The 72,089-nt window shown below is 36.1% G+C and overlaps 4 protein-coding genes across 4 annotated transcripts in view; all 4 read right to left on the reverse strand.

The window, feature by feature from the left end:
- Window positions 1–4,868: 4,868 nt before the first annotated feature.
- LOC136828139 (cuticle protein AMP4-like) lies at window positions 4,869–7,973 on the reverse strand. The gene is made up of 3 exons (XM_067085958.1): window positions 7,885–7,973; window positions 6,465–6,676; window positions 4,869–5,882 (listed from the first exon to the last, which is right to left on the reverse strand). Exons 1-3 carry the CDS (start codon window positions 7,945–7,947, stop codon window positions 5,792–5,794), a joined length of 366 nt encoding a protein of 121 aa, XP_066942059.1. The 5' UTR covers window positions 7,948–7,973; the 3' UTR covers window positions 4,869–5,791.
- A 15,788-nt stretch (window positions 7,974–23,761) lies between these two features.
- Window positions 23,762–44,194, reverse strand: LOC136828140 (serine-rich adhesin for platelets-like). Its single transcript, XM_067085959.1, has 6 exons — window positions 44,060–44,194; window positions 38,847–38,966; window positions 37,708–37,860; window positions 31,436–31,689; window positions 30,642–30,833; window positions 23,762–30,286 (listed from the first exon to the last, which is right to left on the reverse strand). Exons 2-6 carry the CDS (start codon window positions 38,956–38,958, stop codon window positions 25,187–25,189), a joined length of 5,811 nt encoding a protein of 1,936 aa, XP_066942060.1. The 5' UTR covers window positions 38,959–38,966; window positions 44,060–44,194; the 3' UTR covers window positions 23,762–25,186.
- A 16,204-nt stretch (window positions 44,195–60,398) lies between these two features.
- LOC136828141 (uncharacterized) lies at window positions 60,399–68,916 on the reverse strand. The gene is made up of 3 exons (XM_067085960.1): window positions 68,833–68,916; window positions 63,855–64,034; window positions 60,399–61,879 (listed from the first exon to the last, which is right to left on the reverse strand). Exons 2-3 carry the CDS (start codon window positions 64,020–64,022, stop codon window positions 61,583–61,585), a joined length of 465 nt encoding a protein of 154 aa, XP_066942061.1. The 5' UTR covers window positions 64,023–64,034; window positions 68,833–68,916; the 3' UTR covers window positions 60,399–61,582.
- A 1,971-nt stretch (window positions 68,917–70,887) lies between these two features.
- LOC136828142 (organic cation transporter-like protein) overlaps window positions 70,888–72,089 on the reverse strand; it is a 14,037-nt gene continuing 12,835 nt past the window's right edge. The window contains exon 13 of the mRNA XM_067085961.1: window positions 70,888–71,513. Coding sequence (XP_066942062.1) covers window positions 71,468–71,513 — 46 coding nt within the window. The 3' untranslated portion in view covers window positions 70,888–71,467. The remainder of the gene's footprint in view (window positions 71,514–72,089) is intronic.

Here is a 72,089-nt window from a genome sequence, read left to right on the forward strand (position 1 = left end):
TAGATCAAATATAATTTTATTTATAAAAATCTCATAATCACATGAGTCACTAAAGTGGTAAAGAAATATCACATGAGTCACTAAAGTGGTAAAGAAATCCACAATGATGTGAAGTGTATTTTTTCAATAAAGTAATTTTTATTAAAGTTGCACAATTGTTAAAAACTTAATTAAGATTGTACGGTGTTCGCGGTCACTGATTAGAAAGTGTTTAATATCTGCATCCGTATTTATCATCATGAGTTTTTTGCACTGTTATTTTTAGTTCGGGAAATTTTAAGTTGTGGTACTGCCACTAATGCTGAAATAATGAATCTCTCTTTCTTAAAGGAACTTGGTTTCTTTTTATATTCAAGACTTGGAAGTATTTACTGTAATTGGTATTAATTTAAATTTTTCTTGTGTTTTTAGTTTATGTTGTTTATTACATGCATTGTATTTTTCATTTGTTTAGTAAAAGTAATCTTATATACCTGTTATGTGTATAAATAGTACTTGTATGTATATGGTTGTTTCATTGTACAGTACAGTACTGACCATATCTTTAAAGTCCTCAGATTCATGAGGAAGGAAATTGGGCTTTTATTCGTCACAGCAAGTCACATCATGAATATAAAATTTGCTTCACATCCGACCAGAGTTGTAATATTCGTCGCAGGTTATCGTCAGTGGTCTAGAGAAAAATTTAGTTACTTTGTTGAGAGGTATTTTGCGCCAGGACAGTACTTACGCCTTGTAGCATTTGAACTGCCCTCTAGTCTATTATGTGAAAGGCCATTTGATTTACGGTTGCCAAGTCGTTCAGAAATGCCAAGAGTTTCCTCTTTGACGAAAGGAAAATCTGTATCCAGGTAAGAGTTGCATCAGGTTGTATAGTTTTGAATTGACTGTTCTTGTTCTTCAAGTGTAGAGTTGTAGTTCCCTTTCTCAGTAGAGTGCGTATCGTTTGGACCGTTTATTTTATCTTAATCGTCTTTTTGTCAGGATTAGGAAATAGCTAGAAGATGGATTAACATTAATATTAAAGGCCCATAGTTGCTGAATTTGATTATTTTTATTTCAAAATCCAGTTTCAAAGTTCGAGGGTGTAATCCAAATTTTGCACCTCCTTCGACGAGACCATTGGTTGATGTGTTAGTGCTATAGAGGAACTGATAGTTAAAGAATGATATTAGGAATGATTTTTAACTTTACAGTAACTGTAGTCGCTTAGGACCTTCGTAACTCTGAAAAAATTGTCCTAGGGCTTGTATATAGGGTACTCCAGTTTGGGAATCATTGTGAAAATATCCCTTATTGATCTCATTCCTTGAGGTATCTGTATTGGTAAGTCGGAAGGCATCCTGTTTACGTCGATTAGCTTGAGAACCAGTTAGGAACCTGTCTCACAGTATTGGAAGGTCAAATCAGACTTGTTCGTTGTCTCTGTATTACTTTGGCCAACTTTTTTGGTGATATTTTTAACGTGCTGTAAGTGCTGAAACATGATAGTTACCTAGTTCCAATACCTTGGGAATATTCCAGTTTCCCGTGCTTAGTATGTGTATGACAAGTTATAACTAAGTGCTGTTTACTTGAAACTAAACTGGAGTGATTTATATTTTGAATTGAGATCAGTCTCCATCACACAAAAATCATCTCAGGATGCTGTTATCCTTTTTAAACTTTATAGGAAGGGAACAGTATGGTTTATAAATCTGTGTCTGTTATAAGGACAAAAGATTTTACCATGAGCATATCAAAGGTTAGGCGATGATCAGTACAGCAGTGCTTACGGAATCATTCAGAACATTGTCTCAAGAGTGCCAAAACTAAAGTATGCCAGGGAATTGTTCAGATTGGTCAGAAACACGAAGTTATGGGCTAAAACTCCCATATCAAAAGCTAAACGTTTCAAAACCTTGTTTAACTGAGCTCAGCATTTTGAAGATTATATTTGGTCAGAGATAAGATGACTCGTTGGTTAACAAAAATTATATATAGTCAGAGATAAGGTGAGTCATTGGTTAACAAAATCCTTCCTTTGTACAATCCCTTTTGTCACCTATCTTAGGTTTTATATAACCAGGACATATTCTGTTAAAAAGAATTTTTGCATTCATAATTTCAGGCTAATATTTTAACTTGTGCACATAAGAGAAACTGAAAAAAGCAAGAGAATGACTTTTGATCTAAGTATTTGAGGAACTTGAAAAAAAATGGGATTACAAAGCATTCAGGAGACTGTATGCATTGCCTTGTTATATGTGAATCTTAGTCATTTGATTATATTGTGGTGAAAAGAATTCAATCATATATTCCTTATATTCCTATGTACAAGAATCTTCTAACAATTCAATAGTATTTTTAGAGGTGTTGGTAAATTACGTTTGTTTCTCCTTTTGACAAGTTAGGGGGGTTCTCATTTCATAATTAGGGTCTTACTTCAGCTGAATAAGCCCCAGTACAGACTGCCAATTCATGTTCTATCAACTGTGAAGTTCGCAGGTTAATGCTAAGAAACAGAGGTATGAATGGTTTAGGCCACAGAAGTCAGTCTGAATCGTAACATTCAGTCGTTACAAAAGTACTTTCAGCCCCTCTGAATGCTGTGGTTCACGCTGTGTTGCATATGCTGTATATACTTTTCAGGCTATAGACAGTCTCTTTAGAACTGAATTCTAGATATTTTATCTTTTTATAATTTTTAAACAAGGTCTGGTACTCATATATGTGATACCCGGCAGCAGCTTGTGAATTTTTGAAGTATCCGTTCGGTTTCATGTACAGGATTTTGACGTGCATTGTACAAAATTTCACATTCATTCTTGACAGGCTTTTGTATAATGTAAAATGTTTGATATCAATTTTTGACATTTGATCTTTGTTGTTTCATAAGACAAAAATCCTATGAAAGGTTTTCAGGGATCAAATTGAGAAGCTACGGTACGTAGATTTTAATTTTCTTTGTGTTTAGTCGTTTGTTTCCCATAAGTTTAGTCTCGTTTCATTTTTCGCCGTTCTCGTTTTCTTACGAGGAAGAATGCATTACGGTACCGTGAATCCGTTACTCCACCAAAATTTACGAATCTCTAGTCGTGCCCAGATTTTTTTGTGTCATGTTTGTGATAGGCTCATTTTAAGAATTACTGTATTCAGTAGCTGTTCTGAGCAGTTTTAGTGTTACAATGTATCCCATCTATGTAAGAACTAAATACGTAACTTGTTGTAGGGTAACTTTAGAATTTATTTGTATAATAATCTAATAAAGATGAAAGCTTAACTTGAGGTAGTTGGTATTATATCCTTCGGTACTTTTAAGGCAATGTGTGGTGCGTATTCTAAAGCATATAGTTATCTTGTTAAGGTTCTCACTGAGACTGCCCTGTGCTACAGTGATTTATTTTCATCCATTCCTGTGTTCCTTCTCACACATTACTGTCAGACTTCAGCTTCATCATTTTATCTCCCTTGTAAAGCAATGCCGGGCCAGAATTTTGACATTCTGGTTGTCTAGGAAGGCATAGGAGTGGTGAGTATAGGTAAATAATACTGTCCTTACTGCAGCTCAATTGAACAACTAGCAAATATACATGAAAGTAAATAAAAAACCAACTTCATTCTAAAATTTGTAACATTTCATATTGTGATGCTGTAATACAATGTTCTCTCATCGTTTTTTACTGATTCAAAAAGGGTGCAGCTTACAATTATCGTGAGGTATCCGTATTCTTTCCTTAATTTCTTAATTTGTAAAATATTTCAACCTAGTAAACTTTTTCATTTATAATATTCAGACTGGAAGTTGCGCCCGCTCTGTTGTATATTAAAAACATTTCACATTTTCAGATACATGAGAGATCACTGTCAAGCTAATCTTGCTCTTGTAGATTTTGCTTTGAATACAGACAAAACCCTGTTCCCTTGTGATCTGAAACCATCAGCCTATAATATACTTTTGATCAAATCATTACCTGTACACCCTTGGATGAAAGTGCTGTTTAACCGGCCATTGCTGCAATTACTGTGATCAAATCAAAGGTAGTTATTCCTATTAGTGATCATTTAGCTTTTATAAATATTAAATAATCGAAGACATTCTTCATGCCATAAAGAACACCATATTAAAGTAATTTTATCATTGAATTAGCCACACTTTGAACTCATCCAATTATTATGCTAATACTGGGTCATTCTCTTGTGAGTTGTGAGTTTGGATTCAGTACTGTAACAAACTGCCTGATTAATCAGTCAGGTATGTTTAAGAATACATAATAATATGGTATATGCTAGTGTTTCCACATTCAGAGTTTGTGCAAAGTTAACTATATCCATTTTTTATGTCTTATGTCTTATTTTTGTGTATTATATGTGTGGTTCAGTGTTGAAAGATGCAAGTTGAAAATAAGTCTCATTGCGAGAAGAGACTTGAATAATAGACAATTCAGAATAAGAAATAAAATGTAACTATTTTATATTTTTTAATTATACTGTACTAATTTGTCTTGTGAAAGTGAGAGATTTGGAATCAACTCAATAAATTGTATCCCAAATCTTATTATACTTCCAGAAAACCATTATTTTTTATTCACAGTTGCTGTATGTATATGATGAGTGTAATTTGCCAAATGAAATGGAAAAAGTACTCCTTGATATTTGAGTCGCCCAGCAACCATGCCTGTAATTTTTTATTTTATTTGCATATTGGAAAGGGTGTCTGGCCTGCTATTGGTGGTAGCTAGTGACCAAAGACCAGTTATGCTCTGTTACTCCTCTACTTAATGAGCCAGTCCGGAAGCAGATGCTATGATTTTGGCATGGATTTTTGAAAATGGAATAACATGAGTTTGTAACGACGTCCAAGGGCTCAAAAGATTTGCAGCAAGAGCTGGAGGATATATATATTTATTTCTCATCCTTCTTACTACAGTATTGGAGTTTTTCTTGGTTATTAATTTTCTGTACCTAAAGTTGTCAAGTGTACGATGACCCAAGATTTGGTTTGTTTCATAGACTGTGCTTTGGCCGCCCCGAGAATTGGGTGCTTGGAAGTGTGTTTGTTATTCCATTCTCTGTTTGTGGAATGGAATTTGAATACTGTATAGAGTCTAGGCCAAAGGCCAAGCATTGGGACCTATGAGGTCATTCAGCGCTGGAAAGGAAATTGATAGTAGGTAGGTTTGAAAGGTGTGACAGGAGGAAAACCTTGCAGCTTGCACTATGAAGTAATTGTTATGAGGGGGTGGATAGCAAGGTGGAAGAAAGAGAACATGAATGGAGGTACAGTAAAAGGAATGAAAGTGGTTGCAGCCAGGGGCCAAAGGTACACTGCAAAAAAGCTTTAATGCCTACAGTGCACCCCGTGTGGTGCATTGATATTCTGTTCCCAAATCACAGTGAGTAGGAGGTTTTAAACACAAAAGTTTTAAGATAAATTTTGCCAGATCTCCAACATTTTCAGTGTGTACACTGTACAAATATAAAGATTTTTTAAGCTGTAATTTATTATGTAAAATCTATTTAAAGTTATTAATTATATAAATAAAAATCGGAAGTATTTTGAGATTAATAGGTATTCAGTAGTTAGGAAATAACTTTTGTGGGTTTAATGTTTTACTACCAAAGAAAATAGATGCAGAAAATGCATGGGAACTATTTTCATTGCAAGACTCAGTGAATTGTATTGAGTATAATAAATTTCATACCTCGTAACTTTTCAAGTAAGCGTGTTTTAATTTCAGAAATATAATTTTTATTTTGCATGTGCTTGCAGTCGTGTGTTTTTGTTTTGATCCAGCAATTTCCAGGGCTTCTAAGCATCAAGGATCTTGGTCGCAGGCCTGTATCCTCGTTCGTCTGCAGTGTATGTCACTTCTAGGACCCTTCCGTCACCCATGGGGAACCTGAAGTGAACAGGATTAGACTAAGATTTCAAGAGTTTATTTACATCCTGTACAAGGTATGTTTTATTCGGAATAAAAACAATGCAATATATATTTTTATTCATCAATTATGTAAAAAGATGTTGGTGTACTTTACAAAACGATAAGACAGTGCTGTAATTTGAATTATTCTACTGTATACTTTTTGGGACTAGGGTTTAGACTCATTCCATTTCATAAATGAGGAGACTGAAATTACTAAAGCTGATGTGTATAATAATAAACCTACAATGCCTGTAACATACATGACAGACTATATGCATTATCTATGCACAAGAAGGACATAAAGTGACCATATTAATTGCATGCATGTGAAGTACTACCACAAATACAGAAGATTTTAAACTTAAGAAGATATGATTTAATTTTGAAATTCCAGTCTTGTATAGCCAAGAAAAATATATGGCCATATTTTATTAATGTATCTACTTAAAAAAGAATTTGAGACCACTGTACACTGACTTAATCAGTGTACTGTGTACTCAAATCTAGAGCAGTGAGTTCAACAACAAAAAAAACGGATAAACTAATGGTGTAACTCACCTGTATGAACCTTCAATATTACTCTGCCCTTCCTCTCCGGGAGTCCCGGCAGCCGAAACCAAGATTCCGTTTGCCGTCTCAAATTCGTAAGCGAAGTTGCCATCTCCCTCATCCGAACGGGCATCCCGAATGGTTTCAACAACATTCAGCTCCTCAGGTGTGAGGATTTGAGGCCGCCCAAGGGCCAGAGATATCAGGCAGGTGAGGATGACCTGATAATTAGAGAAACAGGAAAGGAAATACCTGTAATCTGACAAGAGATGAATTAGTGGGTGCTAAAGAGTTTGTTTTAAACTACTGTATTTTGTAAGTACAGTAATGCTCTTAATTAAAGTGGCCAGAAGTATCTGACCTGTGAAATGACATATTTATTGTACTGTAGTTGGTACTACTGTACTTACATGAGTTAAAATTACAAATTATAATGTGTGCATCTTATGGATATTTAAAATTGCAAAATTTTAATGTCTCTGCCTTACAGATTGTTATTTAATTTTCCCTGGCAAGGAGTATCTGTCCATAGTTTCACTATTCTCAATTATATAATTCAGGTGCTGTATGAAATTTTGATGTTATTGTATGTTTCTTTCATCATCTCACTGGGAGTATGAAAGCTACTGCTTCGTTTTGTACTGTATGCTGTACTGTACTAAATGTCAAAGTCTGTACTCTTATACTTGGGGAATGAATCCTTTAAACAAGCAATATAAGTTGCTGGTCTGTTTAATTTAAGTATTTCTGCAATAAATCAGTACTGAATGTTGCCAGTGCCTTGCCTGGTCTAGAAAATACCTTAAACTAGGAAAACTATGCATTTCCAATAACCCCATCACTTTTTCTGTCACCTTCTCTTGCATTTAAATCACCTAGCACAACCATCCTTACATATACTCAACCTAGCCAGCCACTTACAGATTCTGGCTCTCCCAAAAATTATTAATCACTCTTTGACCTGCACACACACACACACACACACACACACTGCCCTTTCATCTTTATCACAATAAGTGCCAAAAACATCCAGCTTTCTGTCCTTAAATAAAGTATCAAACATCCCCACAGACTTGGCAGAGACTTGAAAGTTTTACCCTTTTGGTGTCATGCCCTCAAAAATAGGAAAAGGGTAAAGGTACATATATATTGCAGTTTATGTAGGTATTCATTTGTATTCATGACTGTATTGGTCATCTCTATAATATTCTTTGTGTGTGAATAATATTGTGTAAGGTAATGAATTCATTATGATAAAAAGAAACCAAACTCCTTAACAGTAAGTAGAGATGTATTATCGTACGAGAATCCATTGAAGATATAAATTTAAAATGTAAACAATAAAAAATCCACAAAGGTCATGCACTGCTTTAGGTCTGTGGACCTTACCATTTTATGTCTGGTGTTGTAAAATTGCCATTTTACTTACTATTTTCATGCCTGGTGTTGCAAAATTGCCGGTTGCCTGGAAGAGAATGACTGTTAGGCGCATTGAGAGTTCCCCTTTTATATGTGTGTGTGTTGCGGGGGGGGGAGAGAATGATTCTGCCGGATCAAGAGAGAGAGAGAGAGAGTGATTCTGTCGGACCATGATACGTGATTGTCACCTTGTAACTCGTTTTTTTAATCCTCGTCTCATCATCTTGTGGATGGAGTGGAGTAATGAGCAACAAAGGAGTGATTAAAGGAATTGTAATAGACCTGTAAGGGATACAAGTACAGTAATAGGAGTGAGCAAAAGTTGTAATAGACCTATAAGGGATACAAGTAATAGGAGTGAGCAAAAACTGAAATAGACCTATAAGAGAAATATTTATACTAATATATAGCAAATATTGTAATAGACCTATATATATATATATATATATATATATTATAAAACTAAATAGATATATATATATATATATATATATATATATATATATATATATATATATATATATATATATATATATATATATATACATACACACATATATATATATATATATATATATATATATATATATATATATATATATATATTATATATATAATATATATATATATATATATATATATATATATATATATATATATATAATATATATATATATATATATAAAAACTTCTCGACTTCCAAATATTTTGGGATAAGATTTCCACTAAAATCGATTGAAAAACTAAATGGATCCTGGCATAATAAATATATTTTACCCACTTTGAGATTAACATTAAGTCGAGAAGAGAAATGCTATGCTGAAGGGAGCCTAGCAGAAGGTACTGTATTCCTAGACCTATATTTTATGTGAAAAGAAAGTAACGTCTCTCTCTCTCTCTCTCTCTCTCTCTCTCTCTCTACTCTCTCTCTCTCTCTCTCTCTCTCTCTCTCTCTCAGGACCTTGACTAGCCGGATTTAGACACCAGGGTCCCATGACGTGTATGTTGGTATGGGTATACAACAAGAATGAGTTGGCGTTTTACATATCGGAGGAAACAAACAAGGATTTTTGCTTCTGCCTCTTGTCCTTTTCTGTTAGCGAATTTCTCGTTGTTTTTCGTTAGAATTCTATGATGTTTGTTGCAGATTTTTGCTTTTGTATGGAGCGGCGAAACACCTATTCCTAGTTTATGATCTTCGCCAATATGTGGCGGTTTGTTTCGGCTCCAGATTACGTAAGGTTTTTGGCGTCAAGTTCGTTTAAACGCTCTCCCATGTGCTGTTTTGTAACCATTAAAAATAAAACTTGATTGATCACTTTTAATCACAAGTTTAATCTGGTATGTTGTTCTAGCTGTCAGTTAAATCCGGACTTTTTGGTGTTTGGTTGGGGATGAAGAGTGTCTGATTAAGGATTGGAAATGGGTGTATTTGAAAGGTGAAATAAATGAACACTATTAATCATAAGCATAGTCACAATGAGGACTCTGAGTCTAAGGTTCCAACATGAACAACATTACAGGCTGATCGAATGAGCAAGAGCCTGTGCTGTCCTAAAGCCAGTTTGAAAGTGTGTGTGTGTGTGTGTGTGTGTGTGTGTGTGTGTGTGTGTGTGTGTGTGTGTGTGTGTGTGTGTGTGTGTGTGGAACAAACACTCGTTAAATTGCAATTTACAGCTGCAGGGCCTATAGCTTACATGTCCGCTTATTTATCTGATTGATTGATTAACATATACAGGCTATTAATATATTTATTGACTCATTAATTTTGAGACATTCGAAATAGTGTTCATTTATTTTACTTTTCAAATGCATCCACTTCCAATCCTTAATCAGACACTTTTTGTTATTTATTTCCCTTTACCTTTTCTTCCTGAAAAAAAAAAAGCCATTTCTTTGGAAGCTTGAATTTGAAGTAAATGGCCCCTGTGGTGAGCTTGTTCCTTATGAATAGGGAACATCATCTGAATAATAATAATAATAATAATAATAATAATTCGCGCATGCGTGAAGATGGAATGCTCGTAAATGGCAAACACGAATTGGACCTAGTTAGACCTAATACGGAAAATGAGTCGGGAATCGCTTTATTTTCGCTATACATACAACGAATAGTTTCTACTCTATTCCTTATTAATGTAAAACAGGCTGATTTAGTGATTCATAATGCCACTATATATATAAAATGAGGGGTATCATGAACGCGAATTGGCTAACCTGGTGGATAGCTCGTGACAGGCACAGATAGACCTATAGGAGAAATGAATCTCGAATCGTTGTATTTTCACTGCATATACAACGAATAAATGCCAATTTTTATTCCTTAATCAAAACTTTAGCGATTCATAATGATATAATACTGTGGAATATCATAAACATTAATTGGCTAACAAGCCTGACGGATATCTCTCAACCGACAAACAAATGAACCACGAATCGTCGTATTTTCCACCACACATACAACGAATAAATGCCGACCTTTATTCCTTAATCAAAACAGATTGATTTACATATTCATAATGCCCCAATATAATAATAAAACTGGGAAGTATCATAATCGTTAATTGGCTAACGAGCCATACAGACCCATAGTTGACCTGTTCAAGTTTCAGTTATATATAAAGGTCAGGGACCTCTTCTTAGAGTCTTCAGTATTGCTATGGCGTTTGTGTGTGAAGGGTGTGTGCTTTCTGCGCTCTGGATTAATTAATTTACAGCGGAATTCAGTGTCCGGTTGAAGAGTTGGTGGTGATCAAACTACGCCAGGTTGGTAAGTAGTACGTAGACGACGTTTTGGTATTTCTAAGTATTACTACTATACTTAGATCTATCTATTTTTTTTCAGAATGTTTTTTTTAATGTAATTTAGTTTCCACGAAGGAAAGAGAAACTCCATTGTTTCCCTTCGTGGATTTTGTATTTATTTATGTATATTCATCTGTTCAATATTTTTTTTCGTGATTTAGTTTATATATATATATATATATATATATATATATATATATATATATATATATATATAATATAATATAATATATATATATAGATATATTTATATATAAATATATATATATATATATATATATATATATATATATATATATATATATATATATATATATATATATATATATATATATATATATATATATATATATATATATATATATATATATATATATATAATATATATATATATATATATAATATATATATATATATATATATATATATATATATATATATATATAATTTCGTTGGGTGTTGGGAATATTATTTTGGTCGTTCTCTTTCTCTCAAAAAAAAAAATAAGTTCAAAATCATTTAAAAAAACATTAAAGTACACCAAAAAAAAGCATTCCGACAGAGATACAACCTAATTTTAACCTTCTGTAGACTCATAAATTCACGAATATATCGTTTAGTAGTAATTCGCTAAGATGATGTCATTAAAGAAACCTCCCTTAATGTGATTTTAATATGTTTTCTTACCGGTTAATGAGGAATATATTACTTGTATTAAGTTTAACCTCCGTTCGTTTCGGCCACATGTCATAGGCCTAAGGAAGGTTATTTGATCTCACAATGACGTTAATTCACGTGTTTTAGATCCGGAAAACCTTTTCTCGCTTTATATTATGCCTGTTCGATTAATAAGGTTAGTTTTTGTCCGCAGCAACAAGCAAATTTTTGTGCTTGAGGAGGCCTAGTCTGTAGGCCTAGGTACGGATCCCATATTGGTTAAAATGCATTGTCTTTTCTTTAACCCATCCTCGGGATTGCATTAAGAATGTTTTTCTTACTATAATCAACCCATTTTTGGTAAATAAGGTTAGGTTTTGGCCGTTAGCAATAGGTTAAGATTTTGTACTTCAAGAAAGGTCTAGTTTATAGGTCTAGGGGGGAATCTGTTATTGGTTAAAACGTATTATCTTCACTTTCACCCAGCCTAAGGAAATTGGTAAAGCCCTTAAGCTAAGACTATGTTTTCCCACTTTATATTCTGCCAGTTTGATTACTAAGATTATCTTTTGTCCTGTAGCAATAGGCTATTTTTTTGTGTGTTTTAAGGGGGGAGGTTCAATTTCATAGGCCTAGGAGCGAACTCCCTATTGGTTAAAATGCATAGTCTTCACTCTAACCTAGCTTAAGGGTTTAAAGACAGTGAAGTTTTTATGGCAGTCAGCAATCATCGTTTTTTTTAATCATCTGATCAGTCAACGATTACCGAGTAACTGTATAGTTTGTAATCCTGTAGAAGATTTTGTGAACAATTATCTATCGTATTCCAATATAACGAGTGTCATTTCATTTCCTTTCTGACGATCAGACTGATGAGATTGTAACATAAGTCACCACAGTTATTATTATTGCTATTAAATTATCATTATCAGAAACAAAAGGCTTAATTAGAGTCGTTTTAGAATATAAAAAGTAAATGTCCAGATTCCTTTTACTTTTCTGTACCAATTGTTGAACTATGTCGTGGGTGTAAAATAAGTAAATTTTTTTTATTGAGTCGTGTAGTCTCATATCAATGAATTTTGGGGGAAGGATGTCACTTTGTACATATTTGTTGATGATTTATTATTATTTATTAACTTATTTATTGTGAATTAACATTAGTTTTCCAAATGGACCGTGGCTATTCGAAAAAAAACTGTGTACAATTGCTGCTTCAACACTTGTATTGTATTATTGCCTAAGCATTTTTTTATACTTTATCAGCAACTTGTTATTTTTGTATCTGTATATATCGTACTGATTCTTTCTTGATTTGTTATATATATATATATATATATATATATATATATATATATATATATATATATATATATATATATATATATATATATATTGACATTTTATTCCGTGGAAGCATCTTTTAACGACTGAATGGACTTATCGGCCTGCTCTATGTAACTGCGTGTTTAGCTGACCAATCGTCATCACATCATCACTTTGAATTAATATGAATATATATAGTTTCTTTTAGCATTTTTGTTTTCGTCGTGGTTTTGTATTTATAGCCATCAAATCGTGTATTCTAGACACACTGGAACGTCAACAAGTTAATATTCCGTGAAAGTGAAGTGCCATTGTTTGTGTTCCAGAGTGGGAAAGATTCTATTCACATAATTTCTGGGGTAGAGTTGGCTGGTAAAAGAGTGAAAATATGTTAAAATAAGAATTGTAAAGATGAGGTTGGCCATAGCAGAGAGAGAGAGAGAGAGAGAGAGAGAGAGAGAGAGAGAGAGAGAGAGAGAGAGAGAGAGAGAGAGAGAGAGAGAGAGAGAGAGGAGTGTTTATGGGAAAACTTAGTCTGCACATGGCTTGGTTTGGAGAATTATTAAGGGTAGCATGCTAGGTGATTACAGTGCAAAGGGCATAGCAGGTAGGAATGAATAGAAACGCACCGTTACAAGTAAAGGGATGGGGTACGTTGAGTGATTAAGAATAGACTAGTACTAGTAAGGAGGTTCCTTGAATGAATAATAGACTAGTAGCCTACTGTAAAGGGTTCCTTGAATAAATAATAATAGACTAGTACTAGTTAGGGGGTTCCTTGAGTGAACAGGAATAGACAAGCACTAGTGAGGTGGTTATGTATAATAATAGACTAGTACTAGTAAGGGGTTCCTTGAATGAATAATAATAGACAAGTACTAGTAAGGGATCCCTTGAGTGAATAAAAATAAACAAGTACTAGTAAGGGGGTGCCTTGAATGAATAAAAATAAACAAGCACTAGTGAGGGGGTTCCTTGAATGAATAATAGTAGACTAATACTAGGAAGGGGGTTCCTTGAGTGATTAGGAATAGACAAGTACTAGTAAGGGGATTCCTTGTGTGAATAAGAATAGACAAGTAGTAAAGTAAGGGCGTTTCTTGAATGCATAATAGACTAGTACCAGTAAAGTGGTTTCTTGAATGCATACTAATAGACTAGTCCTAGTAAGGGGGTTCCTTGAGTGAATAGGAATAGACAAGTACTAGTACGGGGGTTCTTTGAATGAAATAATAGGCTAGTACAAGTAAGGGGGTTTCCTTGAGTGACGAAGACTATTATGGGGCTTTCATGAGTGACTAAGGTAATGTTGTAAGGAATAGATTAAGTAGCAAAAATTAATTCATAATTGCATTTATAAAAAAAAATCACAGATGGAAATTATATAAAGGAATTTAAAAACAGGTAATGTCCCAAAGAACAGATAAGTATATAGTAAAAAGTGTTTTTATTGCACTTTGTAGTGAGAAAAACGATTCACCGAAGGAAATTATAAAATGAATAAATTTACACTTCAAGTAATGTCCAGTTGGTGGCCAAAACCGCCCCTTTAGAATGCCGTGGAATAACAAAGAATCCTCTCCAGGTTGTTAGCTTTATTTGTTAAAGCCCGGAGGGGCAGATAATGACATCACCCATTCAACAAGAAGAAGAAGAATGGTGTTTTCAGTATGAAATTCCTGTCATCCAATCACGAAAGAGTAAACAGGTCACGTGACATTGTTTTGATGAGTGATAGCCAATCAGGGACCTTATAGTCCTACCAGAGGATGATTTTCAGAGGCTGATGCAAATTGCCTTTGTATATTTGGAAGGTCCCTGGACCGAAATTTGCGTTGTCATGTTGAAGATCCTTTGGAATATCATCTTCTTCTTCCTCTTGTTTATTACATTGAAGTGTATCCGTAGTTTTATCATTGACTGGAATTGAATTACTTGTGAGTCTAGGTTTATCCTTGACCACATCAATTTTTTCATTATTTTCGACAATATTCTTTTTTATATAATTACTTTCGCTTTGCCTGGCTGAAAGGATGAGAGAGAGAGAGAGAGAGAGAGAGAGAGAGAGAGAGAGAGAGAGAGAGAGAGAGAGAGAGAGAGAGAGAGAGAACTCCAGATGTGTTCGTTGCTTCGTCAAAATGTATGCCATCATTACGGGAGGGCTACCTCGACGAGGTAACCTCATCCTGTTGGGAATGAAGTCATTCATGCGTCTCTCTCTCTCTCTCTCAATAATCATAGCCGTAAATATTTTCCACGTATTTCATCATAATCTGTTCATGATAACAGGTGAACAGCAGGTTACAGAACTCAAGTTTAGATTACATGACATAAAGACAATGTTTCTCCTCCAGTTCAACAACAAGGATAATTATTAATATTCAGAAATTATCAGAAGTTAACAAAAATTATTAAACATTGTCAAATATTAGACAGCATATTCTTATTAAGCCTAAGCCGGTTTGCACTAATCCCAGTAATAAATCTCCGCACTATTACTAGGCCTAATTAATTTTATCTCCTCTATCTCCTCATATTTTCCTTCCTTACCTCCTTTTCTCAGCTTATTTCTTCATAATTCCTCAAATCCTTTAGTCTCGGATCATACGCTGACATTCGATCTAATTTTGTTTCTAGTTGAATGCGATAGTTGAAGCAGACCACAGGTTTTAAATTATTGTTAGGCCTACGGTTATGTTCTTGTGACAAATTAAATAATTTAAACTTCGTAAAATAATAAAAAGTTTAAGATTCTGCCAAAAATTCTTAATAAAGAACTGGTATACAGTCCTTACAGGACTGAAATTTGGGCTTTCATCTACGGTTTATGGCCAATGGCGTTCTGCATTCTCTGTAGACGATAATTCGATTAGTTACTGTGTGTTCAAAGGGTGTACCAAATTAAACGTTGTTTCACTTGCTGTTTTCAACATTCCTTTAGTTCAGACGAGAGCAGGGGTCTACGTTGGCTTCTTAGCTGGTATTCCAGTATTCCAATATCTCTCTCTGATTGATCTATTTCCTTTTGACTGCATTAATTCATGGATTGGAATAACCATGTTGTACTTCAACCTCCTTGACATAGGTAACATACTATAGACCTATATTTTATAGAATGTGACATAGGTCACATTCCATATATTCTCCAGTTACTGATTCCCAATCAAGAGTGCGCAGTAGATTTTCAACATTAATCCTGTAGAAATTCTGTGTTGCATATTTTAGGTTCCTTTAATCTTTGGTGCTAAATATCACTTCTATGTTATATATTATACAAATAATGTTGGGTACCACCACCGTTTCCATGTCTTTTTAACGGATTTCTGTCTTCTTCAACCTTGTAATTGGCATAAAGACAAAAAAGTGTTTTTCAAACTTCCTCTTTTGACATTCTGAAGAACTGGGAATTCTTGATTGTTCAGAGTTTTTGCTAAATAGTCTACTACGTTTGGTTCTATGGCGAATATGCAGACAAAGCGATGTGTGTGCCTAGGTCGGCATGAAAAAGGCTTAGAGTAAAATTCCTGCAATGGCACCTTTTAAAATTCATAGGGCTTATCAAAAATGTTTTTTAACGGCGTTTGCTCGGCATTTTCATCCAAACTATAGTTATTGCACGTTACTATACTCTCCATGTCAGGAATTTGCACCCAAATTATATTTAATGTTTGTACTTTATAGTACTCTTTAAAATTATGGGGAAGCTCTTCGTTGGGTTGGTTGGTAGAGCTGTGGACTGGTACCGGTGGTCTTGCTGGTACCCATGGGCCGGAGTTCGATTCCCCGGCCGGCTGATGAAGAGTTAGAGGAATTTATTTCTGGTGATAGAAATTCATTTCTCGCTATAATGTGGTTCGGATTCGGACTCTACAATAAGCTGTAGGTCCCGTTGCTAAGTAACCAATTGGTTCCTAGCCACGTAAAATAAGTCTAATCCTTCGGGCCAGCCCTAGGAGAGCTGTTAATCAGTTCAGTGGTCTGGTAAAACTAAGGCATACTTAAAAACTTTAACTTAAGTATGGGGAGGGGGGTGAATTATTGAAAAGTTTGCGTTCAGTAACCATACGTGAAACGGGACTATCCCATTCTCAGAAGGGATAAATATTCCTTTAGGGGTTGGCATCGACAACAGTGTTAAAGTATGGTACTGGAAAGAGGAAACAGATTTGTTAATGCACCCATTCCTCAATTCGTAAATAATCAAATGTCTCGGTTAAGACAGCGAATGAACCAGATATGACGAAATGTTATTAGGGCTTTGGCCACAACTAGGCCTAATGCATTTCTGTTGGTTTGATATCCTTTGGGATGTGGTATTGACAGTGCGTGTTCCGTCCTTAATGCTGACGAAGCCATAAATGCTATTAGGGGATAAAACTTAATTTGTACTTTTCTAAGGAGTATTCTTCAGAATGAGATGTGCCCGTTGTTGTAACTTGGTAACAAGGCAGTTAACAGGTCGTAGATAAGTAGGGGAAACTTGCCTGCAGTCTAAGTGCTTTCTCCTTTACCATTAGGGATTACTGGGGCGGTCGAGGTCGGATTATGATAAAAGGCTCTGGTTTGTGTAAATAAAAATACAAAACACTTGCAATATTCGTGATTTGTTCCTATACGGATACAAACCATTGTCTCTTAAGTAGAACACTCACTCCTGGAGTCTTTCAACTGACTGGCAAGTTGAATTAAATTAAACCCCTGGTTACGATCTTGACATGAGAAGCATTGATTCCTGTAATCTCCTATACAGTCTGGCATAGGGATGCAAGACTGATAGGGCCCTGAGCTTGACCCGAGAAGCATTGATTCCTGTAATTTCCTATACAGTCTGGCATAGGGATGCAAGACTGATAGGGCCCTGAGTAGAGTGAGATGGGTCCGAGTCTCACTCTGGGAAAACTTTGGAGAACAAAGTGTTGCCCTAAAGGTACCATAAGTTGGAAAGCAGTTAGTATCTGGGTCAGTCATAAATAAGTTCAGATTACTAGCTTGAACTGTCCCCTCCCCTCCCCAACATGTTTAAAAGGAAGTTTATGAAGTCTACCTGCTTCCTTGAAGAGGAAGAAAGGGAGAGAGACCCAGTCGCTCACCCAGCCCTATGCCAAGCACTGGAGGAGAGATGCTTTTTTGTACGAGAGCAGCTTGCAGACTACATTACCTTTTGGGCAGCCACAACCGGTCGTATAAGATGGGTCTAAAGACTGGTGGGTGATGTCCTTGGGATATAATGAGGTATGGATACTGTGGTAAAAAGTTCTCAAAACAGTTATGTATGAGCCCGTGCCCCTGGCTTTGCGAGCTGTCACAAAGTGGGTGAAACGTCCTCCTCAAAATACAAACTATATGTCCATTTGATTGCTTCATGAAGCCAAAAAAAACAAAGGAATTCCGGACACAGTTTCAGTTCTGATACAGATGGGACACCGGAATTTTTGCCTGGTTAAACAAGAACATTTTTTTTTTACTATTCATACACTTGCTGTATAAATTTCATACGCCTCTTGTATTTGATTTTGTATTTTTTTATGTAAAATGTTAATTGCAATAAAACTACATTGTTTTTATCCTGCTTGGCTAGTTTTCAACTGCCTGTATCTTCTAGTTTTGCTTTACATCCATAAGAGCATCTTTATCTTAATGTCATAATAAGTGGTTAGACTGAAAGTGAAGATTATTAGCTCTTCAACGGCACTTGCTGTTAGTTGAAATTATATTCTCACTTTTTAATGCTATGACAGTTATTATTATCAGCCAGGTGATAGCTGATAGCATAACCAGACCACAGCAACATAACCCTAGGTTTAACTTCATGTGTTCCAACTTGTTACCTGTATGCTATTTATTCACAAGCAGCATTTCACCAAAAATAACTCGTACAAGGAATGGTTATGTCTTAATACCCGTCTCACACCGCTTACATAACTGTTGTACAGTACATAAGAATTTTGGTACAGTACAGTAGCTCTGAAGAATTTTGGTACAGTACAGTAGCTCTGAAGAATTTGGTACAGTAGCTCTGAAGAATTTTGGTACAGTACAGTAGCTCTGAAGAATTTTGGTACAGTACAGTAGCTCTGAAGAATTTTGGTACAGTACAGTAGCTCTGAAGAATTTGGTACAGTACAGTAGCTCTGAAGAATTTTGGTACAGTACAGTAGCTCTGAACATACTTATACAATTTTTAAGAGCTTGGCATTTCTCAAACTCTGCAAAGGTCTGCTTTTGTAAGTTTTTTAAGTCAACAATGTCTGTATTTTTCATGATTCTGTAACAATCAACTTTTTTAAGACTCATACAATCAGCACTGTATTGTTAGGCAAGCTGAGACAATCATTACAAAAGGAATGCATGCCCATACAAATTTGGTGACTTAAAGATTTTATCAAATATTTTCTTGTACAAAAGAGGGCTAAAGCAAAAAAAACGACTGCAATGACATTGTATTAAAAGCAAATTTGAATAGCTGTACATATTACATATACATAAAATTGAACATAGACTCTGGATGTAAAAAATTTATAACATAAAACCAACAGTGAAACAGGTAAAGATAGGTGGACTGAGAGAGAGAGAGAGAGAGAGAGAGAGAGAGAGAGAGAGAGAGAGAGAGAGAGAGAGAGAGAGAGAGAGAGAGAGAGAGAGAGAGGATTAACAGTTGGGCCAATCATACCTCTTGAAGCATCCTGAGCGTCTAGTCTAGTATTATTCATCATATAAAAATTTTTTTTAATAACATAGGTAGTTTTACAACACATGTCGTAAATCAACAATCAAATCCTCGTCTGTGAAAACCGATGATGATTCCGTACGTCGCGAATGAGTCTGTCGCAGCCTGAGCCTGATTATAAAGAGGAAATCGTACTTTAGCTTGACTTGAGGGTCTAAATAACATAACATAGAAGGGTACAAAGAACTAATCTCAAAGACTGATAATCACAGATAGGCGGGGCCATCAGACTTGGTTGAGCCGAGTGATTGCCAAATGAAAGGAATCCTTAGTATACTGGTTCTTTCACGAAAACCTGACGGAAAAAGAAAGACATTCTAAGCTGGAAAACATAGAAACGTGAAGAATGAAAGCTTGCTACAGCCCTACGGCGGTTAAACAATCTGGAGAAATTTTACTGGTAACCAAATGCAAACTGGGAGAGTAGGACTACTTTTAATCATAAAATAAAATGCATATCTGGGTTCAGAAGATGAGTAGAAATGCTTGGAATAAGGAATTTCAAAGAATAAATCTGTGCATGGGATTTTCCAGTACTAAATATAAGATTGTACACAAACATGGAAGAAATAATGTTTTCAAGTCAATACACATGATTTCGGCAACAAGAAAAAGAAAGAAATTTGACAAAAAATTTACAAAAAACTTTACTTTCCTATCACTGGATTATTCCTAATACTGTATTAAATAAAGCACTGTATTGTCCAAATAAATTTATACATACATTTACGTTCCACCACACGTGAAAAACACACACACACACAGCAAGAATACACGCTATATGCAACAGAAGTACCGTATTTGCTGTCCTGCAAAAATAGCTGTACATTCTATACATAAAAATCTTGACTGGTAAAGCACAGTGCTCCTTCATTCCCATCTATCAACAGTATAGTATATCAAAACAACCAAATGAAGCCCTACCATACTCATCCTTAGGTCAAACCTACATAAAAACAAAGAAGTCCAAAGTAGTCTTGGAACACAGTATATTTTACTGGATTTTAAAATTACCAGATATGTTATTCACTGTACTGAAATAGTGCGTACACGATAGACGATAGTTGTGACCTGTTCTGTAAGAACTTTTTCATACTATATTAATAGACTGTATTCAACTAGAATGACCATTACCGATTGGAAATTCGTATACACACGCAAACACATGAAAGTATTCAAATGTAGAGGATTCAATTTCTTATTCATTAGTATATGCTAAACTTCTCACCGACGGCACGGTCACTCGTTACAGGCTGCCTAACCTCACCCAAAAATCCTCCTCGCTTTCCACAAGCAATTCCACTCACTGAGTATTCTTCAAAATCAATTTCGTTCAAAAGTACACAAAGACGCATCAGTATTAATTTAAGAGTGATCCACGTTGAGGGTCAATTTTCGTTGCAAGGCCAATAGCATTGCATGCCTTTTGTCACGAGTAATATTTCATTCTTATACAATTTCAAATCTAAAGCTAATGAACATTGGATAAAATGCAAAGGATTTTCCCGACATACTTTCTCTTCGCCCTATAAAAAAGTATACCCTTACTGCCAGTCAATGCAACTTATAAGTCAATTCAATCACCTGAATTATGAGTGAAACTGGCTGCATTTTCTATGCATTTCCATGATGCACCTTTCCGATAACATGCCAATTTACCTACCACTGTAAATTTCAAAGCTAGAGACAGATTTCAGATTTCCGTAACAGAAAGAAATGCCTGATATGTATAAACGAACAAGAGTACCATTTTCAGGTTAAGCGGAACAAAATACAGCATAAGGGACATCTAATCCTTATCTACAGACACCTCTACTAGCTACGACCCCAAAGGTTTAACCAATACGAGAAAGTTTAAAATAAAAAACATTTAAGCTACTATTAAAAAAAGTTATACCTAATTACAGAATTAACTTCATTAGACTAACCATCTAAAACAATTTATTTACTGTACAAAATAGAAAATTGTGCATATATATATATATATATGTATGTATACTGTATATATAAATTGTATGTTTCTTTTTTCTAATTTTTAAAAGATTGTCACCCACGACTAGATTTTGTCAAAAAAAAAGGGGGGGGAGAGTAGCTACAGAAATCTTGAGGACAAGTAGCTACAGAAATCTTGAGGACATAATCTTTGGAAGAAAAAATATTCTATAAAAACTTAGGAATTTTAGTTCTTGATTTAGTTAAAACTGCCATGGCACAGAATCTATAGAAGCAAAAGGAATTCAATTTATGATGAAAGAAATACCTTTACCACATCACATGAATTCAAAACACAAATAGCACAGTCCTTCACATTTCTAACATTCACCCCCTCGGAGATTGACAAACTTGGGAAGATACGAGTACAACATTCGTACGCAACTGCAACTGACACGCAAACAATATACAATTTTTGTTTTAAGTACAGAAGATAAAGCTACGGCGACAGAAAGTACCAACCTGACTTACTACTCGACTTACTATGCATGGACCAGAGGAATTCAAATGTTATTTATATGGACAGAAGTTGGGGCAAGTTGCCACAAAATCAAAATGGAAAATGTGAAGCTAAGTTTTTTTTTCAGTTTTTAAATTACCATAACATTCAAAATTCAGCCTTACGGTCCCAGTAAAGTTACGGAATAAACCAACACAGTGTACGGTAACTCTTATCATCGTGTAAAACCGAGAGAACTTGAGTGTGGACCATAATCGCGTCTCTAGAGCAATCGACTGTCAGTAACAAACCTAATATTTTCTACATTTCACTTTGGTATTCACAAATAACAAAATTAAATCGTACAATCTCTGCAAAAGACATGAGATACAAAATCACAATGGAAACATTCTTTTTCCTAACTTAAACATTTAAAAAGATAGCCCCACTTGGTTATATTTCTAGTCAAGTCCAAAGGGTGTGTTTTTCAAAATCAATGCTACAAAAACTAGAAGCAAAAGTGGAGTAAAGCCTTTTTTCAAGAATTATTTACACTTACACTTAACTTGTTAATTTATCTTGCGGACAGATCCCTAAAATGAAAAGGTAATGGCCTAGCCATTAACGAATACTTCTGTGGGATTCAAATACAAACAAGCTTAAATGGGAGTACACACACAGTACATTTTTTTTTTTTCATAACAAACACGATTCAATCTATACTATGGAAAATGAGTGGGAGACATTCCCGTAAGTGTTTCGTATTCAACTACAATAATATCACTGTCTATCCTTGTAAAAAAAATAAATATTCAGATGGCAACAGCTTTGCAACTGTCGCCAGGAGATCTGAATTCAGAATAAAAACAATCACTGTCTCTGAAACCGACAGACACTACTACCATTGTCATCGTCCTAGAATCACATCTGAGAGATAAAAACAATTCTATCAGAGTCTTCGCCAATAAGTCCTTTTCCGTCTAACCTAGGGGGCATAAAAGCTGCAGTACGTGCTTGCAATTGCTAATCCGTAGACAACAAAGAGGCTGAAGTAGCATCGAGTCGAGAAATAAAACGCCAACCATTAAAAATCTTACAACTTAAACTTTGAATCGAATTAACAGAATATAAACAATTACAAACTCATCCTTATTGCCTTAAAATAGTATGGTTGACAGACTATTGAGCAAATACATAAATCTGAGCTTTACAAACATTTTTATTTTGAGTCAAAGAAGATAAAATCTCATAAATGGCTACTCTGTTCTTCTCGTGTTACAGCGTCACACAGACTTGAAGCAAAAGATTACGGCACTGGAAGTTTTAAGAACGTACAACTGAAAGTGCATTTAACAAAATACTAACCTAAAACTACAATTAACATAAACATTGTTACAAAAAAAAAAAAAAAAGGTGAAAACAATTCTTCACAAAAACGTGAACATTTTTAACACAAGTGAAAACAATTTTATGTACTGAAGTATGACACATTATTTTTACGAGCAGGCACCAGTAACAAAATTTAAGCCAGAGCATCCTTGCCCAGCGACACTTTTCACATGATAAAATATAAAAAAAAAAAAACCTCATTCATACATTTGGAGAGAAAATATCAAGCATTTGGCGAAACAAATTCGAACAGTAAACTGAAGGAACACTGGCTGCAGTACTACTTGAGTTTTCTCATTAACTCAAAAAATATTATCAACCGTAAGAGCTATCAACTTATGTCATATAATTCTTAAAAGTCTATGTGAGATGATTTCGACACAAGAAGAACACCAGAGAATTCGTTATCAAATTTAACCCACCAATGTGTTGTTTACAAATATTACGTCATAACTGTTCCAAAATACAGTTTTGGATCTATACATCTGATGAACCCTTTCGTTCTGTAAAAAATAACGTTCACGGTGTCATTAGCAAATAGAATTTGAAGTCTTTATTTTTTTAATGCTGGCACTTTTTCCTAAATCAGCATGCTGACGATACGAACTCAACATGCCGACAATTTAAAATTGGTCGTGATACATTACAATCGTCTTTGGTAACACAATCGTGAGCCAGGGCTTGTGCATTATACAATGGAGTGTCATGTTTGTCATTTTACTGCAGGGATATGGTAGTATGCACCAGGAAAGGCTTATTATAAGTTATTCAGCATAACACAACTCATCAGAATGACTTAAATTCGACATGTCTTACAGTTTAATCATATTAAAATAAATGTACTTCAATAAAAACCTTAACAAGATTATATATTTTCTATACAGCGGTAACAAATTCAGTTTCAACAAATTCTACTAAATCAAAAAATTCTTTGAAAGCAAAGACTAGGAATGCCTTTGTTTTGGAAAAATGTACCAGCATAATGTTTTTTATCTTTTAAATGATAAAAATTTCTCTCTGTATAATATATATTTATATAATATATACGTATATGACAACTGAAAGACTACTACAGAATGCTTAATCGAAACCATATTTAACAGACCTGTATCTAGCACTCCCGTACTTTAACTGCTCAAGTTAACGAAGAGGATGAACTCACTACTTTTGGCCCAACACACCACCCCCCCTCCCACCTGTACAGTTCGAAGAACAAGATGGCTTTTTTATTTTTTGTTTTGAAGAGGCGTGCAAAAAGGTGCATTCAAAGTGGAGTTGCCATGGTGGATCCGTCGAGTAGTCCAAATTTTGAAGCGAATTCGTATCGGAAACGAGTATATGTAATTTGTCAGGTCGTTTTTTTGACTTGATAACAAGGGTGATGGAATCTACAAGGATACATTTACCTATGACTGTATATGCAAACAAAATGAAAAAGAAAGTAATCTCCCGTCCAAGTCCACTGAAATGAGGACAACTTTCTCGGTGCGCAAAACCACTCACATCTGAAAGCAGTAATGAATTTTGTTGCCCAATCTTCTATGAAATGCAAGAGGCAAACCACAGCCATGTTGATGATAAGAATTATATGAAAATGTTTTGCGCGCCTGTCCTTGTCCCCATTTTTATGGACTTGCAAGATTTCTACCTCTCGGTGTTAATACGGCTGGCAAACACTCGTGGTATCACCATGACAAGCTTTTTTTTGTTTATTGTAAGACTTGGCTAGGACAAAGGAAGGCATCATAAAGATCAAAAATAAGTATCCCTAACTAGCACTTCAGAAGCCCCTAACTAGCACTTCAGAAGTGACTTTGAGAGTAAGTGTTTGAAACACACTAACAAAGAGGATATTTGTGTTGTATAATTTACAAAATAACTGGCAGGTTAAGGTACACCATAGTATTATATAAAGTCCTATATATTTATATCTGTGGCGTCCAACAACGCTGCTGCCCTTTTTTAACTGTGCAACATTTAACTCTTGAGGCATGGCCTGGGGCCATCACTGCTGCTGACACTCGGTTCAGCACACTGTAGTTTGGCATCAATCACATGTGTCACATCACAGACAGGGGTACAGGCACTTGGCTGTGGCATGTTGCCACCTCTCTCCCTTGCATTCATCACCACAGATTTCCCACCCACGTCACTACTACCACTGGGATTGAGAACTCCACTACTTGGGGACAGAGAGCTTTTAGCCATACTGTCTGGGGTGTTGAGTGTTTTGCACTGGGACGACATGACGTCGGTCGTACCGTTCAGAGGTACGGCAAAACTTCCAGTAATACTTGGAGATATGGCTACACTAGCAGTTGTACTTAAGGAAAAGGTATTTGCTACAGAACTTTTATGTACATCAATGGGGGATGACACTTTATGGGGCAATTCTTCAACTTTATTGTTGGTCGACGTCACTGCCAACATTCCGGGTGGAGTAACTGATGACGTGCTCGATAGAGTGGTGGTACCCGAACAAGCGGGCACGGAACATGCCGCAGTACTATGAGGCAACGACACGCAACAGGTGTTTGTTGGTAACGAATTTACGGATGAGCTCACAGACACCGCAGAGGCCACACTTCTGGTCACATCATGAGATACCCCAGTCACTGCTGGACAGCTGGTAGACACCGCATTGTTCACCGAAACCTTTGAACTTGTGCTGTTGTTCCCAGACAATGACACAGCTGCATTCCCAACTGAAACTACAACAGGCATAACAGATGATACTTTGGGAGTCTCAGCTGCACTGCTGGATGGAATATGCCCTGGAGGAGGGATTAAGGGGGATATCATGGGGTTCACACAGGAAGCATTACTGTTGAAAGGAAAATTCTGAGTAAGCGAAGTGCAACTTGGCACTGCCGAAATGCATGCTGGTGTACCGGTTGCTGCGGGAATTGGGGTCATGTTGCTTGTTGTTAAAACAGGTGGGATATTCTGTATGCTATTGTGAGGGTAAAGCACAGACGCAGAGGATGAATTTGGAATAAAAGATGAAACTGTAGACGATACCTCGGGCAGATTTCCCATCCCTTTACTCACAGCTGTCATACTCGTGTTTCCAGTACCATTGACGCTCTGAGATAATGCTGACATTGTATGTGGTATAGATACTTGCAATGTTTGTGGATGGAACATTGCTGTGCCCTCTAAACTATTACTCATCTGTGGTACTGGCAACCCTGCAACAGACACTCCTGACGAGACAGCTGTCGTGAACTGGGAAACGGGCAAAGGCATTGTAAAGACAGGTGACTGTGGTATTGCTATTTGCAGCCGATCTTGACTGGTGACCGTCATTCTGGGAGCGCTCACGCTGGTGGTCCTCGTGTCACCTGCTGAGTAAGAGGGCGTAGAGCACTTAGCAAACTGTGGTGTCGCAGGTCGAACAGGCTGGGTCGCACTTCCTGTTCTGATAAGAGTCTCTGATGGTAGAGTGCAGCCCACCGAGCTGGTCAGCTTAGGAGACTGAGGCATTTTTGGTCTGGAAGGCTTTGGGGACTGAGAAGTGTTTGGGTAACAACTGCTGACAGAGACCACCTGCTGGCTTAATCCTAATGACTGACTGGGTAATGCGTTCTTGGTAGGAAGAGGCACAGAAGGTTTAGAAGGAATGAAACTCATGTTGTTTTTAGGCATGATAGTTGTGTGAGAAAATGAAGTTTGTACACAGGCATTCAATTTGGAAGCCAAGTTAGGCGACTGAGAAGAACTGGTGACTTGAGTCCCTGACGTCTGAGTCTGAGTAAGAGGCTGAGTTATGGTTGGAGTTAGCTGGCTCCCTGACTGGGGTTTACCAGACTGTCCAGCAGGTAGCTTTGGAGACTGAACAGGAGATCTTGTGTGTCCTGTACTTAGTGTCTTGGGAGAGTGGGGAGTTTGGGGTCTCGAATGATTTGTGCTCGACTGTCTTGGTGACTGGGTAGGATACGGCTTTGGAGACTGGTTGGAAGTTGGGGTTCTTGGTGAAGGAGGGGTCATGGGCCGAGGGGAGAGGGCTTGTGGGGGAACCTGGGAAACTAAGGGCACTAGTGGAAGAAGGTTGGACTGAAGTGGTAGATCTGGTAACATCTTAGTTCCCCCGATATTGCGGGGACTCAAAGGAGATCGAGGGGACAAGCAAGAAGAAAACGCAGGGATAAACGAGGCAGAGGGGTGAGTCGGAATAAGGCCAATCGTAGCATCTGGACTCTGATAAACAAAAGGGTAAGTTGGATAACCTAGAGAAGGACTGGTGTAATACGGAAGAGGCATCGTTCCTATTGTGGCAGGAAGGGACACCCCACACGAAGGTATTATGCCTACCGCTGGAGACCCCACTGTGAAGTGCTGCTGAGGCTGAAAACTGGTATTAGAAGGAGTCAGTGTGTTTATTGTTGCTGCTCTCAGCTGTGTTACACAAGTTGGGATTGCTGTTGATAAAGCTGGTTTAGGCAAATTAGAATTAGGCACCATGTTTCCAACAGTGCTCACAACTTGTACAGTTGTTCCTGTATTAGCTTTGTCTTCTGTGACAACGACAGACTGGCCACTAATGTCTACTTTGGAATTACTAACAGCTGTTTGTACAGTGGACATATTTTCACTTTTGGCTGTGGCACTAATTTTGTTATTCACTTTACTACCAATGCTGCTGCTGCTGTTGCTGCTACTACTACTACTGGTAGTTTTAACTGTATCATGAATCATTTTACTTTCTTGAACAGTAGTGTTAAGTTTACCAATGACTTTTGAACTTGAATTTGTACTTTCCTTGGCTACACTCTTGAGTGATGTAGGCAAAGTGGGTGATCCTTTGGTACTTGTTACCGGTGCATCTTCCACTCTAGCCGCTGCAACTGCCACAGCAGCCTCCGTATTGCAAGTCTGCAAAGATGAAACGGCTGTATGACCATCCGAAGACATTGGCAAGGAACCAACAAGAGACATTGTCGTCTGAGTTGTCGATATCGTTGCCGATTGACCGGAAGACACAGAGGAAGTTGAACTCGACACTGATGTTAGGCATCCAGAGGACCTGATATCATTACTCACAGGCACAGGTACTGGTCCAAGAGTTTTTGGGTCTAGCTTCAAGACGACACCTCGTTTCTGCTGGTTTGAAATGTTGTCATTCACATTCGAAAACATTGGTCTGACCCCAGCCGAAGGATTCCCTAAAAACCTCGGATTATTACGATTTTTGAAAAACTTGTTTGGACGAACGTGTTCCTGTAGACCCTTGCCACTGGAAGACTTTCCAGCTCCCAAAGCAAGCTGCTCTCGTGAAATTGTGGGGTTCCAGCTCTTTGGAGGGGTCTTGAGTGTCCTGTAGCCGTAGGGCTGCGACGACTTCCTGCAGCCACCTGATGACAGTAACTGTTTCCCACTCTGGTCTAGCTTCCCCTCTTTCCTCACATTGACTCCATTGTTACCTGGCTTGGTGTCCTGACTTTTAACTTCCTCAACTTGAGACAGTTTTGATGGTCCTGCTTTGAGATGAGGTTTATTGAGATTTGCCATGCTAGCTGCTGTGAGGCTGGCTGGAATATGGGTAGACCTCGAGTCCTTTGGATTACCAACTTCCTTGGGATCCTTTGTTGGCTGCTGAGTGTCACTCGGTCTTCTGGGTTCCATCGTTCTTTTGTCCGAGGTTTTGTCTTGGCTTTCACTGATGGACTTCTTGGCTACATTATCAGGGAAAGTCTCCATTTCTGTCTTTTCATTCACAGCTCCTTTGGAATCTTTGGAACCTGTAGTATTTGGTTTAAGTGTCACAGCTGACACATTTCCGGAAGGAGGCATGACATTCGAGGTCGCCCCCTTCGAGCACACTTGATTTTTATTGTTGGCATTACCTTTCCCATCTACTTTATTTTTGACAGTGTCTACGGGTACAGAAATATTATCTTTGACTTTGGACTGTTTGTTTATCACACTTGGAGGTTCAGCAATAGTCTCTCTCTCTGCTTGCTTCTCACCAGCCTTCGGAGGGAAGTCCTCCCCAATTGAACCACTTTCTATTTTCGATAAAAGTTCACAGGCTTCTGATTCAATGGCGTTGACCATTCCTTCAACCGTAGTCCCCCTACCACTAGCACTCATTATCCCAGACTCGCTTATCGTTAGCTGCACTTCCTTCCCCTCGTCCTCTCCGTCTTTCATATCCACAGCACTGGGCTTGTTCTCCACCGTCAACAACGCAGGCTCACTCACCAGGTTCTGAAGACCAGCCGCGACCCAAACATTAACGTGGTCGGTCGTCCCCGCCTCCCCTTGCAGTGGTCTGTGCAAAGCTGCACCGCTGCACACAGCAGCAGCAGCAGCAGCAGGAACCCCCACCCCACCCGGAATGCAATCCCCACTCACTGGAACGCAACTCCCACTGGGGATAATTGTACAAGGAACTCCAGCTGGGCTAATATAACCCACCTCACTGGGTATGAACGTCACCCCGACATTGACACCGTTGCTGGGTGCCGCCGCGTAAGCTCTGTCGTACGTCAGATACGTGTCGACAATATTATTACCGTCTGTCACGTTCGCGACCTTCTGCAAATTACTATCACAACTTTCACCACCACCACCACCACCACCACCACCAGTGTCTGTTTTTGCTTCACTCCCATTCTCTCCACCATTACCCTGTGTCAATTCAGGTTGCACAGACTCAGTCTTTTCCTCACTCGCCGGAGCCTTGCAACTTCCCTCCGGGGCAGCGACCTCCTCGGGTTTGGCTGCGGCCACCGAGAGCGCATCTGCCGCGCAATCTTTGCAGCTGGTCGCCTGGGATTCGGTGGTGGCCTTCCCAGTCTCCGTCTGCCACTTTTCCTCATCCTTTTTAAGAGACGTATCACAATCGTTAGTTTCGAAGGCTTGGAGAAGGGGAGCACACCTGTACTCCAGGACATTTCCCGCTGCATCCAAGGAAGCATAAGCTGAGACGTTTGCGCCGTTCCCAACGCTCGGCTCTAACTTTGGCATTTCTTCATTGGAATTCAAGGCTTCGGAACTGAACGACTCTGGGTCCAGTTTGATCTTTTTACTAGCTCTCTCGTATATCCTGTATTGCAGCTGCAACGGTTCAGTCTGCAATACAAAAACAGTCATCAGTGTGCAACATATTATCTGTGGTAAAGAGGTACTGTTAAGAGATACCAAGAGAGTAAAACCTCAGAACTGGATAATCCAGATTGTCTGGATTTCCCAAAAGCTTTTAAAAGTTTAGACTGTTAATTCTTTAAACTTGCACAAATCCAGACTACTATAACTGGGGGGGGGGGTTAAATCCTATCAGGAAATGCTGACTGACTAGATTTCTCAAAAGTTTTCAAGGTTTATGCTGTTTATTTGCATAAATATGCCGAATACTTATTGCTCTCAACAAAGCCTTCGGTAATCTGAACAAACAGCTGTGATGAGGAAAGCCGTATTGGATGCTCACCCTTTGCCAAGATGTTATGTATGCCACATCGACGAGAGTTAAAGTATCACTGAGGGGATCTTCCGAAGTGCAGGTCAGCACAGCCAGCGGATGAGACGGACTGACGCCAAATTTTGCTCTCAACAGCCGCTTCAACTGAGCTACGCTGACTCCTGCAGGGCACTGGAGGTATCGCACGTGGCTGCTGTCCTTCTGCGAACGGAGAAGCTACGTGAAACAACAGGCAAGACGTAGCAAAGAAAAGGTAACAAAAGAAAGGTCATGCGCTGAATTTAACAGACACTGGGTATACTGAAAATTACTTCCTCTACAAGAAGTTTTGAAACTTCAAACTGTCTCTCGTTTACATGAATCGGCAATAATTTTTCAATGAAAAATAAATACTGTACGGAGCCATCGCACAAACTGAGAAAAATTAGGGGCGTGAGAAAATAGTGGGGAGAAGTACAGTATTATGCTCATTTGTCTACTTAGTAATGCAGTACTGGGTCTCAACAAAAAATCAAATTTCACATGAGTACCTTACAAAAACTGAACAGGAAACTTTCGAGACAGAAAACAGGTAGGCAATACATCATAATTTTTATCTTCTAAATGGTTTCTATAGCCTTCCACAAGGAATAAATGGTATATATAAATTTGTACTCGGGTAATTTACAACCAAAAATTGCTTCTCCTCTAAAAATTTCAACAACAAGTGAAACCTTAACATCATGCTTCTTATTCTCTGGAACCAACTGTTACCAGGTTATGGTACCTCCCTTTTCTGGACCCAAGTTCTATGATATACAAACCTTCATTGGGAGATGAGGTGCTTTAATTTCATCCATTGACATCTTGGCACTAGGACAAGTATGGGTGGGTGCAGACACTGAACGGAGATTGAAATATTTTGGGTTGTATGAGGAAGGTGCTGGGTGGAGGGCCACAGACACTGGGTCATCGGGTAGTATGTACCACCGACCCAGGTCTTTTCCTCCATCCTCTGGTGTGAGAGGATCTGCTTCGGGATGGCTTGCATAAAAGTCTCTTCGTCTACACATCTCATCTGTAACAAAAAAAATTATGACATGAAAATTGATAAAAATAAGAATTTGACCTCACCAAATGCCTCCGTCCCACGACAGACATTAAACACTTACTTTCTTATACCTATAAATAATCACATCACAAGTAAAATCTCACAACATTTCAAGGGTAAGACACGAATCGCAAGATTTTTATTATAGACATTCGGTTACTAAAAGTTGAGTTTTTACAATATAAATAACATCCATACAAACTCATCAATCATACGTCCATATTCGAATTCCTGAATGTCTCCAGACATACACCATTTTTTGCCTTCCAGACAGAAGAAGAGTGACAGTATGACCTCTTACTGTCACTTGAAAAGTTCCCAGCAAGAAGTCAAAGTATGCTGAGGTTGTCATAAAAACTGAGGAACCGTAACTGCTTGAGAAGTTTCCTCCAGGGTGGCAGGCTCCTGGGGTTGTCTATCAGAATTACTCCAAGTGAGCAGCACTTTTGCTCAGATGGTAGTTTCTCAATGACAGATGGATCAGGACATGATAGTAAGCTCCCTGGAGGTTGCAAGGTTACAAGGCATTCCTACCTGATGGGTTACTGGCCCCTAATTTCTAGTGTCTCCCCTTCAGGATGGAGACACTAGAAATTGGAGGCCAAGATACTCTCAAGGTCACTACTGTATGTCCATAGTCCACTGGCTGAGATGTGCGAGGGGGAGGGGAACTTGTCTCCACAAAGAGGAGTTGGTAATCAATTCTCACGACATTCTGCTTGTATCTTTTCCCATCTTCTAAATTTCTGGAGATAAGTCCTCACAGGCCCAAGAACCGTCTGAAGGCAAACAGAGCACTCACCACCTCTTTCCACTTCTCACAAGAGAATTAGTTGAAGACAATTGTCCTTTACTTGGCCTAAAAGAGGGACCAATGCCTCCTCATCTGCTTGGTAAGGGTGGTTGAGTAGGGTCATCTAGGTGTCACAGGTCTCATGCCTTTGTTTCTGTGGCAATGAAGAAGTGGCTCTTCCTGCTTGCAGTAGAGAGCTACCTGGAGGAGGATAAGAGGAAGCCTGGTTTACCAGTGCGACTGTAACTGCAGTAGATGTCAGTTCTCCAGAAGCTCCTTCACCAACATCTTGGAGAGCATGAATGGGTCAACAGACAGGTTCTTTGTTGCTGTGTCCTGCTTCTTCATCACAAAGTTGGCAAGAGGTATGCCACGGTTCAATGTCCTGGCCGGCAAATGCCCATCCTCCTGGCTTTCACCTCCTCTCCTGGCAATGAACTGATTTGTTAGAGGACCCACACCTACCAGTTGGCGAATGCAAGGAATGCTCAGAGAAACCACAGTCATGTTTGTCTTTTCAGAGGGCTACAAGGGCCACAAAGAGCATCTTTAAACCTTGTAGAGTCTTCCCTGACTGAAGTTGGGAAGGGAGAAATTAAGGTGGGCAGCCACTGAATGGTCTTATGTTTTGGAGATCCTTCAACACCACTAATGAAGCTTGCTTCCTTTGGACAGACAGACTCATCCCCTACATTCTTTAGGCTACCACTTCATCAGATAACTGAACCATGTGCAACAGGAGCAGATGAGCTCTGGAAGTTTCAGGTGTTGCAAGAAGTGGGGGGGGGTCTTTGATGCAGGCAAGGACCTAATGCCCAGTTGGGGTCATGGGTCGAGAAGACCTCTGTGACAGGGAACACCTCTTCTTTTAGTGGTTTTGTACAGCTGCTAACATGGGCCATCACAAGACGGCAAGGTTGAGGAAACAAAAATCTCTGGATGATCGTTCTTTTAGAATACACCTGGAGAGAGTGGGCACCTCTGCTTATATTACTGAAGTGGAACCCATGGGATAAGGTGACCTTTAGTGAATGTGCAGGTGCATTTTATTGATCATTATTGGTTACTAAGGTCTTCGTCATTTTGATTTTTTATTGTTGCATGTATAAAACATTCATTACTTTTGATACATATACTACAATACATACATGAGGCACTTATGGATTGTTGCATGTGGTGTTACAATACAGTACGTACAATACTTGCTCATGAATAAATAGTTATATGAATGTCTCTAGAAAGATATTTTTGTTGCTAAAGTGCAGTGCTTATGGGTGTATTACATTACTTTAAACAGTACTTTGGTCCTATGTGAATTTTTTTGTTTTACTGAAATAAGTGTATATTTGCATAGGGTAAGCTAAGTAAACAGCAAGGCTAGGCAAGGGTTTTTGGATAGCCTAGCACAGGCTAAACATAAGTCTATCCCTTTACTCGCAACTGTCCACATCCCCTTAGACATATTACTGCGGTTAAAACATGAGATTACTATATTCGTGATATGCTGTTGCCCAGTGCAATGGTGCAAAAAGCCTCTTTCTCCCTCTTGGTGAAAATTAACTATTGGGAAAAGGATTGACGAGAGCCATTTAGCAACACACCAGGGGATACATAAGTAAAAATATAGTCTGTTCTTTCTCCAAAGACCTAAAGTCACAGTGCAGGCAGTCCCCAGTTATTATCTGCCTCGGTTATTGGCGATCCGGTTTTGCGGCGCTTGTCTAGCGATGACAATACTGTAAACTGGATCTTTGGCACAGACACCCTCTTATTGGTGACGATAACCAGAGATCAGCGCCAATACTCACCTAACAGAGGCACTGATCCCTTCTTATCGGTGCCGATAAGCACTGATATTCATCGATTTCTGGTTATTGTCACGCCATTGGGAACAAGATCCCCTACGATAGCCAGGGACTGCCTGTATGTACAACTTGATTACCCAAGAAATTTTTAATTATCAGCTCCAAATATCAAACTGAGAATAGCCCTCCATAAAAGATGGGATCATATTCGCTTACAGAAGTGTATGAACCAGAACTTGATCACATGAAGTTTGGTTAATTGATTAAAATGCTTACTCGGAACACTGAGATAATATACGTGACGCTCGAAGAGCCTGCCATAGGAGTTTGCTCTAATAAAATGGTCTTATTTATTACTGTACACTGTATATTACTCTACACTATTACATCGTTGAAGATTCTGAAATATTTCTTTTTGCACTGTGGTCTGGTTAAACTACTTAATAATAACAGGACTTATTTCCAAAACTATGCCTGATGTCGGCTGAAAACTGAATAATCGCATGAAACATGTATGTACAGTAATACTGTATGAAATATCAGAAAACGATCAACAATATACATTGCTGATCTATCTAGCAAAACAGCTGAAAGAATTATGGAGCAATAAATGTGAAAATTATCCTGATACACCATATGACTAAAGTGTAAACACGATATTTCTAAAAATTCTACTTACGGCTAAGGCTATAAAACATATTCAAGCTATGAAAATGGTTTTTAATGCATGGTGAAAACTATAAGAATTCTCCAGATACTGTATATGGCTTTAACTATAAAAATGATCATCTGATATATGGTGAGGACAATAAAAGATTATCCTGATAATCAGCGAAACTATAAAAACTATCCCGATGTACGGCCAAAAGCATGAGAGGTTATTGTGATACATATCTGGTTAAAAGCATGAAAATACTTGTAATATATGGTTAAAAACATGAAAATAATAATTATATATGGCTAAAAGCATCAGAATAATTGTGATATGACTAAAAGCATGACATTCAGAGGTCTGGTTAAACAAATCATTTATAACTAAAAAAGCATGAAAATATCTGGTATATGGCCAAAAGCATGAAAATCATTGTAATATATGGCTAAAAGCATGACAATAATATTTACATATGGCTAAAAGCATGAAAGTGCTTGTAAACTATGGCTAAAAGCACGAAAATAATAAGTATATATGGCTAAAAGTATGAAAATACTTGTAATATACGGCTCAAAGCATGAAAATAATTGTGATACATGGTTAAAAGTATGAAAACAATTGTGATTCATGGCTCAAAGCATGAAAACAATTGTGATAAATGACTCAAAGCATGAAAACAATTGTGATACATGACTCAAAGCATGAAAACAATTGTGATACATGGCTCAAAAGCATGAAAACAATTGTGATACATGGCTCAAAAGCATGAAAACAATTGTGATACATGGCTCAAAAGCATGAAAACAATTGTGATACATGGCTCAAAAGCATGAAAACAATTGATACATGGCTCAAAACCATGAAAACAATTGTGATACATGGCTCAAAGCATGAAAACAATTGTGATACATGGCTCAAAAGCATGAAAACAATTGTGATGCATGGCTCAGAGCATGAAAACAATTGATACATGGCTCAAAGCACAAAAACAATTGTGATACATGGCTCAGAGCATGAAAAAAATTGTGATACATGGCTCAAAAGCATGAAAATTGTGATACATGGCTAAAAGTAAGAAAACAATTGTGATACATGGCTCAAAGCACGAAAACAATTGTGATACATGGCTCAAAGCATGAAAACAATTGTGATACATGGCTCAAAAGCATGAAAACAATTGTGATACATGGCTCAAAAGCATGAAAACAATTGTGATACATGGCTCAAAGCATGAAAACAATTGTGATACATGGCTCAAAAGCATGAAAACAATTGTGATACATGGCTCAAAGCATGAAAACAATTGTGATATATGGCTCAAATCATGAAAACAATTGTGATACATGGCTCAAAGCATGAAAACAATTGTGATACATGGCTCAAAAGCATGAAAACAATTGTGATACATGGCTCAAAAGCATGAAAACAATTGTGATACATGGCTCAAAGCATGAAAACAATTGTGATGCATGGCTCAAAGCATGAAAACAATTGATACATGGCTCAAGGTACAAAAACATTTGTGATACATGGCTCAGAGCATGAAAACAATTGTGATACAAGGCTCAAAGCATGAAGACAATGATACATGGCTCAAAAGCATGAAAACAATTGTGATACATGGCTCAAAGTATGAAAACAATTGTGATACATGGCTCAAAGCACGAAAACAATTGTGATACATGGCTCAAAGCATGAAAACGATTGTGATACATGGCTCAAAGCATGAAAACAATTGTGATACATGGCTCAAAGCATGAAAACAATTGTGATACATGGCTCAAAGCATGAAAACAATTGTGATACATGGCTCAAAAGCATGAAAACAATTGTGATAATGGCTCAAAAGCATGAAAACAATTGTGATACATGGCTCAAAGCATGAAAACAATTGTGATATATGGCTAAAAGCATGAAAACAATTGTGATACATGGCTCAAAGCATGAGAATAATTGTGATACATGGCTCAAACCATGAAAACAATTGTGATATATGGCTAAAAGCATGAAAACAATTGTGATACATGGCTCAAAGCATGAGAATAATTGTGATACATGGCTCAAAGCATGAAAACAATTGTGATATATGGCTCAAAGCATGAAAACAATTGTGATATATGGCTAAAAGCATGAAAACAATTGTGATACATGGCTCACAGCATGAGAATAATTGTGATACATGGCTCAAAGCATGAGAATAATTGTGATATATGGCTCAAAACATGAGAATAATTGTGATATATGGCTAAAAGCATGAGAATAATTGTGAAATATGGCTAAAAGCATGAAAATACTTGTAATATATGGCTAAAAGCATGAAAATAATTTGTGATATATGGCTAAAAGCATGAAAATACCTGTAATATGTGGCTAAAAGCATGAAAATAGTAGTTATATATGGCTCAAAGCATGAAAACAATTGTGACACATGGCTAAAAACATTTAAATAATTGTGATATACGGCTCAAAGCATGAGAATAATTGTGATATTTGACTAAAAGCATGAAAATTGCAATATATGGCTAAAAGCATGAAAATAATAATTATATATGGCTAAAGGCATGCAAATACTTGTAATACTTGGCTAAAAGCATGAAAATAAATGTGACATATGGCTAAAAGCATGAGAACACTTGTATTGCATGGCTACAAGCCTGAAAATACTTGACATACAGCTAAATCTGCATAAAAACATACAGATACCACCATAAAACAGCAAACTGTTTAGAACTTACTCTGATATAATCCAGGTACAAGCTTATATACTATATCTTGCAAGGTCTTGTCAGGTCTGATGCTGAGTAACGGCTTGGTCTTGTGAACCTGGACATCGCAGATGGGACAGAACTTGCTTGTTTCCAAGTATCGTACTATGCAGGTTTTACAAACTGAAAATACGACGAGAAAGGGTTCTAGAAGCTGACTGTCGCTGCCTAAAAACTAGTTACATTAGTGGAACAGAATGGAATGGAACATGAAATTTAGGCCAAGGCCAGGTGCTAAGACCTACGAGGTCATTCAGGACTGAACGGGAAATTGACAGTGACAAGGTCTGAATGGTGCAACTGTTTGGAGAAGGTTGAGGACAGCAAGACGGAAAGAGAATATGAAGAGGTACAGTAAAAGGAATGAAAGAGGTAGCCAAAGGGATGCAACAAAAAACCTTAAGTAATGCCTACAACGCACCGCGTGAGGTGCACTGACAGCACTAACCCCGCCCCACAGGGGAGTATCTCAGTGAAATAATGGACCCTAAAACGAACCTGTCAATCTAGAATTATCTTCTTACAAAAGGATTAAAAAACCGCTACTTGTATTTTGACAGCTTATACTTCCATGCATTGTCTTAAATATTCAGACCTTGACTTACTTTTCAGGGTTCAGAGACATAAAAAAAACAGTAAGATACCTTTTTGACAAAGTGTGTCAAGTGTTTTGCTCTAAATATTTAGACCTTGACCTATTTTTCAGGGTAATAATACAACTTAAGTAACAGTAAAGATACCTTTTCAACATTTTGTCAAATGTACTGTTTTCCATATTCAGACCCTGACCTAATTTTCCAGTTTCAAACACATCATAAATAACAATGATTATACCTTTTCAACAATACATGTCAAATGCATTTTGAATATTTAGACCTTGTCCAAATTTTCAAGGTTCAAATGCATCCTAAATAACAGTTAGATACCTTTCTGACAATTATGTACCTAATGCTTTGTTCTGAATGTTTAAACCTTGACCTACTTTACCTTTTTGAAATTGTGTCAAATGTACTGTTTTAGATATTCAAACACCGACCTAATTTTCAAGGTTCAAATACATCACCGAATAACCTGAGATATCCTAAACGTAAACGATCTGCCACACTTACAAGAATGGAGGCACTCAACGATGGTGGTGGCATCCACATAATATCCTCCGCACAGAATGCACAGGAGGTTTGGGTGGAGCTCCGTAACTCGGAGCCGATGCAGCCCACTCATCCTGCAACCTGAAACACCAAGAAATAGCGAATGGAGTGACGTCTAAAAATTGAGCATTGAAATTTTGAAAATCTAAAAATTAAGAAGAGTCCCACTCCTTTGGCACTGACTCGCTCGAATTTCCATCCCACATTTATAAATAAATCCTTTTGGGGCAAGTTAAAAGTCTCGATGTGACCAAATGGTTTGGTTAAGTGACCTAAGAATATTAGTGAGAGAGTGTAATTAAAGAATATATTATGCTGTATGTTTAAATATGTTTGATTTACAGTAACTTTTAACTTGGCAGTCTTGTTAAACTACTCGAATTTAATTTAATATAATTAAAGTGGCAAGATAGCTTCTCTATACCAGAGTAGCATGGATGCTTGTCAGTACTTTATACCTGTATAAATGGCAGTTTACTGCTATAATTCCATCCATCTCAGGTACTGTTTAACTATCCACCTTATTTCCCACAACTCTTAACATCCCTCTCATCCATAATGTACATCAAATGTGAGCAGAGGACCGGCAGATTCTGCTATTTCTAATCCACCACTAGGCATGGTTAGATGATGTTGAATTTTTGGAAATATGCATTTGGGCTTCCTTAAATGTTACAACTAGCATAAACAAAACAGCCTCTGTGATAAAATTTACAGACCCTAACCTAGCCAGGGGCTTCATTGTCAGACCCCATGTGACTAGGAGCCTATAAGGACCATGCAAAAATTTAATCGACCACAGGTTCCAAATATACCATACAAAAAAAGGAATACAAATCATGTCAACATAAAATTCCTGTCAAAATCGATTGTGGGATACAGTGGCATAAAAAAAATAAACTTGACTATACGTATCAATAGAAATGAGGCCCTCACCAGCTTATTAGTTCATTATTACACAATGTAACTATGATATACAATAATTAGCCATCTCCAGGACATGACACTAACATTATTATTTATATTACTGCTGTATTGTTATTTCTCTTAATCTGAACAATCTTTCATCTTTTTCACTTCCTCCCCAAATTAAAAGTTAAATTATAATTAGCATTTATTTGCGGTCTAACGTTCTGGATTGTGTGTGGCTGTGTTGGCATGACGAATATTTGACCACAACGGATTTCAACAATTGCTTCCATCACTAAGAATGCCATATTTCAATGGGTAAATCCTAACCTAACCTGACATAAGGCACCATTTCCATACCTGACTACAGGCCTTTAACCATGATTCCGGTTGAAATGTCAAATGTAGCAACACCTCAAGAAGCAAAAGTTACAATTTCTGTATGAAAATTTCCAACAGAAGCTGCTAACATCTTGGTAACTATTCACTTTGAACAGAATTGCTATAAAAGATGTTTAAACTGTTGAGATAAATAGAAATAACACTAAAGAAACACCACACGCAATTATGGGCACTTTGTAAAACAAATTTGACTTGAAACTTGCATGTAACAGTCTAGAATAAGTAGCCCATTAAATTTTGAGATGGTCAAATAGCCAAGCCAAAGCCAGGACCAGCAGTCTAACCCAAAACGACCAAACCTTGCCCAACGTTGGGCTTCAGAAGCACTGCAAAGACTAATTTCTATCTATCTGTACATAAAATTTTATATATACGTTTTCCGGCAATCTAGGCTATGCGTATCCCACTGCTCGTGGTAAACCAATCCATTGAACGTATTGTCATATAATTAATACTAATTGGTACATGTGGTTTTCTTTATTATATACTGTACACAAGATATCAGTTTCCAATACAGTAGTACCTCAGCTTAGCACTTTACACTTATAAGCCGTGATATTAATTTATAATAACATTGCATATTGCATTTTTGAATAAATCCCTGAAATTGAATGTCAAGGGTAAAATATAGGTAATTTTTGGCTATAAGGTACATGGAATTGATGTTAGCTGTACGATAATCTAGAAAATATTCAGTTGCTGGCTATAATAAAGGTTATTTGTTACTTATACGAAAGCGAGTTCGTGTTGTTTCGGCCGTAAGTCATTTAGACCGTAAGTACGTTTACGTGCAAAATGGGCGCCGTGTTTAGTGCCAGTCCCTTGGGGATGTACGTAAAACATAATATAATGACGGTAAATACCATAAGCACGACGGTACATACCACAAACATTACGTCTTACATTGTTTTGGATGCTACGGCCTATGTAACTTACGGCTGAAATGACCAGGACCGCCAAAGCCAGATGCCCAAAGTTTCTGTTGAGTTGCCACTGCAATGATGATTCATGTTTTCTCCACTATTTTTCACTACAATTGACTGAGGACAGGCAATTAAATGGAAAATAGAGTTTAGGTCAAAGGCCAAGCACTGGGACCTATGAGGTCATTCAGCGCTGGAAAGGAAACTGAGAGCAGGTAGGTTTGAAAGGTGTAACAGGAGGAAAACCTCGCAGTTGCACTATCAACGTTAAGAAAGGGTGGATCGCAAGATGGAAGAAAGATATGAGTGGAGGGACAGTAAAAGGAATGCAAGGGGTTGCACCTAGGGGCTGAGGGGACGCCGCAAAGAACCTTTAGTAATGCCTACGTTGCACCCTGCGAGGTGCACTAAGAGCACTACCCCTTACGGGGGACTGGCAATTAGTTTGGCTGACTGTACCGAAAAAGCCTATGACAGATATCACTAATCATAGCCTCGTTATACACAAGCCCTCATGTTACCAGATGTTGTATAATATCATTATCTCTTTTCCTGTAAACTTAGTGCCGATAAAGTACTGGTCATCCACCGACTGCACTCAAAATAAGGCTAAAACCACAGTGCACATCATTCACTTTTGAATGTCAACCCATTTACATAAACATAAAAATCAATATTTCAAATTAATACCTTATATGTAAGATTACAAGAAGCCAATCTACCAGTTAGTATCAACTATATTACATACGTTAAGTAACAAACACCCTATATTCAAATGGTAGCACGGCAGAATATAATCATATCACGGCTTACAAGCGTATAAAGTCCACTAAGTCAAGGTGTTAGCGTACTGTTTTAGGCGTTTCTTGATATTTTAGTTAAAATGAGTGTTTAGGAGTTGAGACAGACCTGGCTACCCTAGTCTAAACCAGCTGTCAAAAGTAGGTCATGATATTTCAGTCTGAAACACAAAACAAGTGTTCAGGAATTATGACATACCCACCTACCCTATTCTAAGTCATTCTGTAAATGGTAGGTCATACTTTAAACAGGTTAAACAGTGACATAAATATCACAACTATGTTAATAAGATAATTAACAGACAAGTGTAAACAGGCTAGCCTACAGCAATTCTAGGCTAGCCTAAGCCTACCTAAATACAAGCCCTAGCCTAATTGGCTACCTGGGTTACCATACTAAGGCTGCCACAGACTAGGAGAAAGTGACCTAGTTTCCCGTCTGGGGGCTACAGTAGCCACAGGTTACCATGCTGGCCAGGGCTAACCTAGCCGTCGGACTATGCTAGTTACTAGTCTAACTTACAGATTAAACTAGTTACTAGCCTGACCTTCAAGGCTACATTGGTTACTAACCTGACCTTCAAGGCTACACTGGTTACTAGCCTGACTTTCAAGGCTACATTGGTTACTAGCCTAACTTTCAAGGCTACACTAGTTACTAGCCTAACTGTCAAGGCTATGGTAGTTACTAGCCTAACTTTCAAAGGCTATGCTAGTTGCTAGCCTAACTTTCAAAGGCTATGCTAGTTACTAGCCTAACTTTCAAGGTTACGCTGCTAGTTACTAGCCTAACTTTCAAAGGCTATGCTAGTTACTAGCCCAACTTTCAGAGGCTATGCTAGTTACTAGCTTAGCTTTCAAAGTTAAGGTAATTACCAGCCTAACCTTCAAGACTATGCTTGTTACTAGCTTAACCTTCCAAGCAGGGGCTGCCCCCCCCCCAAAAAAAAGAAAAATGTGACTGATTTTTCCTCATTTTTTGAACATTCGTTTTTCATTTAAAAGTTAATTTGTCCATTTACATTAGTTAAATAAATAGGATATGATTTAATTAATAAATAGGGCATGTTAGAAATTCATCAAATTATTGTGGCAACTACTTAATTAAATCAATTGGGAATGTATTTAATTTAATAAACAGGGCATGTATTTAATTATGTCAAGATGGAATGTATAATTAAATAAATAGGATGTGTATTTGTGTATTTAATTAAGTATGTCTGTATTTAAATAAGCAGGCCATGTATTTAATAAAATAGGGTATGCATTAAATTAAGTAAATAAATTATATAAAATTAAATAAGTAGGGTATGTAAGCAATTAATTACATAGGGTATTTAATTATATAAACATGGAGTTTACTTAAAAATAGGGCATGCATTTAATTAAATAGGGCATGTAAATAATTAAACCCACAGGGCATGTAAATAATTAAATCAATTGGGCAATTAATTAATTATTAACGACTGACATGGAGAGATATAGCAATTGGCATCATATATATATATAATCATCTCCCCAACGAGTACCTGGCAACGTCTCCCCAACAACTTTCCCCAACAATAACCATTTCTCCAACACAACAAAGGTAAACACCATTATTCCTCCCCCCCCCCATAAATAACGAGGTCATAATATCAACAACGTTTCAAGGCCATTTTATAAATTAAACTTTCGAACAAAATCACTTTCATTTTCAAGTGTGTCAAGTCGAGTGTCACGTCGGGTGTCAAGTCGGGTGTCACGTCGGGTGTCACGTCGAGTGTCACGTCGGGTGTCATGTCGGGTGTCAAGTTCACGGGACGTCAGTCAGTCGGGTCACGGGGCTCGGGGAGGTCACACTACTTGTGCCACGACACAGCAGGAGGAAAAATTCCCCGACGACGACGACGGCGCCCTCGTCGCAGGGCTCGGCGAGGGCGTGCGGGCGTGACGTGCCCTCCCACGGGGGGGTGTGAGGGGCGGGCGTCAATGCAACGACGTCGTGGTGCATTCCATCAATACGCATTTGCAACAACGAACATGGCTGAATGCATCCTGGGGACTCCTTCTCCTTCTGGCCCGAAAATACTATTCGCCCTTCGGCCCGCTGTCATGCCGCCCTTTGGGGTGGCCCTCGACCGGCGGGGCGCCCGCTCACCTGTAGCATCTCCGGGTCACATAATGAAGGCGTTCGGAGGTCAGGGGGCGACCCAGGTGGCCGAAAAAAGTGGGGGATTGGTCAACAAGTGTCGCACTCCACCCCCGCCATGTTTGTTGCTCACCAACACTGGGGTGTTCATCTTTGCAATGTCTCCACACCCAAAACAAATCATCTCGCTCAGGGGTTATGGCTGTGCATTTTTCGAAAGTGCCGTCTCTCCTTTGCTAATTACCTGCATTTTTACCTTCGTTGCATCTTTCGAAATGCTCATTGTGTACGAAATATGCTTTAATTAACCTGGCAGATACGTAAGCGTGGAAAGTGTCGTCCCTTGGTCGCTAATTACCTGCGTTTTTACCTCCGTTGCATCATTTAAATGCAGAATATTTATGAATTATAATTTCAGTCTCTTCACAAATACGTTAACGTGTTTACAGATACCTTCCTTTCAAACTGTTTTACACCGGCTTACTTCCCTGCATTTTTTCCCTTTATTACATCTTTTAAACGCAGAAAATCTACGAATTATGCGTTACATATCCTCAAAAAATACGTTAACATGTTTACAAACATCTTCCTTTGAAAAGATTCTACGCCAGCAACTTACTTCCAGGAAATTCTGTGATGATGCATCAGATATATAATTGATTTTAATGTATTTCAAACACTGTTTTGAACAGACTCTTGGGTCCAGTTATTAGTCAGTAAATTAAAATACCTTCCACGTCCTCATATTACATGAATGCTACCTTGTTTGTGAGGCCAACGGAAATGCCTTCGTTTATAAGGTAATAAAAAAATGTTTGCACAGAACTAAGCACTCTCTAGACTGGCTGGTGTATTAAGCATGCTTTCAGACGCATACACGCGCGCGCACACACGCATACACACGCGTGCACATGTGTTCATTTCCATACGTATACAGTATATTTGTATACGACTGTGAAATATTTTCTGTTGAAACAGATTCCATCAAATATAAGGAGCCCATAGACACGCCAAAATATAGAAAGTATAATATGCTATATTTCTTTCCTGAAGAGAGAGACAGTTTGGTCCCTGAAATATAGCATTTACTTTCTATATTTTGACGTTTCTGTGGGCTCCTTATATATATATATATATATATATATATATATATATATATATATATATATATCGAGCCCTAGACCGAAACCTGATTTTTATATGCCTTCTGATGTTTCTAACTTTAGACTAGAGCCTGATTTTCCCCGAAGCTAATTGACTCATTATTGCTAAAGATATAATAGTCTACAAGGAGAATTTTTCCTTCATCTCTCTATACAAAGGGACATTGACTTCAGGAATAATTTATGGTAGGCCTACGGCATATTTTAAAAAGGGGACACGCTGGCATGAAATATTAGTCAACACAATGAAAGATTTGCATGAAGATTATCAGCGGAATACAGGAATATATTAGTGATAATATCTCTCTTTCTCTCTCTCTCTCTCTCTCTATATATCTCTCTCTGTATATACACACACACACTATATATATATATATATATATATATATATATATATATATATATATATATATATATATATATATATATATAGAGAGAGAATGTCTGGTAATACACTCCTTTATTCAGCTGAAAATCTTCGTATATATAAATCATTCTTTGTGTTGGTTAATATTTGATATCAGCGTGTCCTATTTAGAAAATATTCTTGAAGTCAGGTCCATTTATTCTGAAGAGAAATGATAGAACACTTTCCTTTGTAGGATATTATATTTCAGTCGATGGTGTATCAATTATCTTTGGGAAAAGTAAGACTTAATAGTTTAATGTTAGAAAGATCAGGAGGAATATGAAAAAAAAGGCTTCGTCTGAAGGTTCGATGATATATATATATATATATATATATATATATATATATATATATATATATATATATATATATAGTATATATAGTATATACATATACATACATATATGTATGTATATATTTCAAATGCATCTTTCCTGAATTTGTCAACTTGTCCTTAAACTATATTATCAAGATTACATAAACAGGTGTCAAGTAGTCAAAAAAAAGTACACAGTTATATAGGTATCCATATATATTAGTCACATATCGGCAGAAAAAAAAGAGGCGAATAATTATATGTCGTTATCATTTCAAATCAGAATTATACAGACAGTTAAAAGAAGCTCTATCTTGAGGACAGAAGGGACTAGATTGCGCCGAGCAGGAACCCACCACTCGTTAATCACGCAAGAAAAGTTGCCTGCAGGAAAAAAAAAATTGCCTGGGGCTCGTTCATACCTGACCGTCTAAATAGGGTTCGTTATTGTCATTACACTAGAGAGAGAGAGAGAGAGAGAGAGAGAGAGAGAGAGAGAGAGTTATTCCCAGTATATATAGTTGCCTTTGTCCTAGCCGTGTTAGACTCATTTCAAAGATTATACGTTGTTGTCATAACACGCGGGCGCTCGCGCGCGTGCGTTTGTGTGTGTGTGTGAGAGAGAGAGAGAGAGAGAGAGAGAGAGATTGATTTTTCACAAGATATTCCCAGTATTTAAGCGTTTTTGTTTTAGCCGCTTTAGACCAATTTCAAAGATTATACGTTAAATGTCATTAAACTCTCTCTCTCTCTCGCGCGCGCGCGCACGCGAGTGTGTGTGTGTGTGTGAGAGAGAGAGAGAGAGAATTATTTTTCAACAGGTATTCCCAGTGTATATATAGGCGCCTTTTGTCCTAGCCGCGCTAGACCTATTTTGAAGATCTGATCTCGCCTATGTGACATTTAGCTTCGGCCTTGTAAACCGCCAACGTGGTTATGCGGAGCAGCTCCAAGTCATTCCCTAGACCGTGTGCTCCCTCCTAGCGCTCCTAGTGCTCCCTGCCAGTTGCCACCTGAGGAATGGTATGTATATATAAGGTAGCGTTGAACATGGAAGGAGGGGAAATCGCTGCCGCCTGCCGCGCCGGCAGTCCGATGGAACCCGATGAATCATCAACGCCGCTATAATAAACATGTCGGAGATTAGACCGATGATGGGCGGTTGCAGCCTTTTCTCTTGCTTGCTTGCGTGTTTTTTTTTTTTTTTTTCTTCTGTGCTTGTGGCTGGGTTTTTCTGAGTATATAAAGGGAGGGAGAGAGATTCAAATTTGTAACGTTTTTAAAGGTTAAAATAGTAAACTTTTTACCAGGTCGATAACGATTGAGAGAGAGAGAGAGAGAGAGAGAGAGAGAGAGAGAGAGAGAGAGAGAGAGAGAGAGAGAGAGAGATGGATAAAAATTTCAAATCTGTACCGACTTTAAGAGAGGAGAGTTCAGCCAAAATATTAAAAACTTGGGTTCAAGACTTGCTCAAGTATTCTTACAACCATTCCCTTCTGATGTTAGTGGAAATCAGAATTGTTTAAAGATGAATTTCTCTGTTCAATAAAACAGTAATACCTAATTATGCCCTTGACGTTTGGGCAAAGGTGTGGCACTGTGAAAGAGATTACCAAGACTCCTGGTGTGCACTTTTGATCAAGATTCCAGCCAAGCGAGACATCACGATTGTGTAGCCCTTGACTGACTTAGATGTCAGAGCAGGCCTAGTAATGGATTTTGACCTCCAAGTCAAGTGGTTGGGAGGGTCATTCGAGGAGTGGCTATGCCCACGTGAACTAAAGGTTTCTGAGTGACCTGGGACCTGTTCTGACCTGAATTTCTGCGAAAATTTAGGCTATAAAGCCAAGCACTGGGGCGCATTTTCGGCCATTCAGAGCTCAAGACAGTGACAAGAGGGAGTGGTTGAACAGCAAAATAGAGAGATCCAGAAAATAAAGGAAATGAAAATAAAGGTGGAACTGGGAGAGAAACCAACAATTGCCCTAAGAATTAATAGTTGGAGATACTGAACAGAAAGATTGAAGAATTTAAGCAACACTCTGTACATCTTTGGTAATGCTTACAGTGCACCGCTCGAAGTGCACTGACGGCACTACCTTTCTACGATGTGTTGGAGAAAGTAGGGAGTGAGACAGATGGAAGGAGAGAAAGTTAAAATGAAGATCAAGGGAGAATCTCTTACGTTTTTCTGTATCAAATGGGGTTGTACTTTTATGTCTGAGCACGCATTTACTTTCAGGCATTGTGAATTGTTTATTGCATTACTGTTTATTAAAGTATCACTTTAAAAACAAGGTTATACTATTTATTTGACATTAGAGCATCAGTTTTGTTTAAAAATAATGTTTCTTTTCAGTTAATTGGGTTACCAACAGCAATGTTCTGAAGTTATAATCAGTATTATTTGAAAGTGTCACTTTTAAATATATAAGTTAAATTATTTTGGGAGAGGGAGTCAGTATCATTTAAAAATCTTATTTTTCAAAACGAAATTTAAATGATCTTGCTGTATAACCAGGCTCTTCTTGGTCTACAATGAAATTTTGCAGAAATGTCATAAAATATATCTAAAAATTAATAAAAGATAAATAATAGTAAGGTAGTTCAAAGTTTCAGGTTATTGAATATGCTTTTATTATGCATCACACAAATCATTAACAATAGGTTCATATATATAGTGAAATGGCCATTTGACAGTTATGAAGAATATGCACCACACACACACACACACACACACACACTGGCTCATAAATAAACAGTCATATTTATACATGCAGAATAAATATTTGGTGCAAAGGGAAAGAATCAAGCAACAATATCATAAATAAAAATGTATATAAATCAAGAAAAACCTTAGATTTCATCAAGAGAGAATGCAGGGAAATAGCATCGCCATTTTTTTGTTTATTGGTCAATTGGAGCTACACTTTGGCTACCTGAAGCTGCACTTTAGCTAACTGGAGCTGTACTTTGGCTACCTGAAGCTGCACTTTCGCTGACTGGAGCTGTACTTTGGCTACCTGAAGCTGCACTTTCGCTAACTGGAGCCGTACTTTGGCTACCTGAAGCTGCACTTCCGCTGACTGGAGCTGTACTTTGGCTACCTGAAGCTGCACTTTCGCTGACTGGAGCTGTACTTTGGCTACCTGAAGCTGCACTTTCGCTAACTGGAGCCGTACTTTGGCTACCCGAAGCTGCACTTTCGCCAACTGGAGCTGCACTTTCGCCAGCTGGAGCTGCACTATCGCCAGCTGGAGCTGCACTTTCGCCACCTGAAGCTGCACTATCTCCAGCTGGAGCTGCACTTTCGTTATCTGAAGCTGCACTTGCGCCAGTCGAGCAAACTGATTCCTTCTGTAAGCAAAGAAGTGAAAATTGTGACAATAACAGAAAAGTTGTGCTTTCTCATAATTAATTATTTATCCTCTTAATGAGGTGATTACTGCGTCTCATTCTTCTGAGAATCCTATCTTTCCTTTGGTCGCTGATTCTCTTTGTGTTCTACATGATTCTATCCCTCGCAATGTGAGAACATTGTATTTTATTTCCACGATTAGTTATTTGTGCTATTAGTGAGATCATTACAGCATCGCATAACGACTCCTCGCTGCTGGGAGAAAGAGCGCTGGTGAACTGGTACAATGCGTGTACACAATACCGAGGTCTAAGCGATGTCAGGCAGGGCAGCCGATCGGGACTACAAAGTCTACCCCAAAGCCAAATCAAAGTCCTTCGAAAGAAGGCATCACGGCGACCCCATATAAAAATGGGAACAAGCTGGGAAGAAGAAGAAGAATAATTGCAGTATCTCATGCCTCGGAGAATCATAGTTTTTCCTTCGGTTAGTGATTCTATTGGTATTCTATTTGATTCTGTCCCCCGCACTTGTTTGAGAAGCTGCGTCAAGTTTTGAAACTACAGGAATAATTGGTAGAAATTGAAAAAAAAAAAATAGCAACAAATTAAGAATTATTCATAATTTTTTAATCACAAAACCAAGACACAAGGAAAAAAATAACTTTATTGAAGCGAGGATTGAAAGAATTATCTAATGAGGTTATTAATAATTGAGGGAATTATCTGTTGGGAGCGTTAATAATTCGTTTCTCTATTATTCATGTTTTTCACATTATTTTCTGCATGTTTTTCTGAGCTGACAGTAAATATCCCCAGCTGATATCATTGTAACCAATGGTGAGGGTTGAGCAGCGCGAGTGACCAATCACAAATGGCTTCAGTGATATCGGATGCTGATATTTACCGTCATCTTATTAAAGTAAGACTATATCTGTAAATAGTTTTTAATAGTTGCCTGCATTGAGCAAATTAAATGGAAAATGTAATGCAAACGTTTTTGTTTTCTTATGGAACAGATAAATTTATACCTGAAATTAATTAATAATAATATAATATACAAATGAATTTTAATAATTATATCCATTTATGATGTGATATTTAAAATAAAATATATATTACATGAATTTGTATTTGACTGAAAAAATCGAATAATTTGAATAAAAAGCTTTGTCAAAAAATTCTTCCTTATGAGTCAATATTAAATCAAAAAAACTTTACATGAATTTGTAACAAAAAAAAAAAAAAATTAAAGTATCAAAAATTTAGTCAAAGTTGTAGTTTAAGGTAACAAAAAAAAAAAAAATGAGTTAAACACTTAAAAATGAGTTAAACACTTACCACACTTTCCAACCAATCGATGTGGTTATTTACCTGTAAAAAAATAAATAAATAATGGTATAAATAAATAAGTATATTAATAAAAATTGTAGTATCATTCCAATGAAAAGATTATATTTTTATTCTCGGCATCTTTCAGGTATCAAATATACCTCAAGAATAAATAGTGATATCGTTTACTCATTAAAATTGTTTCCTTTGTGTAACAATCTATTTTTTTTTATCGTTTAGAATCAGCAATGTTCATTTTATAAAAAAATTTAATTAATTTCAGCAAACTCAGTCATACTAAGTATGTAGAATTTTGCAACTTACTTGCTCACAAATAAAGCTGTTAATCTGTTCCTCCTGGAATTGAAAAGTAATTTTTTTATTGTTAGAGATACGAAATTGATCAATTCATATAGCGATGAAAAAGGAAAAAAATGATTGACAGAGTAAAATCATATAAAAATTGATATATGGTACACATGGTCACGAAGTTATTATTTCACATAAATGTACGAAATTCATAAATTAATGTAACGTTTTAAAAAAAGGCTGATGGGGTAAAATCATAAAAAAAATTAATATTGATTATGTTTGGCCACAAAATTATAATTTCACATACATATTCAAAGACAAAACTCTCACATGCACGTATTTTTTTATTATTAGAGAAAAAAAATTAATATATATATATATATATATATATATATATATATATATATATATATATATATATATATATATATATATATATATATATATATATATATATAGAGAGAGAGAGAGAGAGAGAGAGAGAGAGAGAGAGAGAGAGAGAGAGATTATAAAATAAAAAAAAAATGAATGACAGGGTAAAAAAATACAAAAATTAACATACTGTACATACATGGTTATGTGAAATTATAATATAACATAAATATTCAAAGACAAAACTCTCATATGCACGTATTTTTATTGATGGTGATAAAAAATGATAAATTAATAAAAAATGATAAATTAATATAGAGGAAAAACGACTGAGTTAGCAGTCATATAAAAATTACTGTATAGTACAAATGATCACAAAATTATGTCACATAAATATTAAAAAAAATGACAATGTCGTATAAATATTCCCCCGTAGTGGGTTAGTGCCGTCAGTGCTCCTCACGGGGTGCACTGTAGGCATTACCAAATGTTCTTTGCAGCGTCCCTTCGGCCCCCAGCTGCAACCCCTTTCGTTCCTTTTACTGTACCTCCGTTCATATTCTCTTTCTTCCGTCTTGCTATCCACACGCTACTAATAATTATTTCAAAGTGCAGCAGCGAGGTTTTCCTCCTGTTACACCTTCCAAACTACCTATTCTCAGTTTCCTTCCCAGCGCTGAATGACCTCATAGGTCCCAGCGCTTGGCCTTTGGCCTAAATCTTATATATTCCCAATAACAACAACAAGAGCAATAATAATAATAATAATAATAATAATAATAATAATAATAATAATAATAATAATAAAATACAATCAACAAAAACAACATACATTGAAAATAACATTCACTTGGATACTTTACCCATGCATAATTTGCTCTTAGAATTTTCCAGGGTGTCTCGTTGGGTTCATCATGATTAGGCTTAAAATGGAAGAGAAATAATGATTATTTTCGTGATGATTATAATAATCCGAATATAGAAATTGTTCCTTTAGAATTATGTATTCTTCACTCCGTACATGAATATTATATAAAATGATTATATTATATATAAATGTGAGATATATATATATATATATATATATATATATGTATATATATATATATATATAAATAAATATAAATATATACATAAATAAAGATAAAATCCAAACAAACACTGGAGTGTTGCGAGGCCTTTCGACGCTAGGTCCTTTACTTAGCAGAGTAAAGGACCTAGCGTCGAAAGGCCTCGCAGCACTCCAGTGTTTCCGTTTCTTCATGTGATTTTATTTTTATTTATATATTCATCACGTTCCATATTTTCGTAACTCAGTTATACATATATACATATATATATATACTATATATAAATATATGTGTATATATATATATATATATATATATATATATATATATATATATATATATATATATATATATATATATATATATATATATATATATATATATATATATATAAAAGACTATCTTACCCGTGCAGCAGCAATAGCAGCAATTAGAAGAAGAAGAAAATACTTCATCTTGACACTCTAAAGAAGGTCTCTGGTTTACACAGCTGTGGAGATAGACCACAAAAAGATTTTATATATATGTCAGTCAGTTTTGGAACATAGAATAAAAAAATAAATTGCCTTAATTCTTTATAATACATAAGATATAACACTAAAACTTCATCAGTTATGTTTTTCAAAGGATAAGATGTGCATACATTAGCGTCCGTATTCAAAATTTGACGTTTTAAAAAGACTCGCAGCTTTAGGGACCCGGATGTCGGTTTTAAAGCATAAAACTGAAAAATAAATTGCCGCAGATAATTTCTTATGATAATTGAGACTAAAACTTCACAATTTATGTTTTTCAAAAGATAGAAAGTGTTTATATTCGTTGCCTGATTGAGAATTTCACATTTTTAGAAAGATTCACGAGTTGAGAGACAGAAATGTTTCACTTATCAAATTCCCCGTAGGGGGGGTATTACCGTCAGTGCACCTCATGTGGTACACTGTAGGCATTACTCAAGGTTCTTGTTCCTTTTATTGTACTTCCTTTCACATTCTCTTTCTTCCATCTTACTTTCTTCAACCCTCTCCTAACAGTTGATTCATAGTTCAACTGCTTTGAGGTTTTCCTCCTGTTACGCCTTTTAAACCTTTTATTGTCAATTTCCGTTTCAGCGCTGAGTGACCTCATAGATCCCAGTGCTTGGCCTTTGGCCTAAATTCTATGTTCAGTTCAATTTATCAAATTAAAAATAATTTTTTTAGCACGTGTGTTATTTGTATATACCTGTAGACACTTTTAAAAGATTCGCAAATTGAGAAACAGAAATAATTCAGTTATCTTATTATAGATTATTTTAGCTCGTTTGTGTAATTAATAATTATTTCTAAACACATGTTTGAAGTGATTATTTAATTCATCAAAAGACAATGCAAAGCCTATCAGCGTAGCCTAGAACTTTTAATTTAAAATAAAGTATAATCTATGTAATTGAATTGTGTTGTCAGTTGATCTATATTAGAGTTTACCATTTAAACAGGAAGACGTTTTCTGTAATTAGAAATATTTTGAATTATTAGAAAACAATACTCTAGTAATTATGGTATTCTAAGCTAAATTTTTATGAACTCTATATATTTAAAGAATTAAATGGCCCATAATTAAGAGGCCTTGTTTACCTTTACATATATATTAAGAATAATTCAAAGTGTTTCTGTAAGTAAATTATCTATAAGCATTAAAATGATTGATACGACAAAACCTAAAGATAAATTTATGTAGACTTCGTCATCGACAAAGCTATTTTTTTTTTATTTCATTGTTTCCGAAAGAAAATCTCTTGTAGAGCTTTTTTTTTATTGGAAATAATAAGTAAAATAGCTAAAGTGAAATATAATTCTTCGTCTTGGACGAACTGCCAATCTTTTGTAGGATGCCGCTTACTGAAAATATTTGTGAGGTAATTTGAAAAATATATACAGAAATTCATTACAAGGCGTTCATGTTTAAGGTGATTATGTATTCATTATAAATGCCCTGTTTCCTTCCAGTCTGAATTTCAATTAGCATATATCAAGATAGATTTTTTGTTAGTCTGTTAAGTTCTGAGTCAGAAAATAACATCCCCTTAGCCGGAAAATTAGTAAAAAATAAAAAATAAATTGTGACACTCATCAGAATTTACACTTTAAAGTGACACCTAAATTTAAATTTTAAGTAAAACGTGATGTTCTGATAAGTAAACATCTTTTTTGTATATTTTTAAAAGGAATTTCATTTGTTGTATAAACCTCTAAATCAAATAATTGTATAACAACAAGAAAACCTCGTCATTCCTGAATTCATGTTTCAAAATATAAAATCATAAAATTTTTATTTCAAGATAGATTTTAACTGTTCAGTTCTGATCAGCAAATAACATCAACTCCAAAATTCTAAACAGTTTTTGCCTAAATGTACTAAAAAAACAGTCATGGAATATCTGTTAATATTTAACTCTTGTACACAAAACAAAAAAAAAAATGCATAACCAACCCATTAAAATCAATTTCAAAATTTTCATGTTTTTTTATTTTATGTGAATTTAACCGTTCAGTATGCACTTATAACTCCAAAATTCTAAATAGTTTTTTGTACTAAAAAATAGTCATAAAATACTCATGGGTTTTAACTCTCTAGATAAAACAAATAAACCTTAAAATTCAATTAAATTTTATGTTTCAATTTAACCGTTCAATATGCACATACAACTCGAGAATTTTAAATAGTTTTTGTACTAAAAAAATAGTCTAAAAATACTCATGGATTTGACTCTCTAGATAAAACAGATAATTTAAATTCTTAAATTTTATGTGAATTTAACAGTTCAGTATGCACATACAACTCCAAAATTTTAAATAGTTTTTTTACTGAAAAGTCTAAAAATACTCATGGATTTAACTCTCTTGATAAAACAAATAATTTAAATTCTTAAATTTTATGTGAATTTAACGATTCAGTATGCACATGCAATTCCAGAATTTTAAATAGTTTTTGTACTGAAAAGTCTAAAAATACTTTTGGATTTGACTCTCTAGATAAAACAGATAATTTAAATTCTTAAATTTTATGTGAATTTAACGGTTCAGTATGGCACATACAACACCAGAATTTTAAATAGTTTTTTTACTGAAAAAATAGTCTAAAAATACTTGTGGATTTATCTCTACATAAAAAAAACTTGCAGAACTTTACCTGGAGAATGTTTTCCCTGTAGGAACACTACGCACACAGAAGGCTCTGCCTTAGTTTATATAGGGATTGACTTACAGGTGAACTCGAGATTTCACAGGTGTTCATCACAATCAGCTGACGCGAACTTCCTAGGCCAATGTACTGCCGCCATATTGTCTAATCGACTGGTTCGTTGTGTTTTAAATTTTAAGCAGGATTTTGTCAAAAACTGAAATGCAGATTTTTATGAAGTTTTTAGAGGAGGTCTATCACTGGTCAAAGGTCACCTGAATAGATTGTTGTAGTGATCCAACAGTATATTGATATTTGATACGGATTTTAATTGTGTTATGAATTTTGCCAACGTTAACTCATTACATTTTTCTGTCAAACCTTCGGGAGAAAATAATTCGTGTATATTTTTATGAAATTTACTGATAGTTAGATATTAATTAAATTTTCTGAGGTGCCAAATAAAAACAGGAAATAATTCATTAGACTTTTATTAGTCTAATTCACACCACGATTTATCAAAAGCATTAGCAAAAAAAAACCAAAAAAAAAAAAAACATGGAGAATAGTCAAAGATATATCCCTGTCTGAAACCTTTTTTCCCCCCTAGTAGATTCTGAAAACAAATTGTTTTCAAAATTTTTAAACAAAAAAGGTTTCAGATAGAGACATATCACTGATTAATCTTCAGGCTTTTGTTGGTACTAATTTTGTTGATGCACCTCGATATAAATTAGACCAATAAAAGTCTAATTTTTACTCATTACTTTTATTTGGCACTTCCGAAAATGACATATTTTCATGAAAGTGTGTGTGTGTGTATATATATATATATATATGTATATATATATATATAAGTATATATATATATATATATATATATATATATATATATATATATATATATATATATATATATATATATATGTTTATATGTATTTATATATATATATATATATGTGTATATATATGTTTATATGTATACATATTTATATATATATATATTATATATATAATATGAATATATATATATATATATATATATATATATATATATATATATATATATATATATATATATATATATATATATATATATATAGTGCGTGTGTGTAATATTGTCGAAGTGAAATAACTAGCTGTCAAAATCGAATGCACAAAGCAACAAATTGTAAAACAGTCAAATGCTTGCAATCAGTCAAAGTGGAAATTGCTACCAAAACCGTAATACGAAATTAAAGATTTAACTCAGTGCACCCGTTCTTTTTGCATTCCTGGTTTAATTACAAATTAGAAAGCTTTTGATTGATAAATTAGTTGTAAAAATCGACATTTATTTTCATAACATTTCATGCTATTTGTAATTGTTAAAAAAAAATCGATGACGTTTAGGCTGAACTGGAATACTGGAAATTAAGTTACATGCGAATATGCCTTTGTGTTTTGTAGAAGACTTATTCCATCCACTGTTTTAAACATAAAAAAAAACATTGGGAATTGATTGCCCTATCTTACGTAAAACAACAGGTATTCAATGGTATGAAATTATGCTAATCGATTATTGTAAACATCTGCGCCAACATGTACTGAATTACATACCGGAGCTCTTTGAGAATTAATAATTTATAGATTAGAAGCTGCAGTTAAGCTATCTAGTAAATAGTAATAATTATTTTGCCGACATTTCTATGATGCTTAATGGGTCAGTACATTACAGTCCAACTCGATTACGGAGGACACGAAAAATTACTAAATAAAATTCTAGATAACTGTAAGGACTCGTAACTGGCTTTCAATTTCCAAAAAAACATTCAATCTCTTAGCGGAGAATGATTAAAGGGCGGAAATGAAATTACAAAGCCAGTTTCTCCGTCGTGTTCTGAAAACCCTAGGCTAATCATTTCAGAAGTTACAGGAAATACGTCTGTTTCCAAACAAAACAGACGTATATCCTGTAACTTTTCTGAAATGATTGTCCTAGGTTTTCAGAATAACGCGACGGAGGAACTAGCTTTGTAATTTAAATCTCCCGTTCTTTCATCATTCTCCGCTAAGAGATTGAATGTTTTTGGAAATTAAAAGGCGGTCGCAAGTCCTTACAGTTATTTAGAATTCTATTTTGCCAATGTCGCAAGCCTGAGCTGTAGGGAAATGGTTGAAAATAGGACGGTCAGTCATTGACACGAAGAATCTGGAATTAGAACGTATTTCTATACAATGGTTCTTAACCTGGGGGGCGTCAGCAATTTCCAGGGGAGGCACGAGCCCTAGGGAAAAGTTAGAATTTTTCTAATTATATTCGTTATTCTCTTAACAAGAGTGAGGAACCAATATTCAGAAATGCAAACGTATCGCCTTATAACGTTAGTTTCCTATAATCTACTCTGGTTAGACCCGTTGGGCTTACCATGTTTTGTAATTATTTACTTCGCTCCTTATCCCTCGAAACCTCTTTCTCTTTTTTTAAATTTTCATTTAAATATGGGAGGGAATTTTACTCATAGATGCAAGGAGGGGGGCGGTTTGGAGGAAAGGACCAACTTTCAGAGGGGGCGTTTTAATAAAAAGATTAAGAACCACAGTCGGTTGACTTTTGTGTCTTCAGAGTGCCTTTTGGGGAACAGTATTTCAAATTTTGACAATATTCTTTTCCTCATTATATTTTTCATATATATTTTATATGATTTTGAATTATATATATATATAATTTTTATAGGTAATATATATATATATACATAGACACACATAGTATATGTAACAGTAGCCTACTGATAAATTTTTCGTCTGTAAGTTCCAGTGTACTATATATATTTTACGTGATTTTGAATTATAAGTATAATTTTTTATAGGTAACATACAGTACATCGACACACGGAGATAATAGGCCCATAAAAACACCATATACACGTTGCAACCACATATTTCGAATGCCAAAACTGATGTATCCCTCACCAGTGATCGTGTGATCAGGAATCCAGAAGTTCTGGTATCCGAAATATTACAACGTGTAAAAAGTACTTTTATGGGCCATTTTACCTTCATAGTACTTTGTTGGATTACAGTAAAAGACACCCGTATGGATACATCTTCATATTTTATGTATAATCCAAGGGAGAGGTAGGTCTATATCATAAATGGAGGGATGTGTCAATTGGTTTATCTCAAGGAAAATGACCATTTGTGATGTTGTCCATCCGTTCAAGTTTTTTTTTCCTGGTGGGAGAAGCATTTGCTCGTATCTTCATAGCAATCTGAGGTTATGAGATGATTTGAGATCACGGTGTAATGCTCAGGGACACTCAGGAAACATTTGCTTGGAGAAATTTCATTATAATTTATAAAGACAATGACATAGGGTTTATCTGTCCTCACAAGATTTTTGAGAAAGCTCAAGGCGTGTTTAGTTTTTCATTTTTTTTATGTGCAGTGCGAGCTCTCCAGCCAAGTGTAAACAGCTGAGCTAATGACTTTCCGTTTGGCAAAACTTGTCTTACCATTGAAATCCATTTTAGATTTCCCCATCTAATATCTCTTTAGAATGAGGACGATTTTTATTTGTGGTGGTTTAAACCAACCATTTGTTTTAATGTCTAAGAGGCGTTTCCTTTGTTAGACACTGTATCTGGTTTAATGATAATTTCCACTTTTCACTGATGTCTTTTAATTAGTTTCTAATTCTAACATCTCGACCACTTTTCATTCCCAAAATGGACCAAGATCAAGTCTTATATGAGCTGTTTTTGTTTTGCAAACTCGTATGGCATCATACGTGCTCTACAGGTCGTCTTGTTTGGATTTAGTTCTGAAGTTATTAAAATTCATCCACATTTTTTCCTGCCTACCAAGGAACTCCACTTAAAGGATGGACAGGCTTCTTTTAATGGGTCGACCCAGGGTTTAAACCCAAATAGTACCAATGCTCTTAGTTCCTTTAAAGTTGTCAGTTCTTTGAGACCCCTAAGAGCAAGACTTGACGTCAGTTATCTTAATTTTACAAGTGAGGCGGCATGCTATCCAACCCCACCTTTCTTCCTGTCATAGTGCAGTCAAAACTGCCTCTAGTACAGTACAAGAGGCTGTCATCCAAAGATCAGTTGTGAAAGTGTAAAGTTAGAGAGGAATAGGTAACTGTGAAAGTGTAAGGTCTGAGTGGAATAGGTAAGAGACAAAGAAAGCCTTGCGAATTTTAACTATAACATCTACACCAACGTAAACTTTTGCAGGGAGTTTATTCTTGGCTACAACTAAAATGTAGAATAGTTTACTTAATGAGGTTGGCAAGTCTTCTCATCTTCAGATACTTAAGCCAGGAACTTATTCATTCCTTATCTCTGCTGATGTCTCTTGAATTTCAGGCGTATCAGTTTTATTTCCTATTCCCTCATATTTATTTATTCATCACCTTTTCCTATAATTTGTCTCTCTCTCTCTCTCTCTCTGCAGTCTGTCGACCGTCAATGAGGGGTTTCATCAGCTGAGCACTTAAAGAAACCTAAATTTTGACGTTCATACTTAGATGACAACACTCTGACATCCCCTATGTCAAAAACAGAAATTCATTACTTCCACATGACTGACATTACACCTTCAATAACATATATATACCAAATTTCAAAAATTTGTATTTTTCCTAGGATACGACCCAACATTTTCATAAACAGAGCATTCAGTGCAAGGCAGCCTGCAGCTGTCATTAGCTTAACAAAAACAAATGCCTATCAGATAGGCCTACTGTCACTCACAAACTGAGCTACGTTAACTAATATATTTAGTTCTCAGCCGTCTTAAAGCGCCATTATCACCAGGAGAAGAATAATTGACAAAGGAACTTTGTTTTTACTCTATAAAAAGGCATACATTCAAAATTTAATGTATTCAAATATTTAACATTACACTTACCAGCTTCCACTCGACAAACCAGTGAAAGAGGATCAGAGACATCTTGGAGTATATGTCACTATACTTGTCGTAATAAAATGAAACACTGAAAAAATAACTATTACAGATTACTTGAAGGAAAGCACAAACAAATGTATAAATTAGCCAACATACTGAGGGTAACTACACTTGCATAAGGTTTAAAAAAAAAATAAAAATAAAAGACGTATCTATGATTGGTCCCACAAATTCATGCACAATGTATCTTAACCCTAGTGGAACACCATGGCAGCATGAAGATATGTAAACTGCATCTTGGCACAATTAAAAACTAATTATATGCAAGAACTGGTGTGAATTATGCATGCTCACTATAGTTTGTCACCGAGGCTTAAAAAATGACAAACTGTGTACGTATCACCAGTGAAAATGGTCCCATGACTTTTTTGACAATGTGAAATGTATTTATCTTACAATCCCATAAAATATAGTATGCGGTATATATTTTCTTGAAAAACTACAATATACTGCATTGTTTCCGAAATAGTTTTATACATTACATAACCAATGTCTCATTACCTATGTTACTGCATAAATTTTCTTTCAAGAATTAACTCCACCGACAAGGTCTTGTTATAAGGATTATAATGGAATAACCACAAATATATACTATATATATGACTACAGTATACAGTTGAAAGACTACAATATACAATAAAAAGCTCATATGGAAGACTCGGCACTTATTGAGCTGTCAGAAACATTGATTAAGTGGAGATTGTGAATGCAATATGACAAATTTGCTTTGACAAAACATGAGATTCACCAATCCATGGGAAATTTGACAGAGTTCGTGAAATAAACATATCGTGAAATCACAGCATGTTCTCCGAAACAAAGTTTTCCTTTACACAGTAGTCAAAACATACACAATGGACGACTTAATCACAAACATTATGGGCGACTTAATCGTAACGAAAATTTAGCTAAATTAACGAAATACTGAGATCAGAACACATTTACTCGCCAATCTTGAAATGAATTCTTCAGAGGCTGTACAAATCAAATATTTCATCTTCTGTACGAAATTTAGATTCCAATGATAAAAAATGCCTCTCGAAGACTTTCACGGCTTCTAATTACCAAGCGCTGATTATCAACTCTTTATATGAAGGGAAGGGCATTCGTTTCAGTGACCGTCACAGGGGTAGTGGAGTTTTCCTTGATGGGCGTGTACTCCACTTTCTGGGTTGCGAACTCCAAAGTCTGGTAGTAAGTGGGAGCACCAATGTAGGTGTACAACTGCATGTCCTCAGAGTTGTACAAAACTGTTGTGTTAACAACAGTGGCAAACTCGACGGATTCTGTTTTGATCGTTTGGTTGTTGATGGTGGAGTAGCTGGTGGATTGGTACTTGACTACGTACGATGGCTGGAGGGGTTCCACTGTGTGGAGCAGAGTCTGGAAGTCAAGATTTATATTAATGCAAAATTATTATTATAATCATTTTTTTATGATTATTATTATTCAAAAGATAAACCCTTATTCATACTGAACAAACCTCAGGGGCCACTGACTTGAAATTCAAGCTTCTAAAAAGTATGGTGTTCATTTGAAAGAAGTTACAGAGGATAAAAGAAAGAAAGATAAACGAATAAATTAAGATAAAAAGTTAAAAATATAAATAAATTAATATAAGAGGTGAATTGTTTTAGGGTAGTACTACCTTGCGTCTTTGCATAAACATCCTCAAAACCAATTTTCTTCTCCCTACAATTATCTTCTGATGCCCAAAGTGAGTACCATAAAGTTCAAAAGGACATTTTGTAATCAATTATACAGCTGTGTACAGTTGTATTTGTATAAGTAGTATCTGAATACAGTATTACAACACTGACTAGCTATGAACGGTTAAACCTCCCTACCTGATATATACAAGAAGGACATGAAGAATGATTTCCCTTTTATGTACAAAGACATACTGTACAGTATTGCATTTCATTGACAAAAAGTTCTATTTTGGACTTTTACTATGACATGCAAGTACAGCAAATAAATGCAAAACTTGAGGCAACCCTGAGACACCCTGTAAGCCCAAATGGTGGCAAATATGTGATGTAAAGCGTCCAAAAGATACCTGAATAATGTGGCAAAGGAGTTTCTCCTCTGACAGTGAATAAACAAATCTGCTAACTCACAAACCCAAGCAGAGGAACGAAACTATTATGTCAGAACATAACTGGGATGAAAATAGTCCCAATACTGGTTTTTAAATGCTGTAAGGTGTTTACCTCAGGAGTTTGATTAAAATACACAAATTAATACTGTAACCTGACAAGCAATGGCAGAAGGATTATACCTTGAATGACGGTTAAAAACTGATGCAGGATAACCTTGCAGTAATTAGGCTGAAGTTTTCAACCAAAATTAAGTGGTACCCTTGGGTTACCAGTGAATGGAAATTATAATGATATAATTCATATAAACGGAAACTAAATTTATATATGATTTCTGCTATTCTCTCTCTAGGAATGCAGTCTTCCAAAATACCAGTATAAGAAAGAGTGGTTCATGGTATAGATTTATCAAAGCTATGAAGTTTGATACTGGCAAGACATACACGCATACAGTCTCAAAATTTTTACAAGGAACAAGCATTACATACACAACTTTGCATGCTTGAAACCAAGCATTCATGTGTGTATGCTTGCTGCTATTAAAATCACTGAATTATTCCAAATAATTATGTGAAACCTTTAAAGCATAACTAAATTTTCTAAATTAAATTAAAAGTTATGTATGGGATAAGTGTAATAGAAAGTGGTGCTTCACTATTGTAAATGAACAGTTAAAAAGTGGATATTTGTCAGTTTTTTCTGAAGGTACCAGCAGTTATTTTCATGCTGAAATACAGCAAACTTATTAAGCCTTTGATGATAAATTGACGAACTCTGACAGTTGCATATTTGTACACCTGTACACCTATGACTTAAAAACACTTTTCAGGGAAAATAATATAATGAAAAACTGCCAAGTAAATCACCTTCCTGTGGACATGCATAGCTACATTAACTAACTACAACTTCACCAACATCATTAAAACTATTGTCGTTACGTCAGATTTTCAAATTACTGTACGGGGTTAGATGTGAAAAGGGTCCTATCCACAGTCTCCTGTTCTGTCCTCTTTTGGCCTGAATGCCTGCAAGGTCTAGGGAGACAATAAAATTCTCAACATGTTAGAAGCTTTATCTTGGCTACAACTGAAATGTGCAATAGTTTGCCTAGTGCAGTTGTTGCATCATCTGATCTCCAAACATTCAAGCTAGGAGCAAATTCATTCCTGCTCTCTGCTGCTGTTGACGTCTCCTGAATTTCTGGTGTATCAGTTTTAAAGAAAGAAAGATTGACGGCCACGATCTAACCGAATGCGTACCTTGTGATTCGTTTCCTTGTAGACTGTCTGTACGTACTGGAACTGCTGCTGTGTCTCAGATGGCGGGGTAGTTTTGAACTGGGGCGGCACGACAACTGTGGGAGCGAATTCGACTGCTCCAACAATGCTTGCCACCAGTAACCCGAAGAAAACGTAAAAATAATTCATGTTCGTAGAGATCTGGAAATAGGATACCTGGTTATAAAATCAAAATACAAACACAGAAATGTTTTGATAAAAGATATTTATAAGGACAGTGCTTTATTAAGTAGGGTACATAAAACTTTCTATCACTGAAGTTTCCAAATATGGGACAAAGACAATGAAAATCCAAAATACTTTAAAAGTATGTATGGGGGGAAGAGTGACTTTCATACGAACACCATATTTGAATAAAAAAAAAAAGCTATACAGTAACATTAAATGCAGCACCTAGCAAATTTATAATGGACATTGAGAAAATACACTGCAGTATCTCAGTGAAAAGACGTAATCTCAAGCATGCTGGCGAGTTAGCAAATCATGAAGGCTAATCAGTTAAGTTAAAATTTTTTTAAAAGTTGTAGAAGGGGATTTTTGCTTAAAGCCTAAGCCTAACCTATAGTTCTTGTTCACCTATTCCTCCTACTATAGGCTGGAGACTAAGTTTCAAGGGAGAGCCACTGACTGACATGCTCAATATGCTATTATGTCACTACATAATGTTAGAAAATCTCACGGCTCAAAAATTGTCGTGTTTACAGTGTGGCCTCGACTTACAGCAGGGGATCTGTTTCAGCGTCTCGCCGTAAGTGGATTTTCGCCACTATTGGCACTGTAACTTGATGCTGTATTAAGTTACGGTGCCGTTAACTTGATGCCTACTCTTGCCGTTGGCACTGTCAATGGCGCTGTAACTTGATGCAACATCAAGTTACAGCACTTGCCGTTAGCACTGTCAATGGCGCTGTAACTTCATGCAACATCAAGTTACAGCGCTGTAAAATGCCGTTAACGGCACTGAAAAAGTGCCGTAGGATCAAACTGCCGCAAGTCGAGGACACGTTGTATTGGTCAACTAATGGAATGACTGCAAATGCAGTTGCAAACACATTTTCTCCCTCTTTCTGTCAGTGACAGAGGCAGTTGCAGTGATCAATTAATTCTCTCTCCATCTCAAATTTAGTTTTTAGTTTTCTGTAAAATAAAACCACTGAGATGGCTTTGTTTGTCCATCCACCCTCAGATCTTAAAAACTCCTGAGGCTAGAGGGCTGCAAATTGGTATGCTGATCATCCACCCTCCAATCATCTAACATACCAAATTGCAGCCCTCTAGCCTCAGTAGTTTTCATTCCATTTAAGGTTAAAGTTAGCCATGATTGTGCTTCTGTCAATGCAACAGAGTTTCATGGGTTGCAGCATTATATCGAGACCATCGAAAGATAGATCTATTTTCAGTGCTCTTGATTACGCACTGTACAGAAAACTTGATTGCGCCAAAGAAACTTTGGCACATCGTCTACTTGTCATAATTACAACGGATCCTGATAATTAAGAATCCACACCATGCTGTAAGTTTAAAGGCTAAATTGCTACATGAAAACAGCTATAATATGAATAGTGACATACTGGTAAGGAAGATATAATTCTTAAACAGGACCATTTACCCAAGAAACTTATTTTAAGGTTGTATTTATCCAGGAAAACTTATGATAATGTTGTATTTATCCAGGAAAACTTCTGATAATGTTGTACATCTTTTTATTACACGATTGAAAAAGAGAGAGAGAGAGAGAGAGAGACTCATTCTCGTACACACATACGCACAATGAATGCTGACATGTACAATGGCATTGGGCTTGCTGTTGCGTCACTGGGAAAAATTTTATAAATTGCAATTTCAGAATATCCTTTTGACATCAATAAGCATATTCAATGAGTACCAAGAATGCCAAGGGGTTTTTAAAGTAGAAGATTAACACAGGCAGGCCTTAGTCATTGTGAGAAGTTAGACGTCTTCCTAAAACATAAAAATGGCATGTTTTGGAAATTATCATTATGTATCATTATTCGGAAGATGAACCCTATTCATATGGAACAAGCCCACCACAGGGGTCAAAGACTTGAAATTCAAGCTTTCAAAGCATATGGTGTTCATTTGACAGAAGTAACAGACGGTAATAGGAAATACAGAAAGAAGAGATCAGTCACTGGAAAAGAAAAATATACTAAGACATTAATAAATACATATATAAAAATGTAAAAATTTTATAAAATACAAGGTTTGTTGCTTCAGGGTATTAATGCATTCTACCTTTGTTTGAATTTTAAGGTTCCAATTGCACAACCACCTCAGCAAGACTGTTCTACAGTCCAATGGTGTGGGGTACAAAGGACCTCTGGAACTGTGAAGTTCGACAGCAAGGCGCACTCACTGCATATTGTTGCTGCCGTTCAGCGAAAGATAAGTAAGCTACAGAAGGCAATCAAATTCAGGAGCTACAAAAAATTAGGAGCATACAAGATGAGATACATGCATTACGTTAATGGGCACGTCAACTGCCTTTCATGAGAACAACGTGGCCATGTTCTAGCTACTGCTAAGGACTTTATAATCAGTACTTAGCAGCTGACCTTTTATAGCCAGCCTTCCTCCTAAGACATACAAATAAGGGTTAGACAGCTAATTAAATTCAGAAGGTACAAGAAAAGATGCATACAGAGCAAGGAACTCTCTAATCAATACAGTGATGTACTCCGCTAATGAGGGTACGTGATAGGTGAATTTCCTTAAAAACACTTACAAAAAAAATACAGGTTCTGAGAAAAAGCTAAATGAATTTGTGAAGTTGGATTCAGAATCTACAAAAATCAAAAGCATACACTTGTATTTTTCATTCTTTAAATGTGGCCTAGCCCAGTCTATACCCGAGCTACAGGGAAACTATGAGCAAGCTTTGCAGTGCATGCTATACCTATCTTAACTTATTTCACTACCCTCGTCATTCAATACTTAAGGCAATGAGTAGTTGAGCTAATGCTTTACATACTTGAGCTGTAGCCTAACATAATTCAAGTAAAAAAAAAAAAAAATTCCCTATGGCCTGTGCAAGAAACTTGGGTTATGCAAGATCAAATGGCCTGGTCTATGAAGTAGGCTTACGTTTAAAAGGTGTGGTATTATAAAAGTTTATGAAAGCATATGAAAAATAGCATAAATTTGCCCACTTAGGCTACTGTTCTAGGTGAATATGTGGTAAATTGTATATACTATGAAATTTGACTGTACAGTACTTACTGCCTGCATTGTGAAAACAGCATTTGTTACTTAAATATTGGTTATTTAAATACACAAATGAATGATATTAAATGTTGACTTCTTTCAAATGTTTGCTTAACATACAGAGATAAACTAAATTAAGGACATCACCATATTAGCAACAAAAGATAACTTCACTAACAAAATGAAATGCAAATGAGCTCAGTAAAAGACAAGGAAGGATCTGCAAACTGCAAATCGTTACCAATGCTTAAAACATTGTCATGTATTAAGGCAAAGTGTATAAACTGTATTTATAAATCTGATTGCAATACCAGTACTGCATAGGCCTATCCTTTCCACGCTAAAGGGATGGGTCCACAAAAAAAGTGTTAGCCTTCAAGTTCCTCAGCCTTGGGATTGGGTTAACACAAATATCAGAGGTTTGCACCAGAGATTATGCTCAGAATAGCATACAACACAGGATATGGAGTCTGGAAAATATATGGTTTATGTACTTTGCAAGAAACTGAAGTGTCATACTGTTGTCAAATAAATTTCTCATTATTATTACCAAATTAACAATGAAAAATGATCATTTGGTATTCTTTTCCTTCATACAGTAAAAGGGGGAATTAAACGATAGCCTGGCCATAACTTGTTTAAAGTTTACAAGGCCACTAATAATTGGTAGATTGGGAATGGGTGGGCCACATTAAGTGGTTTTTCTATACAACAGACTGACCTAATTACAGGGTGCTCAAGGAAAAAGGCTGGCTTGTTCTAAAACAACAAAAACTAGGAGGTTTTTGATATACTCTAGCGCATATTTATACGGTCCAAGCATAAATATATAATTAACTTGCTCATTTACATCAGTAAATCATGTACAGCCTATTCTTGTTTCTGAAAGCTTTTGCAATGTGTAGCCTAGACTGTAGTGCGTTACAGGAATAAGCAAAATATTCATCTCTTTTTAGGCAAAATGTTCACAGGACTAATCCAGGTTATGCAAAACGACCTTAACCTACGTAAATTAAGAAATATATCGTTGAGTAACATAAAAAGGTGAAGAAACCGTATATTTAAAAGAATGCTGGCATACGGCCTGCTGTATCAGCACCAAGTGCAGGCTACGTCTGTGCCTTAGGGCTAGCCTGAGCTAGGCTCCGTGTCAGGAGCGGATTAACGGCCCGTTGGAAAACTAATCAAACCGTTAACTAAGCAACCTACAGGCTAAGCCGACGGAACACCACCTTGTCTGTTAAGATTATGAGATTATCAATGCTAACCATCAGGCATTAAGAAACCGCAGACTTCAACCACAGACTCGGGAACTCAGTGGGCGTCTGTGGGACACCTATCACGCAAAAATGCACTAGAAGTTATAATACATCCGCATTTACTCATTTTAAAGGAAACCCTTCAGTAAATTATCAGTAAAATGGCAATAAATAACCAATAAAAGTCTAAATGATGCAAAGAATTCGTAGATTTCTCCATAACGACTTGAGAATTGAACGTGCGTCATAAAAATTCTCGGTATTTTCCTTCAGGAAACTCCCAGACTCTGCATCCGCTACACACGAAACATGATCTTCTCTTATTTCTCACAAATTCCTCCATTATTCGTGGCATTTTCTTACTCCAAACACCGAGGAAAACATTGAACTGTAATGAAATAACATTTGGGTGACACAAAAGCGTAATTTGACGCTTAAATCAGCTTAAAACTTACGTCGGACGAAGCACACCAAGAGACAGTCTTCCTACTCCCGACGACAGAACAACAATGACTTGTGAAGATCGTGACGTCACGGGGCTACTCGGACGTATCTGTGACGTCATGATCTTGGATATAGTTGCCATATTTTTTTTTTAGATATAATTCAGAGAACTATTAATATACCTTCTCGAATTTACGTTGTACAGATATATTATTTTATTAATCGTATATATCGATAAATTGAATTACTTGAACGTACTTGTGACATATTTTACGCAGGAATACCTTGATCGTTCGAGATATATATGGCAACAACTGGCATCTGCCGTAATGGAGAACATGTTCGTTTTTTCTTATAATAAGAGTCAGGATCCAGACAACAGTATTGGAACTTTCATCATGTGTCGCAATTCTGACTTCAGTAACGAAATGGACTTCTTTCAGAACGGAAACATACGAACCACACCGGAAATAGAGACCAGAATAATCTTGGAAGTCTCTCTCTCTCTCTCTCTCTCTCTCTCTCTCTCTCTCTCTCTCTCTCTCTCTCTCTCTCTCTCTCTCCCCATATATAGGCTACATATGAGTCAGATTATATATATATATATATATATATATATATATATATATATATATATATATATATATATATATATATATATATATATATATATAAATATATAATGTATATATATGTATATATATATATCTATCTATCTATCTATCTATCTATATATATAAATATGTATATATATATATATATATATATATATATATATATATATATATATATATATATATATATATATATATATATATATATATATATATATATAAATTACTTACAAGTAGATGAATTCTGTTGGTGACACGAATACATTTATCTATAAAATGCCTTTATATGTATTTTACTATAATTCTCTCTCTCTCTCTCTCTCTCTCTCTCTCTCTCTCTGGAAAACGTCAGTTTGACGGCCTTTCCCGCCTATTCGGCATAAACGTATATGCGGCATGAATAAAGAATAAATTCTTAGGAATATGAATAGCAGCCACATATCCCACGCTGCTCAAACGTCAATAGACTTTGACGTATTCTGAAACCCTAATTATAGAAACCTTTGGAATTGAATTCTCTTTCCGAAACCAAGAATAGATTCGTCAAACAGACTTATCGGTTGGTTGTTGTAAATATTAAATCACATACGAAATGTGCCACGGTGTGGAACTTCCCAGTTCCAGAGGTCTCCTTTATTCCTCACGCCGCTGGACTGCGGAACTGAGGGAGTCTTGCGATTGGAACTTCTTCAGAAGTTCAGGCGAAGATGCGATGCATTGCTACCCTAAGACAATTCGCGTTGTATTTTAATAATTTATTTATATTTTTATCAATTTTTTTTACTAATTGATTTGTCGTTTTTTCTTTTCTGTTGTCTAATCGCTTCTTTCCGTGTACTGTTACCTTCTGTCACTAATGTCGAATGAACACCATAATATTCTTTGGAAGCTTGAATTTCAAGTCAGTGTGAATAGGGGGTTGATTTTCTAAATAATAATAATAATAATAATAATAATAATAATAATAATAATAATAATAATAATAATAATAATAATAGTGTTGTAGTAAGTTAATCCAACAATATTATTATTATTATTATTATTATTATTATTATTATTATTATTATATTATTATTATTATTATTATTATTCAGAGGATGAACCCTATTCATATGGAACAAGCCCACCACAGGGGCCACTGACTTGAAATTCAAGCTTCCAAAGATTATTATTATTATTATTATTATTATTATTATTATTATTATTATTATACAGAACGTAAAGTAAAATAAGGTAACTGGAAACCCTGTAAGAAGAGATCAGTTATTAGAAAAGAAATAAATATTTAATGATAACAAATGAATGGATAAGAACATAAATAAATGAAGCCTGGTTTAGATTTTGAATATCTTTTTATATTCATAAAAATATTTTCAAACTTTTCGTTCCTCTTTCTTCAGAAATATTGATCACTGTAACCTTCTGTAAGGTAAAGGTACAGAATACAAAGGATTGTGTAGAATTATTTATTGTCGTTACATTTCCTGCGCAAAGGATTGTGTAGAATGATTTATTGTCGTTACATTTCCTGCGCTAAGTATGTGCAGTGATGACATTTGTACTACATAGAATGAATACCCTGTGCCAAGGTTATATTTACAACAACAACAACAACAAAAATAAACAAAGGAATTATCAATATCATCAGAAATCAACAAAGAAATTAACAATTAATAACATCAAAAACAAAATAACATGTCAACAATATTGGTCTAATTGTGATTTCTCGACGAAGCGTAACTGACATATTCTCTCTCTCTCTCTCTCTCTCTCTCTCTCTCTCTCTCTCTCTCTCTCTCTCTCTCTCTCTCACAGGAGTTCTTACAAAAAACGCTGAATTGAACGAATTATCAAAATGATCTCAACCAAATCTACTTTCAACTCGAAAGAATCACTATCTTTGGGGTCGTATTTCTGTTGTTATGGGCTCGACGAGTAGGTTGCCACGGCACGATAATGGGACATGTAGGTTCGTCATTCCCCAGCTGTACTGACACCTTTAGCTTTCACTAAACCCGACAGTTTTTCCTCACTACGTTCTCATAGGCTTGCTTTCTTCCGTCGTGTCTGGGCTCTCACTGAAAGAGATAGCGGGTGTTAGAAAGTCGTGGATGAAAGTGAGTGAATAGGAATATATATACACACATATATATATATACATAATATATATAATATATTATATATATATATGTCTCCAGTTTAATTTAAATAAATAAATGAATAAAGATCTTTTGACTAAAAAAATGATAATTTAACAAATATCAATGAATAATGAATGAAAAAATAAGAATATAAATTATAAATAAAAATAATAAAGAAATCAATGAAGACTAGGTTAAAATCTAAAGAAAATATTGTATTTAATTGATATTTATTTCTTTAATATTTCTATTCGCCATTTATTTGCTTTATTGTTTAAATCATTATTGATTAATTTGGTTTTTATAATTATTATTCATTCATGACTTTGTACTTAGTACTATTCATTATTTTTTATTCATCCACTCAGTCATCATCCAATTATTCCCTGTAGGGGGTTAGTGCTGTCAGTACACCTCACGCGGTGCACTGTAGGCAACTCCTTTCGTTCCTTTTACTGTACCTCCTTTCATATTCTCTTTCTTCCATCTTGCTCTCCTCAACCCTTCCCTAAC

Source organism: Macrobrachium rosenbergii, chromosome 42, assembly GCF_040412425.1.
Source record: "Macrobrachium rosenbergii isolate ZJJX-2024 chromosome 42, ASM4041242v1, whole genome shotgun sequence".
Taxonomy (NCBI): Eukaryota; Metazoa; Arthropoda; class Malacostraca; order Decapoda; family Palaemonidae; genus Macrobrachium; species Macrobrachium rosenbergii.

Bases quoted from the DNA above. Each gene is read 5' to 3' on its own strand.
- LOC136828141 (XM_067085960.1), bottom strand. From the start codon at position 64,022: ATGAATTATTTTTACGTTTTCTTCGGGTTACTGGTGGCAAGCATTGTT. The intron at 61,880-63,854 runs GTACGCATTCGG...CTTGACTTCCAG, and splicing joins ACAAGGAAACGAATCACAAG to ACTCTGCTCCACACAGTGGA.
- LOC136828139 (XM_067085958.1), bottom strand. From the start codon at position 7,947: ATGCGCCTAACAGTCATTCTCTTCCAGGCAACCGGCAATTTTGCAACA. The intron at 6,677-7,884 runs GTAAGTAAAATG...TCTAATTATCAG, and splicing joins CAACACCAGGCATGAAAATA to GTCATCCTCACCTGCCTGAT. The intron at 5,883-6,464 runs GTGAGTTACACC...TGTTCACTTCAG, and splicing joins AATATTGAAGGTTCATACAG to GTTCCCCATGGGTGACGGAA.
- LOC136828140 (XM_067085959.1), bottom strand. From the start codon at position 38,958: ATGAGTGGGCTGCATCGGCTCCGAGTTACGGAGCTCCACCCAAACCTC. The intron at 37,861-38,846 runs GTAAGTGTGGCA...TCGTATTTTCAG, and splicing joins CGTTGAGTGCCTCCATTCTT to TTTGTAAAACCTGCATAGTA. The intron at 30,834-31,435 runs GTTTGTATATCA...CTCCGTTCGCAG, and splicing joins CACCTCATCTCCCAATGAAG to AAGGACAGCAGCCACGTGCG.